This window comes from Pristis pectinata, chromosome 34 (genome assembly GCF_009764475.1).
Source record: "Pristis pectinata isolate sPriPec2 chromosome 34, sPriPec2.1.pri, whole genome shotgun sequence".
NCBI classification, from domain to species: domain Eukaryota; kingdom Metazoa; phylum Chordata; class Chondrichthyes; order Rhinopristiformes; family Pristidae; genus Pristis; species Pristis pectinata.
Window position 1 is genome coordinate 11,639,945 of NC_067438.1, and position 72,089 is coordinate 11,712,033.

General features: G+C 47.5%; 1 protein-coding gene across 1 annotated transcript; it reads left to right on the top strand.

The window, feature by feature from the left end:
- The first annotated feature begins 15,835 nt into the window (after positions 1-15,835).
- Positions 15,836-33,639, top strand: LOC127585952 (E3 ubiquitin-protein ligase TRIM39-like). Its single transcript, XM_052043708.1, has 6 exons — positions 15,836-16,120; positions 19,186-19,281; positions 22,975-23,205; positions 26,562-26,584; positions 32,203-32,318; positions 33,113-33,639. Exons 1-6 carry the CDS (start codon positions 15,836-15,838, stop codon positions 33,637-33,639), a joined length of 1,278 nt encoding a protein of 425 aa, XP_051899668.1.
- Positions 33,640-72,089: the final 38,450 nt, after the last annotated feature.

Below are 72,089 nucleotides of genomic sequence, written 5' to 3' on the forward strand. Positions count from 1 at the left end.
TGTGAACTATGCTCAAAACATCCCAATACAGTCCCTGTGTAAACTATACTCAAAACATCCCAATACACAGTCACAATGCAAACTATAGTCAAAAGATCCCAAAACACAGTTCCTATGTAAGTTATAGTTAAAACATCCCAATACCCCATCCCTGTGTGACCTGTAAGCATGATATCCAATGTACGGTCACATGATGAACTATTCAGCCATGATAGACTCAAAGGGCTGAATGGCCTAATTCTGCTCTTATGTCTTATGGTCTTATGTCTCACTGTCCTGCTATACAGTTCCAGTGATGAACCATATCCACACTATCCCAATACACAGTCCCAGTGTTGACCTGTTTCTACAATAGCCCATTGTACTACCTAAGATAAAATGTCAGTGATGAGCTGTATCTACAGTTCCTCAAGAATTCTGGTGGAGGACTGCATTCATTTTCCCAATAGGCAGTCCCAGTGGGAAATTGTATTCACAATTTCTCAATATACAGTTCCAGCGATGAACTGCTTTCACAGTAGGTCTGTAAGAAGCCCCAATAACAAATTATAGTCACAGCCTCCGAATGTACCAAATGATGGTGACCTATACCACAATATTCCACTATATAATCCCAGTGCTAGACAGTGGTAGGAACATCTCAATGTACAAAGCTGGTGGTGAACTGAATCAATAGTATCTCAATGACAAGTTATAGTCACAGTCTCTCAATGTACTCTCCTAGTGTTGACCTGGATCCATAATATCCCAGTGAGAAACCCAAGCAAAATGATCTCAGATAATACTTGCAGCAGACCTACTTTCTTGCTAGTGATACGGAAATGACTGAAGCCAATGAAAACTTGCCTCATTCACCACGTTTTGGATTCTTCGGATTCTTCGTATCTTGTTTGATAATACTATGTGAAAGTGCCAATGTTAGAGGTACTGTGTTAATGAAAATTGTTAAACTAAGGAAGTGAGTCATAGAGTCACGGAGTCAGGTACAGCACAGAAACAGGCCCTTCGGCCCACCATGTCCATGCTGACCATCAATTACCTAGCAATACATGTCCTGGTCAAATCATGTAGATGCCACAGCCAAGAAAGCTCACCAGCACCTCTACTTCCTCAGGATGCTAAAGAAATTTGGTTTGTCCCCTTTGACTCTCACCAACTTCTACCGATGCACCATAGGAAGCATCTTATCTGGATGCATCACGGCTTGGTACGGCAACTGCTCTGCCCAGGACCGCAAGAAATTGCAGAGAGTTGTGGACACAGCCCAGCACATCACGGACACCAGCCTCCCCTCTTTGGACTCTGTCTTAATCTCTTGTTGTCTTGGTGAAGCAGCCAGCATAAATAAAGACCCCACCCACCCGGGACATTCTCTCTTCTCTCCTCTTCCATCGGGTAGAAGATACAGGAGCCTGAGGGCACGTACCACCAGACTTAAGGACAGCTTCTACCCAACTGTGATAAGACTTTTGAACAGTTCCCTTATACAATGAGATGGACTATGACCTCACGATCTACCTTGTTGTGACCTTGCACCTTATTGCACTGCACTTTCTCAGTAGCTGTGACACTTTACTCTGTACTGTTATTGTTTTTACCTGTACTACATCAATGCACTCTGTACTAACCCAATGTAACTGCACTGTGTAATGAATTGACCTGTACGATCGGTTTGTAAGACAAGTTTTTCACTGTATCTCGGTACAAGTGACAATATTAAACCAATACCAATACTAATACCCATTTACTGGCACTTGATCTATAGCCTACTATGCCTTGGTGATTGAAGTGCTTGTCTAGATACTTCTTACCTGTTGTGAGAGTCTCTGCCTCCGCCACCCCCTCAGACAGTGTGTTCCAGATTCCAGCCACCCTCTGGGTGAGAAAACTCTTCAGATCCTCTCTAAACCTCTTCCCCATTGCCCTGGGCCTGTGCCCGCAAGTCTTAGACACCTGTGCCATGGGGAAAAGCTTCTTACTATCTCCCCTATCTTCTCCCCTCATAATTTTGTACACCTACATCTGAATCAGAATCAGGTTTATTATCACTAACGTATGTTGTCAAATGTGTTGTTTTGCGGCAGCAGTACAGTGCAAGACATAAAGATGTAAAAATTACTATAAGTTACCCAAAAAAATACATAAAGAGTGGAAAAGAGGTAGTGTTCAGAAATCTGATTGTGGAGGGGAAGAAGCTGTTCCTGAAACATTGAGTGTGGGTCTTCAGGCTCCTGTACATCCTCCCCGATGGTAGTAACGAGAAGAGGGCAGGTGTTGGGTGGTGAGGGTCCTTAATGATGGATGCTGCCTTCTTGAGGAACCGCCTCTTGAAGATGTCCTTGATGGTGGGGACGGTTGTGCCCATGATGGAGATGGCTGAGTCTACAACCCTCTGCAGCTTCTTTCAATCCTGTGCATTGGAGTCTTCATACCAGGCGGTGATGCAACCAGTCAGAATGCTCTCCACCGTAAATCTGTACAGATTTACAAGAGTCTTTGGTGACCTACCAAACCTCCTCAGACTCCTAATGAAGTAGAGCCCCTTGCATGCCTTCTTCGTTATTGCATCAATGTGTTGGGCCCAAGATAGATCCTCTGACATGTTGACGCCCAGGAAATTGAAGCTGCTCACCCTTTCCACCGCTGACCCCTCAGTGAGGACTGGTATGTGCTCTGTTTTCACAAGAACAAAAGAAGCAAAGGGTTGAGCAAGGGGATAGGTATACATGACCTCAACTGACAATAAAAGCAATTCAAATTGAGCTGGGCTGTCGCAAGAGTTTATTAGGAGGGTATAAGGTGAGCTAGATAAAGATAAATGTCCACAGGAAAGTATTGTATTGATCTTAGTATTAATATGAAGGTGGTATTAAAATGAATTCTTAGTATTGATATGAAGGTCAAGGTCAAGAACATGATGGTTAATAAAGCTGGTGTGAACTGTTGAGGATTACTGAGGCAGGAATGTGTTTACAACCTGTGGGTTGTGAAGGTCAGAGAATAGCATTAGCTAAATCTGCAGGGAATGTACTAATGAATGGAGGGGAGGCTGGTTTTTGGGACACACCACGAAAACCAGCCTCCCCTCCCTGGACACTTGTCTGCACCTCACTGCCTTGGGAAAACAGCCAACATAATCAAGGACCCCTCCCACCCTGGACATTCTCTCTTCTCCCTCCTCCCATCGTACAGAAGATATAAAAGCCTGAAAACACGTACCACCAGGCTCAAGGACAGCTTCTATCCCGCTGTTATAAGACTCTTGAATGGGCCTTTGTATGATAAAATGGACTCTTGACCTCACAATCTACCTCATTATGGCCTTGCACCTTATTGTCTGCCTGCACTGCACTTTCTCTGGAACTGTAACACTTTATTCTGCATTCTGTTATTATTTTCCCTTGTACTACCTCAATGTACAGATGTGATGAAATGATCTGTATGGATGGCATGCTAAACAGTAATAAATCAACTTACCAACTTAATGAAGAATGGCTCTCAAAGTTAATGAATTAATATCTAGGAGATTAATGAAAGGGCTTTAAAAACACTGCAATAAGGGCACTTCTGGCAAGGTCTGAGACTGGTAACCTAGGGGGCATTGAGGAACAGAGGGAACTTGGTGTGCATGTCCAAAGATCCTTGAAGTCGGCAGTAGATAAGGTGATGAAGAAAGATTATGGGATACTGGTCTCCAGTAGTCAGATCATTGATTACAAGAGCAAGGAGGTTATGCTCTTCATAGACCATTGGTCAGACCACAGTTTGAGTACTGCATGCATTTCTGGTCACCACACTATAGGAAGGATGTGACAGCGCTGGAGAGGGTGCAAAGGAGATTCACCAGGATGTTGCCTGGGATGAAGAGTAACAGTTACGGGGAGAGATTGGAGAGGCTGCGTCTGTTCTCCCTGTAGCGGAGCAGGTTAGGAGGGGAAATGATTGAGGTATATCAAATTATGAGGGGTGTAGGTAGGGTAGACTGCAGGAAACCTTTCTCCTAGATCAGAGGTAGATTTAGGGAAAGGGGGAAGAGATTCAGAGGGACCTTTCTCACCCAGAGAGCGGTGAGTACCTGGAACACACTGCCGGAGGGAATGGTGGAAGCAGAGTCACTGACAGCACTGAAGAAGGATCTGGACGAGCACTTGAATCGCCCAGGGATAGAAGGCTGCGGGCCGAATGATGGGAGATGGGATTACTACAGATGGGTGCCCAGAGGTCAGTGTGGATGTGGTGGGCTGAATGACCTGTTTCCATGCTGTAGGACTGTATCTGAGGAAGAAAGGAAGAAAGAACAGGGTTGTTAACAACTAAACCACAAAGGTTAATGTTAAGGGAAGGGATGAGAAAGCTCGAGACTGTTAGTTAACAAAGAGAAAAACTGTACAAACATGAAGAGTCCGAGAGAGAGAGGGAGAGAGAGAGAGGGGGGGGAGAGAGAGAGAGAGAGAGAGAGAGAGAATGAGAGTACAACCCAAAGGAAGGGAATCAGTAGTCAACAGGACACATCGAGAGGAAGAGAGAATGTGCCAAAGTCAATCAAAGGGCAAACCTCAAACCTCAGAGCTTCTGATGAAGAAACTGTGACAAACTGTGTTGCTTCTTTGTCCTGGATAAACTTACTCAATAAATATGTTCTGCTTATAATCTGTCTCCTGTACCCACAGTGGTTTGTAGTCACAAGTAAGTTCCTTTCGTTAAAATAGAAATTGAATTTTGAAAATAAAATGAATTATAATTGGCAGATCCTTAGCGCTGAAGTTTTAACTGCAAGCAAAACACAGCAGATTTTAAACAAAATTGGGTAACCCTCTCCAACATGATGTACAAGTTGAACCAGCTACAGTACAACAACTACCAGGATGCTAATGCAGCAGATTGGTAACAGTAAACTCCATCTGCTGTAAACCAGTTCCATCTTTGGTCAGAACCTTACCAGAGATATTGATGGCGGGGCAAGGGTGGAGGTTGAGAGAAGATCTCCATCCCATTCCCTATGGATCAGTGCTATTGGTAGGAGTCAGGGCAACGGACAGATGTTACAAAGTCCTCTAATCCAGGCATCATGCTGGTGAATCTCCTCTGCACCCTCTCCTGTACACAATAGTCAACGAGGCTCTGTATAATTGCTGCAAACATAAAAATACAACTTCTACTAAATAAATAACTTCAGATACCTTCCAGTTTCTTTATATAAATATCCAAATGCTATGGGATTTTGAATTTTCTTTTTGTGTTTATTCCAGATGTTCCGTACGGGGGCAATTCTTACAGGCCGTGCCCAATGGTTCCTCACTGGCATTCAGCTGCTTCCATTTAAGGCACAGACCTGCTTCATGTGGAAGTGGCTGCTGGTTCATCTGTCCCACCACTCTGGCACTGGAACCCTAACCCCTCTTGGTGCGTGTCTTACGAACAGATCGTACAGCACAGAGTCCTGTGGTACATAGCTGTTGGGGATGGACGTTGGCAAAGAACCCAACATCCCTTTCCAGGTCTTCTGGCACAGAGGTTTGGCACAGTGACACAGCTGGTGGAGCCACTGCCCTACAGCTCCAGCAACATGCGATTGATCTGTTGCCAGTTAAATGCAGCACATGATAAAACACACCGGACAATGACCTTGCTCAACAGCTATCCTTTTTAATTAATCGCGATTATTTCAAACAACTCAAAGATTCACTTTGCAGTTTCAAACAATCACTTAACTCTTTAGCTTCGCAATTCTTTTAGTTCCACAACTCTTTGGTTTGCTTCCACAACTTCCAAAACTCAGACATTACCCACTCTCGACGAACCTGGCCGGGATTCGATCTCGGCGAGTTCTTCTCTCCGTCACCAACTCAGGGTCTACTGGAGGCCCTGCTGTTGGTCATCTTGTAAGGCACCTTTTTATCCATTTCTTTGCAAACCTTCCAAACATTGCTTCGTTCTTTATTGAAATTTACACAACTGTAATTCCAATCCTTATCCATACCAGAATGTGTTTCTTAATCTTCTTCAAATTCCTGTTGGTGAGCTACTACAATTACTTCAACCATTTGGTTCCTTAATTATCAGAATGTTTGTTTGAGCTTTTGTAATATAACAAATCACCCCTTTCCACAAGGTGTCAGTTCCCAAACATCCACACTTACTTGTTCTGTCTTCCTGGTAGCTGCCAGTGGTATGTTTATAATGTTCACAGGCCTGTAAAGCCGTCTCAGCTACACTGACTAGGTGTCCGTCACCTGACCTTCCTTCACTGGGATCCTTTGTTCTGTGGTTCCCAACATCTCCCCAGCCAGCAGAGTGTCCTCCCAGAGCCTGAGGGATACCTGGCATTGCTCTGGCTGCTACAGATCCTGCCCTAGGGTGCTGTCTGTGTGGAGTTTGAATGTTCTCCCTGTCATAGAGTCATAGAGTCTTACAGCAGGGAAGCAGGCCCTTTGGCCCAACTCGTCCATGCCAACTGTGTTGCCCAGCGAGCTAATCCCATCTGCCTGCGTTTGGCCCATAGCCCTCTGAACCTCTCCTATCCATGGACTTATCTAAATAGCTTTTAAACATTGCTAATGTGCCCGCCTCAACCACTATTTCTGGCAGATCATTCTGAAAACACACCACCCTTTGTGTGAAGAAGCTGCCCCTGATGTCCCTTTTAAATCTTTTGCCTCTGATCTTAAACCTATGCCCTCCTGTTTTTAGCACCCCCTCCCTGGGAAAAAGACTGTGTGCTTTCACCCTGTCTATGCTCCTCATGATCTGATACACCTCTATCAGGTCACCCCTCAATCTCTTATGTTCCAGGGAATAAATTCCTGGTCTATGCAACCTTTCCTTGTAACTCAGGCCCCCAAGTCCAGGCAACATCCTGGTAAATCTTTTCTGTACTCTGTCTAGTTTATTAATATCCTTCCTCTGACAGGGTGACCATAACTGTACACAATACGCCAAGTGTGGCCTCACCAATGTCTTATATAACTGCAACATAACTTCCCAATTCCTATACTCAATGTCCCAACCGATGAAGGCCAGTGTGCCAAACACCTTCCTCACCACCCTATCTACCTCCGCTGCTGCTTTCAGTGAACGATGCACTTGCACTCCTGGGTCCCTCTGTTCCATAACACTCCCCAGGGCCCTACCATTCACTGTATAAGTTCTACACTGGTTTGATCTCCCAAAATGTAACACCTCACATTTATCTGGATTGGTGAGACCACGTGATCCAGGCAGGCACGGTAGTGTAGTGGTTAGTGTAACGCTATTACAGCGCCAGTGACCCGGATTCAATTCCAGCCGCTGTCTGTAAGGAGTTTGTACGTTTTCCCCATGACTGCGTGAGTTTCCTCTGGGTGCTCCGGTTTCCTCCCACATTCCAAAGACATACGGGTTAGGAAGTTGTGGGCATGCTATGTTGGCGCCAGAAGCGTGGTGACACTTGCGGGCTGCCCCCCAGAACACTGATAGTCTTAGGTGTGGTTTGAAGGGCGGCACAACGTTGTGGGCTGAAGGGCCTGCATTGTGCTGTACTGTTCTATGGTTCTATGGTTCTATGTATTCAACAGTCACAGGGACAGATTGCAATTATCATCTTTGTAAAGTGTTGCTTCTTTGTACTGGCTGTAACTTAATAAACCTGTTACTTACAACCTTTATACCTGTAACCATTGTGGATTGCCAGTGTCATGAACAAAAGGATTGAGTTAGACTAAATTCCCAGCTGACTCTGTCTAATTTCCCAGCATACCAATTCAGAACTGTAATTTTTTATAACATTTGGCAATCATATGTTCGGAATAAGAGATTCTTGCAAAATTTACATGTACGGAAATTTCACATGACTGTAGTGTATTTCTTCCTATGCTGATTCAGTGCGTAAACAGAGGGAAAAGATAAACACATTTGTTAAGAGGGAATAAAACAGTTAAACCCCGTTTGTGATCTCCTTCTTTTGTAACCTTGGCAAATAAAGTAAAACTTACAAATAAAATTAATTTCCAAAGTGAAAGACAGGAAACAGAAGGAGAAAGAAGAAGCTTTACACAGCCCTCATACTTGTACAACTTCTTAAAGAGACCCTGTCTAAAATTTTAAGAGAGGGTTAGAGATTTGGGTTGGTCCTCAAACTGTCTCCCTCCCTCTGTTTGCTCTCCTTTTGTCCCCTTCCCTCTCTCCCTCTCCCTCTCTCCATCGGCTGGGCCCCCAGGATGAAATTACAGTCAAACTCTGATAATCTGGCAATTTTGGGACTTTGGTGATCCTGGATTAATGGATTCAAAGATTCACAGAGCGGTTCAACACAGAAACAGCCCCTTTGACTAAACTCGTCCACGCAGAACAAGTTGCCGACCTGAATTAGTCCCATGTGTCTGCATTTGACCCATATCCCTCTGAAGCCTTCTGGTACAGCAGCTGCTCTGCCCAGAACTGCAAGAAACTGCAGAGAGTTGTGGACACAGCCCAGTGTGTCACGGACACCAGCCTCCCCTCCATGGACTCTGTCTTTACGTCTCGCTGCCTCAGTGAAGTAGCCAACATAATCAAAGACCCCACCCACCCGGGACATTCTCTCTTCTCTCCTCTTCCATCAGGTAGAAGATACAGGAGCCTGAGGGCACGTACCACCAGACTTAAGGACAGCTTCTATCCCACTGTGATAAGGCTATTGAACTGTTCCCTTATACAATGAGATGGACTCTGACCTCACAATCTACCTTGTTGTGACCTTGCACCTTATTGCACTGCACTTTCTCTGTAGCTGTGACACTTTACTCTGTACTGTTATTGTTTTCACCTGTACTACATCAATGCACTCCGTACTACCTCAATGTAACTGCACTGTGTAATGAATTGACCTGTATGATCGGTATGCAAGACAATTTTTTCACTGTACCTCGGTACAAGTGAAAATAATAAACCAATACCAATACCAATACCATGTGTCTGTCCAAATGTTTTGTAAATATTGTAATTGTACCCACTGTCACTTCCTCTGGCAGCTTGTTTCATACACCCACCACCCTCTGTGTGAAAAACCTGCCCCTCAGACCCCCTTTAAGTCTTTCCCCTCTCACCTTCAACCTTTTCCCTCTAGTTTTAGACCTGGAAAAAAGACAGTGACCATCCACCTTATCTAGGCCCCTCATGATTTTATGAACCTCTATAAGGTCACCCCTCACCCTCCTTTGCCGCAGGGAAAATGGTCCTAGATTATCCAGTCTCTCCTTATATCACAAGCCCTTCAGTCCTGGGTAATTGGTAATTGATATTGTCACATGTACTGAGGTACAGTGAAAACTTTGTTTTGCAGGCCATCCATACAGATCACTCCAAACATTAGTACCCTGAGGTAGTCCAAAAAGAAATAACAGAATGCAGAATATAGTGTTATAGTTACAGAGAAAGTGCAGTGCAGGTCGACTATAAGGTGTAAGGGCCACAACAAGTAGACTGAGAGATCAAGAGTTCGTCTTTAATATATAAGAGGTCCATTCAAGAGTCTTATAACAGTGGGATAGAAGCTGTCCTTGAGCCTGGTGGTGTGTGTTCTCAGGCTTTTGTATCTTCAGCCCAATGGGAGGGGGGAGAAGAGAGTATCTCCAGGGTGGGAGGGGTCATTGACTATGTCGGCTGCTTTCCCAAAGCAGTGGGAAGTGTCAACAGAGTCAATGGAGGGGAGGCTGGTTTCCGTGATGTGCTGGGCTGTGTCCACAACTCTCTGCAGTCTCTTGCGGTCTTGGGGAGAGCAGTTGCCGTACCAAGTCCTGATACATCCAGGTAGGATGCTTTCAGTGGTGCATCTGTAAAATTGGTGAGGTTCAATGGGCGACACCCTTGTAAATCTCTTCTCCATCACTGTTGGCTTTGTCACATCCAAGTAACTAATTTGAATCCAGAGGAAAACCGCGTTCATAGAGGAGATTGTGACTTTTCTCAGCTTTGAAGCATTTCCTTGGGTAGCTGCTAAATCGAAAGTCCTTCATGGGAACACCAACACCTATGTGATTTCCCTATCGCTGCACAATTCTTTAACCCTTAGAAATCATGAGCCAGGCTCCCCAGCTTGCCCTGAGAATTCACAGGGTCGAGAGAGAAAGAAAAGTCAAGTTGAAGTACTGGAAACAGAGAGACCTGGTTAGTGTGAAGGGTACGGCGGGGGTGGGGGGTGTCGCACTGACATTTGAACATCTGGTTAGTGTCAGTGTGGGAGCAGGAGTGAGACAGTTTTTCAGCCCAGGCAGCTTTACAGACCTGAGAACCTCCCACTGTCCCTGAACACAGAGAGAAACAGATAAGGTTATTCTGATGTACACGGACATTTTTAGGATACTCTGTACCAGCGACAGTCTGGTACATTGCACAAGCTTAGACCCTGATAATTGCGGAGATGGCTAAGGTGATTAGCCAGCAGAAATTTAAGAGAATTAAAAGAAACAAAATTAGATCTTGAGAAATAAAGGACCACAGATGCTGGAATCAAGATGAAAAACACAATGATGCTGGAGGAACTCAACAGGCCAGGCAGCATCTGTGGAGAAAAGCAGGCGGTCAACATTTCGGGTCAGGACCCTTCTTCAGGACTGAGGAAAAGGGGAAGCCCAATATATAGGGGGGGAAAAGCAGAGCAGTGATAGGTGGACAGAAGAGGGGAGGCGGGGTGGGCACAGGGTGGTGATAGGTTGATGCAGGTAAGAGATAAGTGATAGGCAGGTGTGGGGGAGGAGGGGAGAGCAGATCCACTGGGGGAGGGGGCGAAGGGAAGGAGACAGAGTGAAAAGGAGGGGTAGAAAAAAGAGAGAGAGGCTTGGAAAGGGAAGAAGAGGCGTGGTTGAGGGGGCGTGGGGGGGGGAAGTTGTGGGGGTTACTTAAAGTGGGAGAATTCGATGTTCATGCCGTTAGGCTGCAATGTTCCAAGACGGAAAATGAGGTGCTGTTCCTCCAGTTTGTGCTTGGAATTCTCCTGGCAGTGGAGGAGGCCGAGGGCTGACATATCAGTGATAGTGTGGGAGGGGGAGTTGAAGTGACCGGCAACGGGGAGATGCAGGTCGCGGTTACGGGCAGAGCGCAGGTGTCTGTGAAATGGTCACCCAGTCTGCGTTGGGTCTCACTGATGTAGAGGAGGCCACACTTGGAGCACCGAATGCAGTAGGTGATGTTAAGGGAGGTGCAGGTGAATCTCTGTCTCACCTGAAAGGACTGTTTGGGTCCCTGGATGGAGGTGATGGAGGTGGTGTAGGGGCAGGTGTTGCGGGGGTGGATGGGGGCTCTTTTTCTTGTTCAGATCTTATTCAGATCTTGTTCGGATTACTGTCACATACACCAAGGTGCAATGAAATTCCTTGCCCGTGTGAAGCTCACAGAGCAAACAGTGTACATGATAATAAAAAAATCGAACAATAAATACATTCATGAGCGTAAACCGACAGAACGGGGCAAAGATTGTCGTGCAGTCTGAAGTGGTGCAGAAAGAAATGCTGAAGTGACAATAACGGGATAACCGAGAGAGAGAGAGTTAAGAGTCGGAGAACGTGTCAGCACCACCGGGAAGGGGATGGGAGAGAGGTGGATGGTCCCAGAGTCTGACAGCAGTGGGAAAGAAGCTGTTCTTCAGTCTGGGTGGCTGGGCTTTGAGGCTCCTGTATCTTCTCTCAGAAGGTAGAAGAGAGAGAAGGGAACGGCCAGGGTGGCAGGTATCCCTGACGATACTGTTAGCCTTCCTGAGGCAACACACCGTGAAGACGCACTGGATGGAAGGAGGTGACCAGCCTGTGACGGACCGGGCTGTGTTCGCCGCTCTCTGCAGGTTCTGTCAGTCCAGAGCAGAGCAGTTGCTGTACCAGGCTGAGATGTAACCTGTCAGGATATTTTCAATAGTGCAGCTATAGAATTACATATAAAAACAGAGCCATACAATTGGCTGTGAAATCAAAGCAATGTCTGGAAGATAGGCAAAGAAATGTGGCCTCACGAGATAACCAACAGCAGTAACTCTGGAGACGTACAATTGCAGAAGAAGACACCAAGTACAAGTGACAATAATAAACCAAAACTTAAAGTCACTGACTTGGAGAAGAACTCACCACATAAAACCCTGGCCAGGTTTATCTGAGCAGATATTATCTAGAGCAGTAGGATTCGGAAGTTGTGAAGGTAAACTGAAGGTGTAACTGAAAGAGTTGAGAAACAAAAGAGTTAATGAGTCTTGTTTGAACAACGTACAGAGGGATCTTGGAGCCCAAGTGCTTAACTCCCCGAAAGTGGCTGCACAAGTTGATAGGGTGGTAAAGAAGGCATACGGCATGTTAAGGCACTGAGTTTAAGAGTCAGGAAGTTATGCTGCAGCTTTATAAAGCTCTAGTTAGGCCGCATCTGGAGTATTGCATTCAGTTCTGGTCGCCCCATTACAGGAAGGATGTGGAGACTTTGGAGAGGGTGCAGGGGAGGTTTAACAGGCTGCTGCCTGGATTAGAGGGCATGAGATACAAGGAGAGGTTGGACAAACTAGGGTTGTTTACTCTGGAGTGGCAGAGGCTGAGGGGAGGCTCTTAGATGGGTACACGAATATGCAGGGAATGGAGGGATACAGATCATGTGCAGGCGGAAGGGATTAGTGCATTTAGGCATCATTGACATAATGAGTTAGGCACAACTTCATGGGCTGAAGGGCCTGTTCCTGTGATGTACTGTTCTCTGTTCTACAGCCTTCTTGGCTAGAAAATTCCAAAGTTTCACCAGCATCTGTACAAAGAAATTTAGAGTCATAGAATCATACAGCACTCTTACCTCAGTCCTCTTGAGACTATCATCCTGGTCTGGACATCCCGGCAAGAGTAAACAACATCCCCACATCTAGCCTGTCCAGCCTCGTATATTTTAATAATATTACTTCCCTTTTTCCTAAACCCTAGTGTAGGCCGAGTCTGCTTATCCTCATTTGGTATAACTGGTGAAGCTTTGTACACTCCCTCTCTCCTTCCATCGGTAGGGACACCTGTACACAATGCTCCAAATAGTTCCACCAGGGTTCAAAATAACTGGAGGAGCACATCCCCACTCTTGTGCCAAACCCTCTTGCTCTTTGGATCCTGAATTGTTGGCTAAACTTGGACAGTGGTTCATGCTCAAAAGTACCCAGTTCCCTCTGGACCCCAACGCCTTTCAATCCTTGAAATAAGACTCTACTTTTCTATTTTTTTTATTTAATAAAGTGACATTTTTTCCACATTATAATCCATTTGCCCATTAACTTGACATGTTGAAGTCAAAGTTGAGTTTATTGCCATATGCATGTGAGCACAGGTGCAATGAAAAACTTACTTGCAGCAGCATCACAGGCACAGAGCATCAGATAAGCAGCATTCACAAGAAAAACATAAATTAAGCATAAATTATACACCATGTTTACAAGAAAGAACACAATTAGAACAAAAAAAAGTTCCATTTGATCAAAGTGTTGGTAAACTGTGTGATTCAGGCTTTGCTGGTTGTTTATGTACCAGTCCAGATGAAGGGTCTCAACCTGAAACATGGACTGTCCGTTTCCCTCTACGGATGCTGCCTGACCTGCTGAATTCCTCCAGCATCTTGTGTGTGTCGCTCCAGACTCCAGCATCTGTCGAGTCTCTTGTGTCTCTTTCCCTCTCCGAAGGCTCCCTGCATCCTGCTTACAGCCCAGACTGCCACCTGGCTGTGTATCGGCTGGACTGCAGAGACGGGAGAAAGCGTGTCTTATACACGATGGGTTCAGGAGGTGAGTCACTTGCAGCAGTGCCCCCAACCTTCTGAGTGTAGCTGCTCCAGAGAACACAGGAAAGTGCAGAAGTGCTTTCGATGAAATGTATAACTTGTCACGTCGCTCAAAATATATCCGAGCGCTGCAGCGGGTAGTGCCGCTCCTTCGCAGCTCCAGCGACCTGGGTTCGATCCCAACCTCGGGTGCTGTCTGTCTGTGTGAGGTTTCAACAGGGCCGTGTGCTCCAGTTTCCTCCCACGTCCCAAAGACGGGCGGGTTGGTGGATTAATTGTCCACTGCAACGCCGCCCCCCCACCCCCACCCAGTGTGTAGAGGAGGGATAGAATCTGGGGAGAGTTGAGAGGTAAACGTGGGGAACATAAAATAGGTTAGGGTAGGATGTGGCGCGGACTTGGTGGACACCAGGGCCTGTTTCCTTGCTGAATCTCTCCATGACTATGGGAGGCTTTAAGGAGAAAGTGGGAAATTTAGGGAGGGAACTCCTGTGTTTTGGGAGATCACAGCTGGATTCATGGCTTCCATTGGGGGTCAGGGATGGTTTAAGGTTGGGAACTTGATGTCAGCAGATGGTACTGAGGATAACTAGGCTGGAGGGTATCGAGGATATCATAATGCCCAGTACCAAGGGAGGAATGCATAGCTGCTGCATTGCAGGGAGTTGTGGACACAGCCCAGCTCATCATGGAAACCAGCCTCCCCGCCATACACTTCTCACTGCTTTGGAAAGGCGGCCACCATAATCAAAGGCACCCCCCCCCCACCCCAGTCATTCTCTCTTCTCACCCCTTCCTTCAGGCAGAAGATACAAAAGTTTGAAAAAACGAACCACCAGGCTCAAGGACTGCTTCTATCCCACTGTTATAAGACTATTGAATGGTCCCCTAGTACGACAAGATGGACTCTCGACCTCACAATCTACCTCGTTGTGACCTTTCACCTTATTGTCTACCTGCACTGCACTTTCTCTGCAGCTGTTACACTTTACTCTGCATCTGTTATTGTTTTACCTTGTACTACCTCAATGCACTGTGTAATGAACTGATCTGTATGAATGATATGCACAACAAGTTTTTCACTGTACCTCGGTACATGTGACAATAATAAACCAATTCCAATTCCAAGTCCAGGCAAAATCCTGGTAAATCTTTTCTGCACTCTTTCTAGTTTAATAAGATAAGATAAAATATTTACTTATTAGTCACATGTACATCGAAACGTACGGTGAAATGCATCTTTTTGCATTACTGAGAATGTGCTGGGGGCAGCCCGCAAGTGTCGCCACGCTTCCGGCGCCAGCATAACATGCCCACAGCTTCCTAACCCGTACGTCTTTGGAATGTGGGAGGAAACCGGAGCACCCTGAGGAAACCCACACGGACACGGGGAGAACCTACAAACTTCTGACAGACAACGGTGGGAATTGAACCTGGGTCGCTGGCGCTGTAATAGCGTTACGCTAACCGCTACATTACTGTGCCTGCCCACACACCTTCCCTATAACAGGGTAACCAAAACTGTACATTATAGACACTTTAGACACTTTTGGGGGAAAGGCTTCCTAGTATCTGCGCTCATTGCCCCTCATAATTCCGTACACCTCTGTCAGGTACCCCCTCAGCCTCCTCCGCTCCAAGGGAAACGGACCCAGCCACTCCAGTCTCTCCTCACATCTGAAACCCTCCTCTCCAGGCAACGTCCTGGTGAAGCTCCTCTTCACCGCCTCCAAGTGCAGTTACAGCAGGTAGACAAGTACCTCAATGCCAAGAAGGATCAGGAGATGTGGGGCAGAAGGTGGGAATGCCCAGCCACGATCGTATAGAGTGGTGGAGAAGTAGCAAAGGGTTGAATGGATCCTGATGTTACCCCTGATCCTACTTCCCACGTTTCAATGTTTTGTCCTTTCAGAGGACGGACAGATCTTCCTGTTTAGTGACAGCTCTTGTTCCTCAGCTGAACTTTTGAGCAGATTCTGTTCTTTAATGTTGCAGTTTGCGAGCAGGGTGAAGGAAGAGGATTGTCCTGCCTTCCGACTTCATCAGCTTCTGTTCTGAACGCCCGCGGGATCTTCCCCCGGACTTATCCTGGCTGTGCGGAATGAACGCTGGATGGGAACTGGAGAACATGAGGAAGGAAGTGACCTGCTCCATCTGCCTGGACTTCTACCGAGACCCCCAGACCATCGACTGCGGTCACAACTTCTGCCGCGCTTGCATCGTGCTGTTCTGGAGCTCGGCGAGGGAGGAGGTGTCCTGCCCCCAGTGCCGGGAGGTGTTCCCCCAGCCGCACCTCAGGCCTAACTGCTGCGTGTCCAACCTGGCCGAGAGCGTCCGGAGACTGCTGCCCGGTCAGAAGGAGGAGGTGCTCCGGTGGGAACAGGAGGTACTGCTCTGGGTTGGTGAAGCTCTCCGTCCGGGGAGTGCGGGGGGGTGCAGGGGAGGACATGAAGCAGGTGCCAACAACCCCACAGGGGGTACTAGTCTTTATTAGCTGGGGGGCATAGAATGTAAGATCAGGGAGGTTATGGCATAACTTAGGTTGGGTCACAACTGGAGTGTTGTGTACAGCTCTGATCACACTACTGATATAGAAAGATATTTACTTATTAGGCACATGTACATTGAAAAACACACTGGAATGCATCTTTTTGTGTTACTGAGAATGTGTTGGGGGCAGCCTGCAAGTGTCGCCACACTTCCGGCGCCGACATAGCACGCCCACAGCTCCTAACCCGTACATCTTTGGAATGTGGGAGGAAACCGGAGCACCCAGAGGAAACCCACGCAGACACGGGGAGAACGTACAAACTCCTTACAGACAGCGGCTGCAATTGAACCCGGGTCGCTGGCGCTGTAATAGCGTTACGCTAACTGCTACAGGAAGGAGGTGGTTGCATTAAAGAAGGTGCAGAGGAGCTTCACCAGGACATTGCCTGGGAGGGAGCGCCTCAGCTAGGAGGAGAGACTGGGTCTGGAGGAGGCTGAGGGGGTGATAAGGAGGTGTAGAAAGGAAACCTTCCTCCTCTTGGCTAGTGCACCCATACTCAGGGGTTAAAGGGCTAGGAGTCCCAGGGGGACATCTGAGGGCGAATTCTTTTCCCCCAGAGGGTGGGTGGAACCTGCCACGCACTGCCTGAGGGGGGTGGTGAAGGCAGAGCCTCTCCCAACATTGGGGGCTGGATGGCAAGGTGAGAGGGGGAAAGTTCAAAGGAGACGTGTGGGGCAAGTTTTTTTACACAGAGCGGTGGGTGCCTGGAATGCGCTGCCAGGGGTGGTGGTGGAGGCAGATACGATAGATGCGGTTAAGAGGCTCTTAGATAGGCACATGAATGTGCAGAGAGTGGAGGGATATGGACCATGTACAGGCAGAAGGGATTAGTGTGATTAGATGTCAATAGCTTAATTAGGTCGGCACAACATTGTGGGCCGAAGGGCCTGTTCCTGTGACGTACTGTTCCATGTTCTATGATCTAACATTTAGACAAGCACTTGAAACACCAAGGCACAAAAGACTACATGCAGAGTGCTGGGAAATGGGATTAGCATAGAGATAGGTACTTGATGGCTGGCATTGACGCAATGGGCCAAAGGGCCTGTTTCTGTCGTGTGTGACTCCATATCCTCCGACTGACCATTGATTTCAAATAGAAGCAAATATCAGTCGTGAGCTTGAGTGCAAAAGCAAAGAAACTGCACCGACTGGAAATTTAAAATGGAAAAAATTAAATGTTGGAATTAGCAGTGAGAGACAGCCTGACCACTGAGTCAATCTGCAATGTTTGCTTTTTGACTTGACATCCTCTAGAATCAGTTGGGCATCCTCAGACGTCACCCTGTCAGAGATATTCCTCTGTCCGTTCCATCCTTCCCCCCACCTTCCCTTCAATTTAAAACTTCTCCCTTCCCCAGTTCCAACTAAAAGTCTTTGTCTTCAAACATTAACTCTGTTTCTCTCTCCACAGTCGCTGCCTGACCTGCTGAGTGTTTCCAGCATTCCCTGGTTTTATTTTAAACCTGAAACGATGACTCTGTTTCTCTCTCCACAGATGCTGCCTGACCTGCTGAGTGTTTCCGGCATTCCCTGGTTTTATTTCATATTTTGTATTCAGGGGAACAAAATGCCCTCCGATCTCCCTGTATTTCACAGCTCACATACCTCGTCTCATTCATTTAATATATCTGCCTTCTGATAGATGGTTACAATAGGTAAATGAACAAGAGGGGCAACAGTGGGCTGTTTTGGTGGATTCAGTGCAAGGCAGTGAGGGTTAATCTGATCCCAGAGGGATATTAAACAGGTAATCCCATCTTTGATTGTGAGGTGTTACAGGAATGGGGTGGTCTCTACCTCCTTTAGAATGACAGGACCTGCTGCTGTTACGATGGTCTGCTCTACTATGGAAAACCACCTTAGCAGCCAAGCTATCTAAAGAGTTAACAATGGACAGATTGGCTGGTGCAGTGGTTAGCCCTGCCTCACAGCTCCAGAGACCCAGGTTCGATCCTGACCTCTGGCGCTGTGCGTGCGTGCGTGCGTGCGTGTGTGTGTGTGTGGAGTTTGCACGTTCTCCCTGTGACTGCGTGGGTTTCCCCCAGGTGCTCCGGTTTCCTCCCACGTCCCAGAGACATGCTGCTCGGTGAGTTACTTGGCCGCTGTAAATTACCCCTAATGTAGGTGGATGGCAGGGGAGTTGGGGTTGGAGGGACATGGAGCTGTTGGGGAGGTGAGAGGGAACCAAGATGATGAGTGCGAGATTGTTGCCTGATGGTTGGCATGGACATGATGGGCCGAAGAACCTATTTTCTATGAACCATTTATATCAACGTAATGACCCATTCAACCAGCATCGCCCCAGCGTTAGCCGGATGGCTGTTAATGTTTCATGGAATCACATTCTGGCTTTTGAGGCAAAATTCCACTTTGGTTGTCCTGGTCCTAAATACGTATATATGGGAATATTGATCACAGTTACTCTCTCTCTATCTCCCTCTCTCTCTACGCTTTCCCTTCCTCTCTCTCTCTCTCTCCCTCCAGCTCTCTCCCCCTCTCCCTCTCTTCCTTCCTCTCCTCCCCCTCCCTCTTACCCCCTTTTCTCTCTCCCTCCCTCCCCTCCCTCCACTTCCTCCCCACTCCCTCTCCTGCTCGCGCTCTCTCGATCCCTCTCCCTCCCTCTCCTTCTCCCTCCCACCTCTCTCTCTCTGTCACCTCGTCCCACTTCCCCACCCCCTCCCCAACTCTCTCTCTCTCCCTCCCTTCCCTTCGCTCCCTCCCTCTGTTATTTGATTCCCTCGAAGCCAGTGGAGCTGGGTGAGTGGAGGTGAGTGGAACAATGGCTGAAACTGCCCCACACCCAGAGGGGAATGTCTCCCTCCGGCCGGCCGGCCGGCCTGCGGGCTGTGTCAGGGCTGGGTTGGCCGGCCTCTCTGCTGATCCTTCTCCCGTTTCAGGAAAAGCTGGCGAAGGCCCTGGATCGTTTTCAGGAGCTGACGGAAAACCTCCACAGAAGCCAGAGGGAAGAAGAAGCCAATGCGGCAAAGCTGAAGGTGAGGCTCGTGTCAACCAGGGGAGGAATCACTCTGTGTAGCTCTGCCAGTACAGGTGCATGAGAGCCACAGAGTTATACAGCATGGAAACAGGCCCTTCGGCCCACTTCATCCATGCTGACCAAGGTGCCTATCTGAGCTTATCCCATTTGCCTACATTTGCCCTCTGAACCTTTCCTATCCATGTCTAAATGTCTTATAAATGCTGTGATTACATTTGCCTCTACCACTTCCTCTGACATATACCCACCACCCTCTGCGTGAAGAAGTTGCCTCTCAGGTACCCTTTAAATCTTTCCCCTCTCACCATAAACCTATGCCCTCTAGTTTTAGACTCTCCTACGCTGAGACAAAGACTGTGGCCATTAACCATATCTATGCCCCTCATGACTTTATAGCCCTCTGTAAGGTCATCAAGTCGAGTTTATTGTCATGTGCACAAGTACGGTGAGGTACAGGTACAATGAAAAACTTGCTCGCAGCAGCATCGCAGGCTGGTAGGCATGGACAACACACAGAATATAAACTATACATGAAATTATGCCATAACAGTGTAAAAAAAAGACCATGCAAAAACAAGACCTCAGTGCAAAACAAAACAAAACCACAATCAGAGACAAGTCCATGGCAGTGCAAGAGGTGGTCCGTAGTGTCCCGTTGCTGAGGTAGGGTTAGGGGTGTGCAGGTCGGTTCAAGAACCTGATGGTTGTAGGAAGGTAGCTGTTCCTGAACCTGGTGGTGTGGGACTTCAGGCTTCTGTACCTCCTGCCCGATGGTAGCAGTGAGAAGAGGGCATGGTGGGGATCCTCGATGATAAATGCGCCTTCTTGAGGCAGCGTCTCCTGTGGATGCTGTCAGCGGTGGGGAGGGCTGTGCCCATGAGGGACCGGGCTGCGTACGCTACTCTTTGCAGCTTCTTGCGTTCCTGTGCATTGGAATTGTCGTACCAGGCCGTGATGCAACCAGTCAGGATACTTTCAACAGTACATCTGGAGAAGTTTTTTGGAGTACTTGGTGACATGCCAAACCTCCTAAAGCTTCTAAGAAAGTAGAGTCGCTAGTGCACCTTCTTTGTGATTGCATCTACATGCTGGGCCCAGGACAAGTCATTGGAGATATCAACGCCCAGGAGTTTGAAACTGCTTGCTCTCGCCACCTCCAACCCACCAATGAGAACTGGCACGTGGTCTCCCGACTTCCCCTTCTAAAGTCAACGATTAGCTTTTTGCTTTTGTTAACATTAGTTGTGAGGGTTGTTATCATGGCACCACTCGACCAGATGTTCCATCTTGTTCCTGTCCTCTGACTTGTCACCACCCGTGATTCGGCCAACAACAGTGGTGCCTTTGGCAAATTTGTAGATGGCGTTGGAGCTGTGTTTAGCCACACAGTTGTGGGTGTAAAGAGAGTAGGTCTGTCCCCAGAAGCTTTTATAGAGTCATACAGCATGGAAGCAGGCCCTTCGGTCCAACTCAGCCATGCTGACTATGGTGCCCATCTAAGTTAGTCCCATTTACCTATGTTTGGCCCGTATACCTCAAAACCTGTCCTATCCACCTAGCTGTCCAAGTGTTATTATTTTAAATGTTGCAATCTTACCTGCCTCAACCACTTCCTCTGGCAGCTTGTTCCAAATACCCTCCACCCTCTGCATGAAGAAATTGCCCCTCAGCTCCCTTTTAAATCTTTCCCCTCTCACCTTAAACCCATGCCTGCTTGTTTTTGATTCCCTTGGATAAAGACTGTGTGCATTCACCCTATCTATGCCCCTCATGATTTTATACACCTATATAAGGTCACCTCTGGGTTTCCAGCACTCCAAGGAATAAATCCCTAGACGGCCCAACCTCTCCCTATAACTCAGGCCCTCGATTCCTGGCAATGTTCTTGTAAATCTTTGCACTCCAGCTTAATGACGTCTTTCCTGTAACAGAGTAACGAAAACTGTACACAGTACTCCAAGTGCGGTCTCACCAACATCTTATACAACTGTAACACAATGTCCCAACTGCTATACTCAATGCCCTGACTGTTGAAAGCCAGTGTGCCAATACTTTCTTCACCGCCCTGTCTACCTGTGATGCCACTTTCAGGGAACCATGTACTTGTACTTTATATAAAACTGTATTTATACAGCATGGTAACAGGCCCTTCTGGCCCAACGAGCCCGTGCCGCCCAATTACACCCACGTTAACCTCCTAACCCGTATGTCTTTGGAACGTGGGGGGAAACCGGAGCACCCGGAGGAAACCCACGCAGTCACGGGGAGGACGTGCAAACTCCTTACAGACAGCGGTGGGAATTGAACCCCGATAGCTGGTGGTGTAACAGTGTTATGCTAATTGCTACTCCTAAACCCCTCTGTTCCACAACACTCCCCAGGGCTCTACTGTTCACTGTGGAAGTCCTACCCTAATTTGATTTCCTAAAATGCACCACCTTGCACTTACTTGGATTGAATGCCATCCGCCATTCCTTGGCCCACTTACCCAGCTGATCAAGATCCCCTTGTAATGTTTGATAATCTTCTTCACTGTCTACGATACCACTTATTTTAGACCATCCATGTGAATTACTTTGTCCCAGCTAAGGTGTTTGAACATTCAGATGTGCCTTGTCAGTGTGCACCCATTGTAAATACATAACTCAGTGGAACCACTTGTCAGACACAAAATATTGAAGTAAATGATGTGTTGTAGCTATTGCAAATGTATGACTCACCTGCTCTTACCTTTGTTCTTAAAAACTTGATATACTTTGAGTTTGGGAGACTGCTGAGAGAGTCTCCAGGAGAATGTTGCTGTGGTGAACGAAGACCTTTAAATCAACCAGTTCCAGTGTCTCCAGTGACTGGGTTCACAGTCACAACAGGGTCTCCCATGTAAGACAGAGATGAGGCGAATTTATTCCAAGTTTATTGTTGTCACAGGCATACATACACAGAGTGTAAATGCCATGAAAATTAGCTCTATGCAGCAGTAGCACAGTATGTTATAAGATAAGATAAGACATCTTTATTAGGCACATGTACATCGAAACACACAGTGAAATACATCTTTTGTGTAGAGTGTTCTGGGGGCAGCCCGCAGGTGTTGCCACACTTCCGGCGCCAACATAGCATGCCCACAACTTCCTAACCCGTACGTCTTTGGAATGTGGGAGGAAACCAGAGCACCCGGAGGAAACCCACACAGACACGGGGGGAACGTAAAAACTCCTTACAGACAGCGGCCAGAATTGAACCCCGATCGCTGGCGGTGTAAAGCATTACGCTAGACGAGGACAAACATAGTTAACATAAACGATTAACATAAATCTCACATAACTTGCACGTGTACAAACTAAACAGCAAAGTAAACATAATGTCACTAGTGCAAGATTGAGAGAGAGAGAGAAAAAAATATACAGTCCGAGGTAGCGTTTGGGTTTTTCAGGTGGGTTCAAGAACCTGACGGCAGTGGGGATGAAGCTGTTGTTGAACCCTGAGATGTGGGTCTTCAGTCTCATGTACCTCCTGCCTCAAGGACTGTGGTCCAGATTCCCCAACCCCATTACAGACAGAGAGATATTGTCAGCTTCCCTCAATACTTTGAAAACTTACATTAATCTAAATCTTCCTAATTGCAGAGGGTAACCTCTCCTTGTAACTTAGCCCTTCCGCCATTGAGGAACGCTTGGCTTTCCCCCAACAGAAGCTGACTGATGAGCTGCGGAAGAACATCGAGTATGAATTTGCCAAACTGCACCGCTTCCTGAACGACGAGGAGACGATACTGATGACCAAGCTGAAGCAAAAGGAGCAGGGCATATCCGCGCAAATCCAGGAGAACTTGAGGAAAAATTCAGAGGAGCTTGCTTTCATTGAGGAAGTGACAGCCACAATACAGAGGAAAGTGTGTGCCCAAGAGGCAGGGCATTTAGAGGTATGTCATAAGAACATAAGAACATAAGAACTAGGAGCAGGAGGAGGCCATCTGGCCCTTCGAGCCTGGACCGCCATTCAATAAGATCACGGCTGATCTGGCCGTGGAGTCAGATCCACCTCCCTGCCTTTTCCCCATAACCCTTACTTCCCCTACTATGCAAAAATCTATCTAACTATATCTTAAGTATGAGGTAGCCTCTACTGCTTCCCTGGGAAGAGAATTCCACAGATTTACTGCTCTCTGGGAAAAGCAGTTTCTCCTCATCCCTATCTGCCTGTGCTACTACTAGTCTCACAGAGTACTAATCGGGGGTCCATGCAACTCATCTGGGTCATTGTTTAAGTCTTTCCTTACCTTTATTGTTAACTCTTGCTCAACTTCCCACTTAAGCAAATCCTCTGTTTGATAATGTGCACTTGTGGGAATACGAGCCTCGTCGGTGAGCCTTTCTTTGCAGTGTTAGGTTAGAGCTTCAGTGAGTGAAGGAGTCATAGAGACATACAACACGGAAACAGTCCCTTCAGCCCACTGAATCAATCAGGCAAGGCACAAGAGGGATATGGTTCTAATGCAGGCAAATTTCCCAGCCTCTGATGGCCTTTCTGAATTTAAAAATCTTTTTTTTTAAATTTTTTTTTACAAAATAAACTTTATTCATAATAAAAGACAAACAATATACAATTTCAAAACAGTGCAAACCTTTACATTCTTGTACAAATCATTCATTAGTGTTACGTTTTTATATAGAAAACAGCACCGATGCCACACGTGTGGCTCCCTGGAAGCTACCCGGTCCCGTATTTACAATATTTATGGACTTTCTCCCTGACCCCGCCCCTCCATCTCCAGTGGCAGAAGAACCTTAAACCGTAGTCCTTCCCCACCGAGCCTTTGCGTTGGCTGCGCCCAGCTTCAGTGCGTCCCTCACCACGTACTCTTGCAGCCTGGAATGTGCCAGCCGGCAGCATTTCCCTACGGACATCTCACAGTGCTGGAAGACCAACAAGTTTCGGGCAGACCAAAGAGCGTCTTTCACTGAGTTGATGACCTTCCAGCAGCAGTTGATGTCCGTCTGTGTGTGTGTCCTCGGGAACAGCCCGCAGATCAGAGAATCCTCTGTTATGCTGCTGCTGGGGATGAACCGTGACAAGGACCCTTGCATCTTTCGCCACACCCTCCTCGCAAACCTACAGCCTGCAAAGAGGTGGGCGACTGTCTCGTTCCCAGCGCAGTCCTCCCGGGGGCAACGCGCGCTGGGAGTGAGGTTCCAACCATACAGGAAGGATCTGACTGGGAGGGCCCCTCTCACCGCCAGCCAAGCGAGGCCTTGGTGCTTGTTGGTGAGTTCTGGTGATGAGGCATTCTGCCAGATGGTCTGGACAGTCTGCTCAGGGAAAAATCGATCAAACTCAAGTGAATGACTTTACTTGGGCTTTTGACTGGAATGGGCAGGCATGGTAGTGTAGCGGTTAGCGCAACGCTTTACAGTGCCAGTGAGCCAGGTTCAATTCCGGCCGTTGTCTGCAAGGAGTTTGTATGTTCTCCCCGTGTCTACGTGGGTTTCCTCCGGGTGCTCCGGTTTCCCCCCACATTCCAAAGATGTACGGGTTAGGAAGTTGTGGGCATGCTATGTTGGCGCTGGAAGTGTGGCGACACTTGTGGGCTGCCCCCAGAACACTCTACGCAAAAGATACATTTCACCGTGCGTTTCAATGTACATGTGACTAATAAAGATACCATCTCATCATCATCATCTCAAATGGGATTGGTGTGGATGGGAGAAGGAGTAGTCATGGATACGATGGGCCAAAGGGTCTATTTCTGTGCTGTAGGACTATGACATGGTCTGTGTTGATCATCAAACACCCATTTTGATCATCAAGCACTAATCCCTTTTTACTTTCCCCATATTCCAATCAAGTCATTCCATCATTCCGTATCCTCTTGGGTTAATCCATCAGATCCCATCAATCCCATTCTCCCACTTACTTCCCTGAAACCTATTCTCTCCCACATGTCAATCACCTCCCAACCCTTGCCTACACTAGGAGTAACTCGCAGAGGCCAATTAACTCACTGACCCGCATGGTTGTTGGGACGTGGGAGGAAGCCGGAGCCCCATGGGGTTACAGGGAGAAGGTGCCAACTCCACACACACACACACACACACACACACACACACACACACACACACACACACACACACACACACACACACACACACACACACACACACACAGAGCCAGAGGTTGGGATCGGACCTGGGCTGCTAGCGCTGTGAGGTGTGGAGATGATTAAAATTTTTCAGGTAGTTTGTTGGGTCAAAAAGGAAAACATTTTTAGTTGTGAATGATTACTTAATGCAAAGGTAATTTAATGAAAATAATTTAAAGCTGTCAAGACAACGTTGATGAACAAGATCAAAGGTTGCAGAACTTAAATGTATATCTTCAGATAAAGGAATTAATTTTTATTTTACCTCTAGTGAAAGTCACACTGAAGTGCTCACGGTGACAGCGCCGTGGTGCAGCGGTTAGTGCTGCTGCCATACAGCTCCAGAGATCCCGGATTCAATCCCGACCTCTGGCGCTGTGTGTGTATGGAGTTTGCACGTTCTCCCTGTAACCGGGTGGGTTTCCCCAGGGTGCTCCGGTTTCCTCCCACGCCGCAAAGATGCGCAGGTTGGTGGGTTAATTGGTCGCTGTAAGTTGTCCCCTAGTGTGCAGGTGGTTGGCAGAACTAGTGGATTAATGTAGATAGGCAAGAAGGGCCGTTTCCGTGCTGTACATCGCTATGAATCTGGGGGGAATTGATGGGAATGTGAGGGAGAATAAGTTGCGGGGAATGGGATTGATGAGGTTGCTCTGAGAGCTGGCATAGACTCAATGGGCTGAATGGCCTCCCTCCATGTCATGAGAAAATATAAGAACAATGATTATTGTTCTGTTCAAAAGGAGGCAAACTGCTCTACTGAGCATTTGACTGAGTTGGAGTAAATGTTTATGCTTCATAATCTAATAGTGCTTAGCATAAATATTACAACGCCAGCAACCCGGGTTCAAATCCGGCCGCTGTCTGTAAGGAGTTTGTACGTTCTCCCCGTGTCTGCGTGGGTTTCCTCCGGGTGCTCCGGTTTCCTCCCACATTCCAAGGACGTACGGGTTAGGAAGTTGTGGGCGTGCTATGTTGGCGCCGGAAGCGTGGCGACACTTGCGGGCTGCGCCCCCAGAACACCCTACGCAAAAGATGCATTTCACTGTGTGTTTCGATATCTTATCTTATCTTATAAAGTTTGTCAGATGTGTGAGAAAAGATCCTTATTCATTAACATTTCTCAACTGTCTTTACTTCAGGACATCAGCGACATCATTGAGAGGTAAATACTCACAAACTGTGCTTATTCATTGATATTACTTTGCAGTAATAATATATCCACCAGTAATAGTCATAGTCATACAGCAGGGGAAGAGGCCCTTCAGCCCATCAGGTCTGTACTGACCAGTAAGTACCCACCTGCACTAGTCCCATTTTATTCTCCCCACATTCCCGTCAATTGCCCCCAGATTTTACCACTCACTTACACACTAGGGGGAATTTACAGTGGCCAATTGACCTACTTGATACTTGCTCAGTTTTATAAACATGTCCTGTGAATATTTGAATTAATAAACCCCTCTCTAACACATGTGGTGCCCATGAACCATTTTATATTAGGGTGCACATTCAGTGCTGGTTGAACTGAACCTCAGCAGCCCTGGAGGTGTCAGGCACGGTGAAGCCAAACCTCCAGCACCCCCGGCAGAGACCGCCGAAGTCTGGCTCCTAGGAAGAAGGCACAATGACAGACGGAGCTGGAGAGGGTGCAGAGGAGATTCCCCAGGATGTTGCCGGGATTGGAGGACTTTAGTCACGGGGGGGGGGGGGGGGGGGGGGCGCGGAGATTGGACAGGCTGGAGCAAAGGATGCTGGGGGTAGGCGGGGTGTTGGGGTGACCAGATAGGAGTATGAGAGGCATGGAGGAGAGTCAAAATCCTTTTCCCATGGTAGAGGAATCAAAAACAAGAGGAAGTAGGTTTAATGGAGATACAAGAGACCTCAGACGCTGGAATCTGGAGCAACAAACAATCTGCAGGAGAGATTCAGGGGGTCGAGCAGCATCTGTGGGGGGCGGTGGAAGGAACTGTTGACGTTTTGGGTTGAGACACTGCATCAGGACTAAAGAGTGGAGAGGGGAGGTGGCTGGTATAAAGAGGAGAGGGGGGAGGGGGTGAGACAGAGGCCAGTGGGTGATTGGTGGACTGAGGAGGGATGAAGGAAGACGGGCAGATCGAGCCAGGTAGGGGAGGGAGGGGGGGCGGAGTTGGGAGACAGAGGGAGGTGGGTGATTGACGGAGGTGGGAGGGGAGGGTGAAGGTTGGAGACAAGAGGTTGGAGGGTGATAAGCAGGGACGCACAGGCTACCAGTGCTGGAGTCGCATAGGCAAGGAAGATGGTAACGGTTTAAGGTGAGGAGAAGAAGTTTTAAAGGGGATCTGAGGGGTAAGTTTTGTTACGCAGAGAGGGGTCGATATCTGGAACGGTCTGCCAGAGGAGGCAGTGGAATCAGGTGCAGTCACCAGGTTTAAGAGGCTTTTGGACAGAGATTTAAACAGGCAAGGCATAGAAGGATATGGTTCTAATGTGGACAAATGGGATGAACGCAAAGCGTTGTCGTCTGTTGAGACTGTGGATGTTTTGCTTGTGACTTTTATATCCTTAGTTATTTAGCAACCTTTGCTTTTCATAATTATAGTTGAAGGATATTAATGAAAATATTAAAATGTTAAGAATTAAAAATATTATAACAAAAAAAAAGCCGGAGCACAGAAAAGAAGAGAAAGGGAGGTCTCGGCACCACTTTATAAATCATTGGTTAGGCTACAGCTGCAGCACTATGTGTAGTCCTGGTCACCGCACTATTATTGGAAAGGGTGCAGAGGAGATTTACCAGGATGCCGCCTGGTTTAGAGAGGATGCATTATGAGGAGAGACTGAGGGAGCTAGGACTTTACTCTTTGGAGAGAAGGAGGATGAAAGGAGACATGATAGAGGTGTACAAAATATTAAGAGGAATAGATAGAGTGGACAGCCAGCGCCTCTTTCCCAGGGCACCAATGCTCAATACAAGAGGGCACGGTTTTAAAGTAATGGGTGGGAAGTTCAAGGGAGATATCAGAGGAAGGTTTTTACCCAGAGAGTGGTTGGGGCATGGAATGTGCTGCCTGGGGCAGTGCTGGAGGCAGGTACATTGGTCAAATTCAAGAGATTGCTAGATAAGCATATGGAGGAATTTAAAATAGAGGGATATGTGGGAGGAAGGGGTTAGATAGTCTTAGACGAGGTTTAAAGGTCGGCACAACATGGTGGGCTGAAGAGCCTGTATTGTGCTGTACTGTTCTATGATTAAAGAAAAGAATATCAACTACATCAAATATAAAGAAAAGGAAATCGAAAAGAGTATGAAATATGCTTTACTAGTGCTTCACTGGGAGAGATTGTAATCGATCAGCTCTCCATTTGCATGGTGTTGAAAGTTTAAATGCACACCTTGTAACATGGACTTATTCAAATGCTGGGTATGAGGGTCTTTAAAACAATGTTATCAGTTGGTTCTGGTGTTAACGGACAGTTCACGATGTTTCCCTCAGCTTGTCCTTGTACTTTGATTGTATTAACTTGTCCTCGTGTATTTGATCTTGTTACAAAATCTAGTCTCTGTCAGAGTTTTATGGTATTTCAAATTGTTTAACCTTAGTCACATTAAGTCGTTCAACTTTAATCATTTTATTGTTTTAACCGGTTTTTCTCTCGCACTATAGGAGAGGGTGCAGAGGAGGTTCACCGGGATGCTGCCTGGGATGGAGTGATGAGCAGAGACTGGTTGGGCTGGGTTTGCTTTCCCTGGAGCAGGGGAAGCTGAGGGATGCCTGATAGAGGTGTACAAATTTATTAGGGACACATGTAGGGTAGATAGTGAGAACCTTCTCCCCATGGCAGAAGTGTCTAACATCAAGATTTTGATGATCAGCGAGGGCAGAGGTTTAAGTTAACAAATTGGAAATTTACAGGGGAATGTAGAACAAAGAACAGTACAGCACAAGAGCAGGCCCTTCGGCCCACGATATCTGTGCTGACCATGATGCCTGCACGTGATCCATATCTCTGCATTCTCTGCATGTTCGTGCCCCTAAATGCCTCTTAAGTGCCACTATTGTATCTGCCTCCACCACTTCCCCCAGCACCACATTCCAGGCACCTACCACTCCCTGTGTAAAAAAACCTTCCTCTCTCAATTATGTCCTCCAGTATTTGATATTTCCACCCTGGGAAAAAGATTCTGACCTGTCCACTCTATCTATGCCTCTCATAATTTTACAAACTTCTATCAGGTCTCCCCTCAGCCTCTGACACTTTAGAGAAAACAATCCAAGTTTGTCCAACCTCACCATATAGCTAATACTCTCTAATCCATGTAGCATGTTGGGGAACCTCTCCAAAGCCTCCATATCCTTCCTGTAATGGGGATCTGAGGAAGATTTTTCTTCCACCCAGGGGGTGATTGGAACCTGGAACGCACTGCCTGAGGGGGTGGTGGAGGCAGAGACTCCCACAACATTTAAGAAGCACAAACAATTGAATCCCTGAGGCATGGAAGTTTACAGACCAAGTGCTGGTAAATGCAATGAATATAGTTGGGTACGATGGTCAGCAGGGACAGGGTAGGCTGAAGGGCCTGTTTCTGTGCTGTATGGCTCCAATGAAAAATTAAAGGACTTTATCTTTTTCTTCCAGGCTCCCTTGGGAACTGGCATGCATCCTGTGGGCTGAATGGCCTCCTCCTATATCCTAATAATGTTTTAGATGTTATTTAAGTAGTCTAGAAGCTGCAAAGAAATACCTCTCTCCCCGCTGAACTCCAGGCTGAGAACTCCATTCAACTGACATGTTCTCTGATCTGAGTGCAGGTCTGGTTGGGGAAGCGGATTGACCGGTCTAATACTGGGGCCAGTGATCCGCCAATGGTCTGTATAGATCGGGGATTTATTTTAAGGGGAGTTAGATGACCCCTTCCCCTTCCCATCCCATTGCAATTCCACATATTTTGTTTCAGCGGGGAGAGAGGTATTTCTTTGCAGCTTCGAGACTACTTAAATAACATCTAAAACATTATTAGGACATAGGAGGAGGCCATTCAGCCCACAGGATGCATGCCAGCTCCCAAGGGAGCAATCCCTTTTGTCACATCCCAAAGTCAAAGTCGAGTTCATTGTCACATGTACAAGTCCATGTGTGCACAGGTGCAATGAAAAACTTACTTACAACAGCATCACGGGCACAGAGCATCAGATACAGAACATTCACAAGAAAAATATAAATAATGAAAGAATTATACAAGAAAGAACACAATTAGAACAAAATAAAACAAAGCCCATTGTGGTGCAAAGTGGTCATGATGTTGCTGTACTGAGGTAGCGATTAGGGTTGTGCAGGTTGGTTCAAGAACCGAATGGTTGAAGGGAAGTAGCTGTTCCTGAACCTGGTGGTGTGGGGACTTCAGGCTTCTGTACCTCCTGCCCGATGGGAGCTGTGAGAAGATGGCCTGGCCCGGATGGTGGGGATCTTTGATGATAGATGATCCCTCCTAGCTTTAATCCTCTGTACCCTTGCCCTTATTCTCTTTCACACAAGCCCATCAAGTGTTTGTTTTTGCCTTTATCCTACGCTGAGGGGCAATTTACTGTAGCGAGCTAACCTACCTTTGGGATGTGGGAGGAAACTGGAACACTTGGAGGAAGCCCCCGTGGTCACAGGGAGAACGTGCAAACTCCCCACAGACAGCGCCCGAGATCAGGATCGAACCTGGGTCTCTCGAGTGTGAGGCAAATGATTGCGTTGGTCGTTGTGGGAGCTTGCTGTGGGAAAACTGGCTGTTGTTTTCACCAGCACTGACCGCTCTTCGAGAACAGTCAAGAGCAAATACCTTCAACGGCTTGACGTGGAACATGTTTCCACCAGTGGGAGAGCCTCGAATGAGGGGTCATTGTTGTAAGATAAGGGGGTGGTCATTTAAAATCTGTGTAGAAATTTCTTTATGCAGAGGATAAAATTCTCTACCCTGGAGGGCTGTAGAGTGTGTCATTAGAAATATTCAAGGTGGTGATTGATAAATTTTTGAAAGATTGGGGAATTGAGGTCCATGGGGAACTGGCACAGAAGAGGAGGTGAAGCCTAGGGCAGATCAGCCCTGATCATATTGGATGGTGGGGCAGTCTTGAGGGGCCGAGTGGCCTACTCCTGCTCCTCTTCTGCTGTGTTCTTTCTTGCATTATTAAAAGTTTTATAACATAGAACATAGAACAGTACAGCACAATACAGGCCCTTCGGCCCATAATGTTTTGCTGACCTGTAAACCTCGCCTAAGACTATCTAACCCCTTCCTCCCACATATCCCTCTATTTTAAATTCCTCCATATGCTTATCTAGCAATTTCATGAATTTAACCAATGTACCTGCCTCCACCACCGCCCCAGGCAGCGCATTCCATGCCCCAACCACTCTCTGGGTAAAAAACCTTCCTCTGATATCTCCCTTGAACTTCCCACCCATTACTTTAAAGCCATGCCCTCTTGTATTGAGCATTGGTGCCCTGGGAAAGAGGCGCTGGCTGTCTACTCTGGCTATTGCTCTTAATATTTTGTACATGTCTCCTCTCATCCTTCTCTCCAAAGAGTAAAGCCCTAGCTCCGTTAGTCTCTCCTCATAATGCATACTTTCTAAACCAGGCAGCATCCTGGTAAATCTCCTCTGCACCCTTTCCAACGCTTCCACATCCTTCCTATAATGAGGTGACCAGAACTGGACACAGTGCTCTAAGTGCGGTCTAACCAGAATTTTATAGAGCTGCAGGACGAATTCTTCCTTTTCACAATGGTACACATCTCGGTCTTTGTTCAGGTCTAGTGTCGTGTTCAACCAGCCAACTAAGGTCTCCGTCGACCTGGATCTGGGAGATTTCCATGGCCCACTTCAGTACGCTGTCTGGAAACGGATGCTGGGAGCAATCAGTCCAGGTAAAGGGGGTTAAGACGCAGAGCAACCTTCCGTTCACCTTCATTGGGATGGAGTAATACAGCATGGAAGCAGGCCCTTCGGCCCAACTCATCCATGTTGTCCACGGTGCCCACCAAGCTAGTCCCATTTGCCGGCGTTTGGCCCATATCCCTCTAAACCCCTCCTATCCACATACCTGTCCAAATGCCTTTTAAATGTTGTTATTGTACCTGCCTCAATCACTTCCTCTGACAGCTCATCCCATACACGCACCACCCTCTGCATGAAGAAGTTGCCCCTCAGATCTCTTTCACCTCTCACCTTAAACCTATGCCCTCTAGTTTTTGGTTCCCTTTTCCTGGGAAAAAGACCACGAGCATTCACCCTAGAAAATTCACCCTGTAATTTTATACGCCTCTATAAGGTCACCCCTCGATCTCCTACGCTCCAAGGAATGAGGTCCCAGCCTGCCGGACCTCTCCCTGTAACTCAGGCCCTCGAGTCCTGGCAGCATAATCTTCTCTGCACTCTTTCCAGTTTCTTCCCACATCCCCATCGGCTCCCTCTGGATTCTACCGCTCATCTACACTCTAGTAACCCACCAACCCGCATGTTTTTGGGATGAGGGAAGAAATGGGAGCACTCGGGGGAAACCCACACAGTCGTGCAAAGTCCACACGCAGACAGCGCCGGAGGTCAGGATCGAACCCGGGTCTCTGGAGCTGTGAGGAGGCGGCTCTACCCACCGCACCACGGTGCCGCCCAATGTTTATATGTCCCTGAAAGGTACCCCTTTCTTAATTGCTCTTGCCAGTTCCGACTGCATTGACCCTGGATCCAAAGACGGCAAATCCCTTCCTGAAAGTGTCTGAAGACTGGACTGAGGTGAGGCTGGTGAAGGACAAACAGGATGTTGAGGACAACGCAAAGAGATTCACTGCCTGCCTCTGTGTCCTGGGTGCTGAGGTGTTCACAGTGGGTAGGCACTACTGGGAGGTGGAGGTAGCCAACAACACAGCCTGGATCATAGGGGTGGCCAAGGGATCAGTCCAGAGAAAGAAGGACATCACACTGAAGCCTGCAAATGGGTTCTGGGCTATGGAACTCTTTCTCTGGAAGTACCAAGCCCTAACCTCACCTCCCACCCACCTCCCGCTGAAGCGGAGACCCAAGAAGGTGGGGGTTTACCTGGACTATACGGCAGGACAGGTGTCTCTGTGTGACGCTGATGACATGTCCCACCTCTACACCTTCTCCGATGTCTTCACTGGGACACTTCTCCCTTTTTTCTGGACTGCTTGTAAAGAAGGGTCACTGAAACTACCCACCTTACAAGTTTGAAGAGCCCTGAATTATGATCCTGCACTAGAGGAAGTATTTGTGACGGGTTGCAGCTCAGCCCAGTATGACAACTGCTCTGCTCTGGACTGACGGAACCTGCAGAGAGTGGTAAACATCGCCCAGTACATGGAGACACAAGACACCGCAGATGCTGGAACATGAAGGAACATGATGTCCAGATGAAGGGTCTCGACCCAAACGTCGACTGTCCATTTTCTTCCATAGATGCTGCCTGACCCGTTGAGTTCCTCCACCATCTCTTGTGTTGCTACAGCCCAGTCCTTCACAGGCATGTCACTTCCTTCTGTCCCGTCCATCTTCACCGTGTGTTGCCTCGGGAAGGCTAATGATATCGTCAAGGATGCCTGCCTCCTGGGAGAAGACACAGGAACTTGAAAGCCCAGACATCCAGACTCAGGAACAGCTTCTTCCCCACTGCGGCCAGACTCCTGAACCATCCACCTCTTTCACATCCCCTTTCCGGTGGTGTTGCCATGTTCTCGGACTCTTAACTGTCCCTCTCTCGTTAATCTGTTATTGTCATTTTAACATTTCTTTCTGCAGTAGTTCAGACTGCACTACAATCTTTGCCCCAATCTGTTGTTTTGCAACCATCGCTGTATTTATTGTTGCCAATGTACACTGTTTACTCTGTGAGCTTCACACGAACAAGGAATTTCATTGCACCCCGATGCATGTGGCAATAAACTAACGATCTGATAAACGTGAAATTGAAACATAACCTGCAATGCAGGAATTTCAGGTATCCAGACAGCAGACAAGCTCTCTCGATGAGTTAGAGAACAACATGATCGCACCACTGAATGAAAAGCAAAAAAACTGCAGATGCTGGAAATCTGAAATAAAAACTGAAAATGCTGGAAACACTCAGCAGATCAGGTAGCATCTGTGGAGAGAGAAACCCTTCAATGTTGACTGCGAGGTAACGAATTTTGGGATGTCAAGCGCTAGCAGGACATAAGCAAGGACCTCAGGAGTGTTAGTACACAGAGGGACCTTACAGTGCAAGGCAATATCTCCCCGAAAATAGTGACAGAGGTGGATAGGGTAGGTGAAAGAAGGCATTCAGGATGCTTCCCCTCATAGACTGAGGCACTGACTATAAGAGTTGGGGTGTTACAGCTGTATAAAGTATTGGTCAGACTGCACTTGGAGTACCGTGCACAGTCCTGGTCACTGCTCTACAGGAAGGACGCTGTAGCAATAGAGAGAGTGCTGAAGAGATTCATCAGGACGTTGCCTGGAATGGAGGGATTCACATAAGGAGAGATGGGAGAGGCTGAGTTTATTCACACTGGAACGTAGGAGGCTGAGGGGTGAACTTATAGAGGTTTATTAAATTATGAGGGGCATAGACAGAGTAGATAGAATCAGGTGGGGGAGGGAATGTTTAAGGTGAGAGGGGAGAAATTTAAAGGAGATCTGAGGGGCAAGTTTGTCCCACAGGGGGTGGTGTGTAGGTGGAACGAGCTGCCAGAGGAAGTGGTGGAGGCAGGTACAGTAACGGCATTTAAGAGGCGTTTGGACAGAGACTTGGATAGGAAAAGGTTCAGAGGGATACGGGCCTAATGCAAGTAAATGGGATTAGCGTAGATAGGCAACACGGTCAGCATGGACGAGTTGGGCCGAAGGGCCTGTTTCTGTGCTGTAAGCCCTTTGACTATGAGATGCCGCCTGACCTCCTGGGATTTTCCTGCATTTCCATTTCCTGATTTTATTTACAGTCACACCACCCACCCACACCCGGTGAAACAGAGCAGAGGGCAGTTGGAAGTCTTCCAGATGGAAATTTTGGAAAACACTGGGGGAGATTTTAACTCCGAGTCATGGTGCAATATCAATATCAAACACAAGTAGAGGTTGGAATAGACCACTCTGCCCCTCATGATCATTCTACCATACTAGGAGTATTGTGTACAGTTTTGGGAAAGACATCATTGGAGAACATAGAACATAGAACAGTACAGCACAGTACGGGCACTTCAGCCCACGATATTGTGCCGACCTATATAGACACCCACTGCATGATCAATCTAACCCTTCCCTCCTACAGAGCCTGTAACCCTCCATTTTTCTTACATCCACAGCCCATAACCCTCTGTTTTACTCACAAACTGGTAAGATTGCAGGGAAGGTCCATGACGATGTTGCCAGGACTCGAGGGAGAGGTTGGGCAGGCTAGGATCTTATTCCTTGGAGTGTAGGAGATTGAGGAGTGACCTTATAGAGGTGCATAAAACCATGAGGGGCATAGGTAGGGTGGATGCGCACAGTCTTTCTCCCAGGGAAGGGGAAATAAAAACTAGAGGGCATAGGTTTAAGGTGAGCGGTGAAATACTTAAAAGCGACCCGAGGGGCAAATTCTTCACGCAGAGGCCGACAACTTCAAAAAGGCATTTGGATAAGCACATGGGTAGGAGGGGTTCAGAGGGATATGGGCCAAATGTGGGCATGGGGGACTAGCTTGGTGGGCACCATGGTCGGCACAGACAAGCTGGGCCAAAGGGCCTGTTTCCCTGCTGTGTTACTATAACTACCACTTAACCAGATCACTCATTTCTGTGATACTTTCCTAATAACCCCATACCCCTTGGTACACTCAATATCTGAAACACCATTGATGCCTGCCCTGGATATACACAGCTGTCTTCAGGAGTGAGTTCCTAAGACTTACTCTCCTCCAGGTAACGAACTTCTTCTCTCTTCCATCTCCTGAATGGGTGACTTCTGGTCCCAGTCAGAGTAAACACGACTCTGCATCTACCCCAAATAAATCTTGTGCATGAGATTGAAACTCAAGACAGTAAGACCTAATCCACTTTATATCTCTCCTCGTATGACCGACGTGAGCCAGGGAGCTGAATCCCAGAGGGGAGGTGAAGATGACTTCCCTTGAATTTAAGGCAGTGGGACTGAGTAGTGCATCACGATGCTCGGTAGCCCTGACGTCAGTGGCCATTAATGGAAACCCACGCCAATGATCTTGTGGGAAGAAATAAGTTCAATGAGGTCAGAGAGGTTGAAATAACATGTCCTCTGACAGTTCTGCTTGTGGAAACACACAACGCGCTGGAGGAGCTCAGCAATTTAGGCAGTACCCATGGAGGGATATGGACAGTTGATGTTTCAAGTCGAGACCCTTCATCTGGACTGATAGATACAGGAGAGGTTGCGGTCTTCTACGTCGGTGAGAATGGATGCAGATTGGGTGACTGCTACACTGAGCACCTCCGCTCCGTCTGCCGTGGATTTCCCAGTGGCCAGCTGTTTTATTTCTCCTTCCCATTCCCATGTCTGTCTTCAGCCTCCTCTACTGCTGAGTTGAGGCTAAGTGCAAACTAGAGGAACAGCACCTCATATTATTCCTGGTTAGTCTACAACCTGGCGGCATGAACATTGAACCCTCAAAGTTCTGGTAACACCCACTCGGGTCATTCTCTCTTCCATCAGGCAGAAGATACAGGAGCCTGAGGGCACGTACCACCGGGCTTAAGGACAGCTTCTACCCCACTGTGATAAGACTATTGAACCGTTCCCTTATACAATGAGATGGATTTTGACCTCACGATCTACCCTGTTGTGACCTTGAACCTTATTGCACGGCACTTTCTCTGTAGCTGTGACACTTTACTCTGTACTGTTATTGTTTTTACCCGTACTACACCAATGCACTCTGTACTAACTCAATGTAACTGCACTGTGTAATGAATTGACCTGTACGATCGGTGTGCAAGACGAGTTATTCACTGTACCTCGGTACAAGTGACAATAGTAAACCAACACCAACACCAATACTCCCCCTCTGTCCCCTGTCCCCATTTTTTCCTTTTCTCTCTCTTCCTGATCCCACCCGGCCCCCATCACCCCATCTCCTTCCCCTCCCCCATCACCCACACACCCTTACCACTGGTTCCCCACCTCCCTCCCTTTATTCCACACTCCACCGTCCTCTCCTATCAGATTCCAACATCTTCAGCCATTTGTCAATTCCACCTATCACCTCCCAGCTTCTGACATCATTCCCACTTACCCCCCCCCACCCCCCCCACCTGCCTATCAGCCCTCCTCACCTGGATCCACCTATCACCTGCCAGCCCTTCCCTCCACCTCTCTGTACCTGCTCCCCTCCCATCTTTCAGTCCAGATGAAGGGTCTCGATCCAAAACGTTGACTGTCCATTTCTGGCCACAGATGCTGCCTGACCCGCTGAGTTCCTCCAGCGTTTTGTTTGTTGCTCCAGATTCCAGCAACTCCTGTGTCTCCAGTCCTGTCTGTGGACCTTGGGCGGGACATAGTAGTAGGCAGTGTAGGGTTGGGATCTGTGGAGTGATTGTCTGAGGAAATGAAGTCTGTGCCTGTCCGGGAGGCAATACCTTGATGTATGATGTTGGCCACCTGTAGTTGGAGTCATACCTCACCCAAAGGCTGTGGTTGTTGGATCATCCAGGACATGTTCGGCACAGCTTTGTGGCCGAAGGGTCTGTATTGTGCTGTAGGTTTTCTATGTTATGTTTCTATCACAGCAGGAGTTCCTCATGCCATTGTCGGAGGCCCAACCAGCCGCTTCATTAATGACCTTCCTTACATCATAAGGTCAGAGGCGGGGATGTTCACAGATGGCTGTGCTATGGTCAGTTCCATTTTGCAAATGAAGCAGCCCATGCCTTGCCTGCAGGCAGCAAGACCCTGGCAACGTTCAAGTAGGGGACAATAAGTGGCAAGAGGACATTCGTGCCCGAGAAGCGTCAGGAGAGAGTCTAACCACCTGCACTTGACATTCCATGGCATTCCCACTGCTGTCGTCTCACCCATCTTGGGAATCATGAATGACCAGGAACTCAGTTGGACCTCCCACATGAACGCGGTGGTCCCAAGAGCAGGTCAGAGGCTGCAGCAAGTGACTCACCTCCAAGTTACAGGTCAGGAGGATGACGGAACCCTCTCCACTTGCCTGGGCGAGTGCAGCTCCAGCAACTTTCAATGGGCTCAACACCATCCAGGACAAAGCAGCCCAGTTGACTGGCATCCCATCCATCACCCTCAACATCACACCACTGGCCACCAGCTCTAAAATGCCCTGCGGTTACTCACCCAGGCTGTTCCAACCGCACCTCCCAAACCCGCCACCTCTACCACCAAGAAAGGACGAGGGCAGCAGGTGCCTGGGAACAGCACCGCCACCTGCAGGTTCCCCTCCACATCATGTTGCTTTGACTCAGGATTATATCACTGGGTCCAAGTTCCGGACCCCCCTCCACTGCAGCACCGGGGGAACACCTGCACCAGGAGGGCAGCAGCGGTTCAAGAAGGCAGCTCCTCCTCATCCCTTCTCAAGGGCAATTGAAGATGGGCAATAAGCGCTGGCCTTGTCAGCAGTACCCAGATCGCAGCCACTTCCCTTCACCAGCTCACTTCTTGAACCAACCTGCACAACCGTAATCTTCACCTCAGCAGAGCAACGCTATGACCACTTTTATCACTTTGCACTACAACGGACGTTTTTTAGTTCTGTTCTTTCTTGTAAAAATTGTGCATAATTTATGTTTGGTTTATTTTTTTTTCTTGTGAATGCTGCTTATCTGATGCTCTGTGCCCGTGATGCTGCTGCAAGGAAGTTTTTCATTGCACCTGTGCACACACGTACGTATGACAATGAACTCGACTTTGACTTTGAATATAAAAAACGCCACAGGAATCAATCTGGTAAGTTTTTGCTGTACTTTCTCCATTGCAAGCAAACAGGATGGATGAAAGGAAGATATTTGCTGTTGGTACTGGTTTATTATTGTCACTTGTACCGAGGTACAGTGAAAAACTTGTCTTGCATACTGATCGTACAGGTCACTTCATTACACAGTGCAGTTACATTGAGGTAGTACAGAGTGCATTGATGTAGTACAGGTAAAAACAATAACAGTACACAGTAAATTGTCACAGCTACAGAGAAAGTGCAGTGCAATAGGGTGCAAGGTCACAACAAGGTAGATCGTGAGGTCATAGTCTATCTGATCCTATGAGGGAACTGTTCAATAGTCCTATCACAGTGGGGTAGAAGCTGTCCTTAAGTCTGGTGGTACGTGCCCTCAGGCCCCTGTATCTTCTACCAGATGGAAGAGGAGAGAAGAGAGAATGTCTCGGGCGGGTGGGGTCTTTGATTATGCTGGCTGCTTCACCAAGACAGCAAGAGGTAAAGACAAGAGTCCAAGGAGGGGAGGCTGGTGTCCGTGATGTGCTGGGCTGTGTCCACAACTCTCTGCAGTTTCTTGTGGTCCTGAGGAGAGTGATTGCCGTACCAAGCCGTGATACATCCAGATAGGATGCTTTCTATGGTGCATCAGTAAAAGTTAGTGAGTAAGGGGACATACCGAATTTCTTTAGCCTCCTGAGGAAGTAGAGGCACTGGTGAGCTTTCTTGGCTGTGGCATCTACGTGATTTGACCAGGTTTTTCCATCTGAGGAATTTAGGACCAAGGCATAGTTTGAGGAATAGGATTTGCCCTGTTAGGACCGAGATGACGGGAAATTTGTTCACACAGAGGGTGGTGAACCTCTAGAATTCTCTATCCCAGAGGGCTGTGGAGACACATTCATTGATTGCATCCAAAGTAACGATTGATAGATTTCTTGATATTAAAGCCATCAGAAGAATGATGTTGAGCTAGAAAATCAATCACTGATCTTAATGAATGGCAGAGGTAAATTGGTTTATTATTGTCACATGTACCAAGGTACAGTGAAAAACTTGATTTGCATGTAATCTATATAGATCATTTCATCACATCAGTGCATTGAGGTAGTACAAGGGAAAACAATAACAGAATACAGAATAAAGTGTTACAGTTACAGAGAAAGTGCAGTGCAGGCAGACAACAAGGTGCAAGGCCATAACGAGGTAGATTGTGAGGTCAAGAGTCCATTTTATCATGCAAAGGCCATTTAAGAGTCTTATAACAGCAGGATAGAAGCTGTCCTCGAGCTTAGTGGTACGTGCTTTCAGGCTTTTGTATGGGAGGGGGGAGAAGAGAGAATGTCGATGGGAGGAGGGAGAATGTCCGGGGTAGGTGGGGTCTTTGATGATGTTGGCTGCTTTCCCGAGGCAGCGGGAAGAGTAGACAGAGTCCATGGAGGGGAGGCTGGTTTCCGTGATGTGCTGGGCTGTGTCCACAACTCTCTGTAGTTTCTTGCGGTCTCGGACAGAGCAGTTGCCATACCAAGCCGTGATGCATCTGGATAAGATGCTTTCTATGGTGCATCTATAAAAGATGGTGAGGGTCAAGGGGGACATGCCAAATTTCTTTAGCCTCCTGAGGAAGTAGAGGTGCTGGTGAGCTTTCTTGGCCGTGGCATCTACGTGGTTGGACCAGGACATGCTATTGGTGATGTTACATGTTGTTATATGTATCCTTCCTGGTTATGGATACCAGACCTGCACACAATATTCCAGATACAGTCTCACTGGGGCTCTACACAGATGGAGCGAGATGCCTGTCCTCTTGTACTTAAATGCTCCTCCAAAAAAAGGACAACATACCATTAACCTTCTAGTTACTTGCCTCACCTGCATGTTGGATTTCAGACAATGGACACAATGATAGCTTATTTAAAACAATACTCCCTGTTTCTACTTTGTCTTGAAAAGTGGATGACCTCAGAGTTTTCCCACATCACATTCCATCAACTAAGTCCTTGCTCGTTCACTTAACAGAATCAGCATCAGAATCAGATTTATTATCACTGACTTAAAAGTTGTGAAATTTGTTCTTTTGTGGCGGCAGCACAGAGCAAAGACATAAAAATTACTATGTTACAAAATAAATAAATAGTGCAAAAAAAAGGAATAAGATAAGATTTCTTTATTATTCACATGTACATCGAAACACACAGTGAAATGCATCTCTGTGTAGAGTGTTCTGGGGGCAGCCCGCAAGTGTCGCCACGCTTCCAGCGCCAACATAACCTGACCACAGCTCCTAACCCGTACATCTTTGGAATGTGGGAGGAAACCGGAGCACCCAGAGGAAACCCATGTAGACACGGGGAGAACGTACAAACTCCTTACAGACAGCGGCCAGAATTGAACCCGGGTCACTAGCGCTGTAATAGTGTTACGCTAACCACTACACTACTGTGCGTGGTTCATGGATGAGGTGGTTCATGGACGGTTCAGAAATCTGGTGGCGGAGGGGAAGAAACTGTTTCTGAATCATTGAGTGTGGGTCTTCAGGCTCCTGTACCTCCTCCCTGATAGTAGTAACGAGGAGAGGGCCTGTCCTGGATGGTGAGGGTCCTTAGTGATGAATGGCAGCTTCTTTTCCTTTTTACAATATTTTTATTAATTCCACAGAAAAAAATACAGAGTACATGCATCAAAAAGAGAATAAAAATACTACTGAATACATTGTGTTAAATCATACTTGAGATCACAATACTCTAAATGAATAATCACATGTGATAGTTAGTTAATAAAGAAAAAATTGGAATAATTTTATTAAATAAAAAAAAATTCTATACCACTACCAAAAACCGAAGCTGTTTGGTAAAAGAAAGACAAGGAAAAACCCTTGAGACATAACGACATCAGCCAATAACTTTACTTTAGTCACCAAGTCAAGGGTTTTGAAGATAGTTCAAAAAAGGTCCCCACAGGGTTTGAAAGTCTAAGTTCGATTCAAGAATTGAACAACGGATCTTCTCTAGATTCAGCTATGACATAACATCCCGTAACCATTGAGCATGTGTAGGCGAAGTGACTTTCCCCATTTCAGCAGCACAGCTCTCCTGGCTATAAGAGAAATAAAAGCCAGAATGTGTAGATCAGAAGCCTCCAAAGTTATATCTTTTTCACTGACAATCCCAAATAATGCAGTCAAAGGGTTAAGTTTAAGATTTATTTTAAAAAGCACAGAAAAAGTTTGAAACACCTCTGTCCAATATTTTTTAAGACTCTGACACGTCCAAAACATGTGAATTAAAGAAGCCTCTCCGTTATTGCATTTGTCGCAGTAAGGAGATATATCTGAATAAAAACGGGGTAGTTTGTGTTTAGACAAGTGAGCTCTATGGACCACTTTAAATTGAAGAGAGAATGATGGGAGCATGATGACGAAGTATTAACTAATTTAAAAATTTCTCTCCAAGTTTCCTCAGAAATGGCAGCTTCTTGAGACACTGCCTCTTGGAGACGTCCTCGATGGTGGGGAGGGTTGTGCAGCCTCTTGCGGTCCTGTGCATTGGAGCCTCCATACCAGGCTGTGATGCAACCAGTCAGAATGCTTTCCACTGTAATTTGCAAGAGCCTTTGGTGACATACCAAATCTCCTCAAACTCATGGCATACCTTCTTTGTGAACCTTCCTATATCCTCCTGACACCTCTCTATATCCTCTTCCTCGCCCATACACTGCCCAATTCTGAAACATAAGCAAACTGACACGTCCACACGTAAATTGTTATTGTGAACATCTTGGGTACAAGCTTCAATCTCTCCTGTACCCTTTGCACGGCACAGTGGCACAGCGGGTAGAGCTGCTGCCTCACAGCTCCAGTGACCCGGGTTCGATCCTGACATCTGGTGCCGCATATGGAGTTTGCATGTCCTCTGTGGGTTTCCTCAGGGTGTTCCGGTTTCCTCCCATACTGTGTGCGATTGCAGGTGAACAGGCTGTTGTAACTTGCCCCCAGTGTGTAGGTGAGTGGTAGTGACAGGAGAAACGAGCAGCTGAAGAATCACACAGGACCCGCGTCCCTTTCAAACACACAAGGTTTATGTATCACCAGCGAGGAGAGATCCGCCAAGAATTTCAAGCAATCAGCTCCACAGAATAATAAGATAAGATCTTTATCAGTCACATGTACATCGAAACACACAGTGAAATGCATCTTTTGCATAGAGTGTTCTGGGGGCAGCCCGCAAGTGTTGCCACGCTTCCGGCGCCAACATAGCATGCCCACAACTTCCTAACCCGTACGTCTTTGGAATGTGGGAGCAAACCGGAGCACCCAGAGGAAACCCACGCAGACACGAGGAGAACGTACAAACTCCTTACAGACAGCGGCTGGAATTGAACCCAGGTCGCTGGTGCTGTAAAGCGTTACGCTAACCACTACACTACCGTGCCTGCCAAAATACATTACTATATCTTCCTCCAGTTCTTTCTACTTTATTACAGAGCAATAATACTAACAATTGATCACATACATTATATGCACTTTTTACAAATATAAGGGGACGGTTTAACCATCTCATGGGCAAATGACAGCTCTGGGTGGGCTGATGCTCTCTGCACACCCTGTTCATGGTCTCTGAGCCAGAACAATAGCCCTTGTATTCAGTGACCCTGTGCATCCAGCTGGAGCTGCCTCTGTACCAATAAAGGAAGCTCCAACTCGTCAGTGCTGCCTCTGAGACCACAGAAAGTGAAGTGTTTCCACGTCCCATTACACCAAGCCGGTTTTTCATTTTGTAACATAATGTGTGACTGTTCTCCACTGCCACAGTTCCACAGGTCTACATTTGCACTCCTGCTTTTACCCAGGCTGCAATAGAATCCAGGGAGGCTGTTGATGGGAATGTGGGGAGAATAAAATGGGTTAGTGTAAAAAATTGATCACTTGATAGACTCAGTGGGTTGAAGGACCTCTTTCTGTGCTGCATCTCCCTATAATTCTATGGTCACAGCTTCCCAACCTAAAAAATGACCTATTTGTGCCTACTCTCTGATTTCTGTTGAATAACCAATTCCTAATCACAGCAGTTTATCAGCCCACTCCTGTGCACCCTAATCACGTTCACTAATCTACTATCAAAGTCCTTCTGAAAGATTACATGCAGCTCTACAGAAGTTTCACCCTTATCCATTCTGGTTGTTACTATTTCAACAATCTCCCCCATTATTGTCAAGCGTGATTTCCCGTACAGGAATCTGCCTGATCATTACTTTCCAAATCACCTTTTCTTCACTTCCTGAATTGGATGAAAGAAAGCTGCAGGTGTCGGAGATTGAACCAGAAACAGGAATAGAGCTGACATGTCACGTCAGTGACTGGAAAAGTGAGAAAACATGCTGGTAACATGTAGGTAATGGGGGGGGGGGGGGGGGAGACAGGTCTGTGATAGGGTGCGGGAGAGGGGAGGGTGATCTCTGTGACCGAGTGCAGGCCAAAGTCGTCAAGGTAACAATCACTTTAAACACCGTCAGAGAATGGATATTTTTTTCTCCTGTCTCTTGACAACTTTGCACTGCAGACAGTCCCTCTGCTCTCTTCACTCTTCTCCCACATTCTATCAAAGATATCTCTCTCCTTCCCTCCTCTTTCTCTGCAACTTAAACTCGCTTGTTTTGTCACTTCTCCTATTCTGATGACAGGTCCTTGCCCCAACTCGCTGACTCAGTTTCCCTCCCCAGTAATGCTGCTTGACCTGCTGAGTGCTTCTTTCAGCTTCTGTTCTTGTTACCACTCACTTAACGATAAATTCCCCACTGCTGGTATCAGACTAGCTGTTCTGTAGTTCCTTGTTTTTATCTAGCATCAGATACACAACATTCACAAAAAAACCCAGAAATTATACAAAAATTATACAAGAAAGAACAGAATTAGAACAAAAGAACGCAGTCCATTGTAGTGCAAAATGGTCAAAGTGTTGCTATACCGAGCTTCTCCGTGGATTGTCACCTTGTCGTGGTGGAGAAGCTTGTGTGGTCCTGAGATCCTGAGAGCGATGCCGTCTGGAGCTATGCTCCTGGTAGGGTCACCCGTGGCGGTAAGGTCGACGGTGAGGTCCCTGACAAAGAACAACCCAACCAAGACCTCAACTGTGGAACAGGCGGACGAAGTTACTTTGAACTCAACGGCTGTGAAGGCGGATGGAGGCTGCAACAAATCCCTCAGCTCCAATCGTCATGGTTTCCATGCCACTGGAATCAGTTGGTTGGTTTGTGAAGTATCGTGTGCTTTTTGTAGTCAAGGAGACGTTAAACAAATACACTCACAGGCGTCTTCGCTCTGTGGGCCCAAATGGAAAGAGAGGCAGCAAGAACCAAAGCCCGATCTGCCATCTGGAACTACCTGTCCTGAATGCAGAAGAACTTTCAGAGGCAAGATTGGACTCATAAGCCACTTGAGAACCCAGAAATAGATCGACGGAATGACATCCATCATCCTCGACCTCGAGGGATGGCCACAACGACGATGGCTATACTGAGGTAGTGATTAGGGTTGTGCAGGTTGGTTCTAGAACTGAATGGTTGAAGGGAAGTAGCTCATCCTGAACCTGGTGGTGTGGGACTTCAGGCTTCTGTACCTCCTGCCCAATGGTAGCTGCAAGAAGATGGCATGGCCCAGATGGTGGGGATCTTTGATGATAGATGACGCAAGCAAATTTAGTGAGTTTAAACGGATTTGGGAATATACAAGCACTCCGAAACTTGGTCCTGGCCACAATCCTACACAATTCCCCACTTTCCTGATCCCAATCCCGGCACACCCAGTCCACAGTCCAGACTCCCATCTTACATTCCAGACAAATGAGCGATTCAGATGCCGGCCCTCAGGATTTCCGAACAATCGGATGTGGTGAGGTGATACAGTAGAAGGAAGCTGTGTTGTGGCCTGTTTGATGTGGCCCATCCTACACCCTTGTCCTGATTTACAATCGGTCTCAGCAGGTCCGTCGGCGGGGGGAGCAGAAACAAAAGGGTTAACCACTGTGCTGCGCAAGAGAGAGTCTCACTACCTAACCATGTTTCTGCTGACTCAGCCATCATCCACCTCTTGGACATCACCATTGACCAGTAAGTTAGGGCCAGCCCATTAATACCGTGGCTACAGGGACAGGTAGAGGCAGGGTGTACTGTGATGTCCCTCGCCCCACTTTCCAAATCATCTCTGCCAATGTGCAGGATATGAGGAATCTGTAAGACTGGAGTCCCAAAGGTTCTGAAGAGGTTCAACACTACAGAATACACCATAGGCAGTGCACTGGAGCTACCAGTGGAGCTGTTGGTCACAGCTACAGTGATCCAGGTTCGGTGTGGAGTTTGCACGTTCTCCCTGTGACCACATGGGTTTCCCCCGGGGGCTCCGGTTTCCTCCCACGTCCCAAAGACGTGCGGGTCCGTGGGTTAACTGGTCGCTGTAAATTGTCCCCTAGCATGTAGATGAGGTGGAATCTGGGGGGAGTTGATCAGAATGGGGGCAGAATAGAACACAGGACATAGAATTGTACAGCGCAGGATGGTGATGATATCTTTTTATTAGCCACATGTACAAAACACACAGTGAAATGCATCTTTTGCGTGGAGTGTTCTGGGGGCAGCCCGCAAGTGTCACCACGCTTCTGGTGCCAACATAGCATGCCCACAACTTCCTAACCTGCACGTCTTTGGAATGTGGGAGGAAACCGGAGCACCCGGAGGAAACCCACACAGACACGGGGAGAACGTACAAACTCCTTACAGACAGCGGCCGGAATTGAACCTGGGTCACTGGCGCTGTAATAGCGTTACACTAACCGCTACACTACCGTGCCCGTGCTTCGGCCCACCATGTCTGTGCCAGTCATGATGCCAGTCCAAACTAATCTCATCTGCCGGCACATGATCCATATCCCTCCACTCCCTGCCTTTTCCCTAAATGCCTCTTAAAAGTTTCTATTTTATCAGGTACCGACTACACTTTGTGTAAAAAACTTGCCACGTAAATCTCGTTTAAACTTGTCCCCTCTCACCTTAATGCTTTCCCCCCGGTATTTGACATTTCCACCCTGGGAATAAAGATTCTGTCTGTGCCTTTCATAATTTTATAAACTTCTATCAGGTCTCCCTTCAGTCACTGACGCTCCAGAGAAAACAATCTAAATTTGTCCAACCTCTCCTTATAGCTAATGCTCTCCAATCCAGGCAACATCCTGATGAAACTCTTCTACACCCGTCTCTAAAGCCTCCACATTATTCCTGTAATATGGTGACCAGAACTGCATACAATACTCCAAATGTGGCCTAACTAAACTTTTACACAATTGCAACATGATTTCTTGACTTTTATACTCAACACCCTGACCAATGACGGCAAGTATACTCTTTGTGTTCTTTACCACCCTAAGGTTGCTGTAGATTACAACAGGATATTAATAGAATGCTGAGCTGGGCTGAGAAGTGGCAGATGGAGTTCAACCCAGATAAGTGTGAGGTGATACACTTCGGGAGATCGAATTTGAAGGCAGAATACAAGGTTAATGGCAGGACTCTTAACAGTGTGGAGGAACAGAGGGATCTTGGGGTCCACATCCATAAAGATCCCTCAAGGTTGCCATGCAGGTTGATGGGGTTGTTAAGAAGGCGTATGGCGTGTTGGCCTTCATTAGTCAGGGTAGTGAGTTCAAGATTCACGAGGTGATGTTGCAGCTCTAGAGGACTCTGGTCAGACCACACTTGGAGTATTGTGTTCAGTTCTGGTCGCCTCATTATAGAAATGATGTGGAAGCTTTAGAGAGGGAGCAGAGAAGATTTACCATGATGTTGCCTGGATTGGAGAGCATGTCTTATAAGGATAGGTTGAGTGAGCTCGGGCTTTTCTCTTTGGCGAGAAGGAGGATGAGAGGCGACTTGATACAGGTGTACAAGATGATAAGAGGCATAGATCGAGTGGACAGCCAGTGCGACAATGGCTAACATGAGGGGACATAATTTAAAGGTGATTGGAGGAAGGTATAAGGTAAGTTCTTCACACAGAGGGTGGTGGGTGTGTGGAACGCACTGCCGGCAGAGGTTGTGGGGGCAGATACATTAGGGACATTTAAGAGACTCTTGGATAGACGCATGAATGATAGAAAAATATTGGGCGATGTGGGAGGGAAGGGTTAGAGAGATCTTAGAGCAGGATAAAATGTCGGCGCAACATTGTGGGCTGAAGGGCCTGTACTGTGCTGTAGTGTTCTATGTTCTATCTACTTGCATTGCCACTTTCAGGAAGCTATGGACTTGCACCCCAAGATCTTTCTGTACTCAATGCTCCTTAGGGTCTTGCTGTTTACTCTGTGCTTTCCTCTTGTATTTGAAGGTTCAACACCTCGTCCGGATTAAGTTTCATCTTCCATCTCTCTGCCCCCATCTCCAATGTCTATATGCTGCTGAAACCTTTGACAACTGTCCTCACTATCCACAACTCCACCAATTTTTATGTCAACTGCAAACTTACTAAAACATTTTCGTCCAAATCACTTATATATGTAACCGCAAACAGCAGAGGCCCCAGCACTGATCCACGCTGGTCACGGACCTCCAGTCAGAATGCCAGCCCTCCACCAGTAACCTCTGTCTTCTATGGGAAAACCAATTTTGAATCAAGTCTCCGTGGATCCTATGTGCCTTAATCTTCTGGGTCAGCCTACCATGAGGGACCTTGTTGAAAGCTTGACTGTCCACCTATAGAACGTCCACTGCCTTACCTTCACCAATCACCTTCGCCGCTTCCTCAAAAGACTCAGTCATGTTTGTAAGCCACAACCTCCCCTGCACAAAGCCATACTGACTGTCCCTAATAAGTCTATGCTTTTCCAGATGGGACTAGATCCTATCCCCAAGAGCCTTCTCCAATAATTTCCTGTAAGGCTCACCGTTCTGTAATTTCTCAGCTGCCCATCTTGAACAGCAACGTTGGCTGTTCTCCAGTCTTCTGGGACCTCACCTGTGACTAAAGAGGCTACAAAGATGTCTGTCAAAGTCCCTGGGGACATCTACCTTAACGTTCTTCACGAGCCCTTCTGCTTCTTGATATCAGCATGGCCTACAATATCAGATTACTCCTCCCTAATAGCGATGTCCTTCACCAGCTCAGAGAAAATTTTGATTTTATTTCAAAATTAGACTTTATTCATAATAAAAAATCTATACAAAGGAAGAAATAGTGAAAAAACCTTTTACATTCATGGTCGTTGCATTCAGTAGTGTAAACTTCTAAAGAAAAAACACACAAACAGACATACACCGTTGCCCCTCACGTGGTTCCCTGAGGTGATACACCCTTCGTTTGTTCGAGGGGTCTTCCCCACCCAACTCTGCCCCTCCACGTGTGGTAGGGGAAGGAGCCCAGACTGCAGTCCGTCCCCACCGAGCCTTAGCATTGGCTGCACTGAGCTTCAGTGTGTCCCTCAGCACGTACTACCGCAGCCTGGAATGTGCCAGTAGGCAGCATTCCCTTACGGACATCTGACAGCGCTGGGAGACCAATAGGTTTCGGGCGGACCAAAGGGCGTCTTTCACCAAGTTGATGACGTTCCAGCAGCACTTGATATCTATCTCGGTGTGTGTGTCCCCGGGAACTCTGTCGGGGAAAATGAAACTAACCAAGTGGGCGGGGACTGGCTGGGACCTGGGGTGAATCAATCACCCCGAGCAGGGTGATGCTGGCCAGTGACTTTAATGTTAAGGCGGTGGGGCCTGTGTGGAGCTGGATAGATGGGAACAGGGGGACTTGGTTTTTATTTTTATTAAACCAGTCTTTGGTTTATTATCCATGATTACAACTCAAAGTCTTGCCTATAGATCCATAAGTACGGTGAAACAGAATTGATCAATGACTCAGTGGTACTTCATCCAACTTTCGTGCTTCAGATAATTATGGTCCCAGAAGTAAGTTGCTGGTGTTGACCAGGCTAATTCCTGCCAGTAAAAACGCGCAGGCTTTCGGGAGACGGGTAGACACAGACTGAGCCAATACACAGTCCCAGTGGTCAGCCGAATCAATCCCAATCCAATATGCAGGCTCAGCAGTAACCTGCATGCTCGCCATCTCAATAGACCCAGGACACAGAGCGACAGGACAATCCGACACTGGTCACAGGGAGAACATGCAAATGCAAACTCCACACTGACGGCGCCAGAGGTCGGGATCGAACCTGGGTCCCTGGAGCTGTGAGGCAGTGGCTGTACCCGCTGAGCCACCATTGGAGTGCCCACACCAGGCCCTGATGCAACCAGTCAGAATGCTCTCCACTGCACATCTGTAGAATTTTGTCAGAGTCTTCAATGACATGTTGAATATCTTTAAACTCCTTAGACGTAGTGAGCTGTGAAGAGGACAGTAAGAGGCTTCAAGGAGTTACAGGGAAGCTGGTGAAGTGGGCAGATGATGAGAAATGTGAAATGTTACATCTTGGTGGGAACAAAAGCAAGCTAGATGACACAAGCTACTTCACCAGCTTCCCTGTAACTCCTTGAAGCCTCTTACTGTCCTCTTCACAGCTCACTATGTCCAAGGAGTTTAAAGATATTCAACATGTCATCAAAGGCTCTGACATACAGCTGTACAGAGGAAAGCATTCTGACTGGTTGCATCACAGCCCGGTGTGGGAACTGCAATGCACAGGAACGCAAGGGGCTACAGAGGGTGGTGGGACTCAACCACTTCCATCACGGGTACAGCTCTCCCCACCATTGAGGACACCTACAAGAGGCGATGTTTCAGGAAGGCGACGTCCATCATCGGGGACCCCCACCATCCGGGCCGTGCCCTCTTCTCGATGCTGTCATCAGGCAGGAGGTACAGGAGCCTGAAGACCCCACACCTCAAGGTTCAACAACGGCTTCTTCCTCACTGTTGTCGGCTTCTTGAACCCACCTGAAAAACCCCAACGCTCCCTCGGACTGTATATTTTTTCCCTCTCTCAATCTTGCACTAGTGTCGTTGTTTATTCTGCCGTTTATTTTGCACAGGTTAAAGATGTTCGTCCTCGTCTTGTACCGTACTGTGCTGCTGCTGCAAAAAGCTATCTTTCATGGCATTGATACCCTGTGTATCTATGCCTATGACAACAGTAAACCTGAACCTGTCTCTGGGCTACGTTGTAAACTAACAACAGAAAGTATCGGAAACACACAGCAGGTCAGGCAGCATCTGTGGAGAGAGATGGTTTCAACAGAGCTGGAAAATAGCCCTGGTTAGGGGTGCAGAGAGAGGTAGGAAGGAAGGAATGAATGCACAGCAAGAGAAGGATCCGTAACATCGCTGAATCCAGGAAACAGTGAAAGAGGCTTCAGAGTATCAAAGGAGATGAAACTGAAGGTTGAAAGAGTGTGGTATTGAAGCAAGAAACGAAACACTGGTCGCAAATAGTTTCACCTTCTGTCATCTGCCTGTAATCCAATTCAAGGGTGTGGTAAAGTTATAAAAAGTGCAAACCATAGAACAGGGAATATAAAGCTGGAGGAAGACGGTCGCAAGAGCATCAAGGAGCGAAGACGTCTCTGATCTAATACAGGACGTGGTATTAATCCATCCTTCTCGACATGAAGGGCATATTTATCATCGTCCTTCTGATTCCAGCCGGTGAGTTAATTCACTTTCGTCTGACTGCATTTCAATAATTGACCCCACATCCCCCCTGAAACTCTAACTTTGTCACTTCACTTTGCAGTGGTCTCCTGGGATTTCTTCAACTCAGCTAACTATGCACTGCAAGTGAAAGGTAATTTTGATTCATTGTGGTTAACAGTTAAACCTATACAGGTGCTCCCAAGGTTATGAGCGCTCGACTTAAGTGCAGCCCGTACATATGAACGAGTGTCTGGGATGGATGGGGATGGATTCACCGGCTGCTGCGGGGCTGCAGGCATCTTCTGCCGGGTGGGAACAGGGCATTACCACCTGTCTCCTCTCCCCTTCCCTGGGGCGGGAAGAATGGATCAAGCCAAGCAGATCCAGGAGCGCCAAGCAAGCTCACTCACTCACCCTCTGAGTTAGCGAAGCCAGCTGGCGGGGGGTGTGGGTGGGTGGGAGGAGGGGAGGGTAGTCTTTGGGATGCGGGATGAAACCGGAGCACTCGGGAAACCCACGCGGTCACTGGGAGAATGTGCAAACTCCACACACACAGACAGCGCCGGAGGTCGGGATTGAACCAGGGTCTCTGGAGCTGTGAGACAGCGGCTCTACCCACTGCGCCATTGTGCTGTCCTGTAGACTTATTCCGCAGACTGGTGCATGTTGGTGGGTGTTGGGGGTGAGGATTACTGGGGGTCTACAAAGCTCTAATAATAATTTTGTTAGGAACTTCACGGAATAAAAATAACTAAAGATGTGGTCTCCTTGTCTGTGGAACTGCAGCAGTCCCCCTGGGCAAGGGATGACCCGGTATTCCTCAAGTATTTAATGAAGGGTTAAGGAATAAGTGAATTTTCCATTTAAAAAGTTGGGACGCACATAGGTAGGAGGGATTAGCTTTGTCAGCACAACATTGTGGGCCGAAGGGCCTGTTCTGTGCTGTAGTGTTCTATGTTCTATGTATTCGTAAGTCATGAGTACAAATCTTGGGTATTAGAAAGACAGTGTAGAGATCGCATGTAGTAATGATCCATTGATGTTCACAGATTGTATGATAAATGCCAGCTTGGGAGCTCTGGAGTTCTGTGCATTACAGTCTGATCCAAGTAAGTATATTTTTGTGCAAGTGATTGTTGCAGGAATCCCTTAGTAAGTGGCTCTCAGAACTGAAAACAGAAAGCGCTGTGTGACCCAGCAGGGGCAATAGGTGGCTAGAATCCCCCACGTTCTGGGAATGTGGAACGCTGGCTTATAGGATAAAGGATGGGTGATGGCCTGGCACTGGGACCCTCAGCTGGCATCTGCCCCATTAGAAACTGCATAGAGAGGAACCCATGGGTACCCTTCACAAAATGGCCACTCTCGTCTCCACTCAGATAAGCAGACTGCAGGCTGACCAATACCTGCACCTTGTTTATTTATTCTTTCATGGGACGTGGATACCACTGGCAAAGCTGCTGTCTATTGCCCATCGTTAATGGTTTAAAAGTTGTTTTCCATGGTAGGGGAGTCTAGTACAAGAGGGCACGACTTCAGGATTGAAGGGCGCCCATTCAGAAGAGAGATGCGGAGAAATTTCTTTAGCCAGAGAGTGGTGAATCTGTGGAATTTGTTGCCATGGGCGGCTGTGGAGGCAAAGTCATTGGGTGTATTTAAGGCAGAGACTGACAGGTATCTGAGTAGCCAGGGCATCAAAGGTTATGGTGAGAAGGCGGGGGAGTGGGGCTAAATGGGAGAATGGATCAACTCATGATAGAATGGCGGAGCAGACTTGATGGGCCGAATGGCTGACTTCTGCTCCTTTGTCTTATGGTCTTAATCACCCACTTGAACTGGGCGGCTTGTTGGGTCGGTTCAGAGGGTTTTTAAAGATTGGCCACATAGGTGGGGTCATGTTCAAGTCAGTCTGGGTAAGGAGGGCCAATTTTCTCCTCTGAAGTGCATTAGTGAATGGTCTGTACCAAGTTCAGCAGTAGCCTTTCTGCAAGGGCAGCTGGGCATAGGATACGTGTAAGGCTCTCCCCATTGAGAATTTAAAGCAAAGCTGTACGCAAATTGAAAATAAGTTGTAAAATGGCTCAAAAAACGAGAAGGTCTTTGTGAAGACACAACAGTCTGCAAGGTGCTGGAATCTGGAGCAACAATTAAGATGCTGGAGGAACTCAGCGGGTCAGGCAGCATCTGTGCAGGGGAGCGGGCAAGTGCCATTTCGGGTCGAGACCCTTCATTTGGGCTGCTCGACCCGAAACGTCGACTGTCCATTTCCCTCTACGGATGCTGCCCGACCCGCTGAGTTCCTCAGCAGCTTGTTTGATGGTCTTTATGACATCATTGTCACAATTAGCAGGAACCAATTTTATGCTCCATAGGTTTCATCGAGACACATTGGAAGGAAATCAGGTTAATTCAATGATCACATATTACTTGTGTATTTAAATTGTGTATTTTGAACATGTGTAAATTCCCCTGCAATGTGGACACATTGCTGGGGAATTCCTGGGCACATTCATAGAATGTGTCCCGGAATCTAACCAGGAAATTAAACATTAAATAAACTCAGTAAGGCACATGGGAGGAACGCAAGGCTAGAGTGCAGCAAAATGCAACAGGTCTGACAAGTCGGGCAGGTAAATCGAGATCTTGGAAATATATCATTGCTGTCACGGAGACAAGGCTTGATGGAAGGCCAGGACTGGGGATTCTACATTCCAGTGTGTAGCATCTTCAGACATGCCAAGGGGGAAGGTGAAAAAGGGAGGTGGCAAATCAATGTTGATGATAGAGTCCATTACTGCAGGAAGCAGGGAAGATATTCAGGAATGTTCTTCAAATGAAGTCATTGGCGGAGCCATAGGGGGCAATCACTTTGCTGAGAGTTTACTAAAGACCTCCAAACAGTCAGTGGGAGCAGATATGTGGCTAAGTCAATGAGAGCACGAAGGGTGATAGTGATTGGGGATTTCAACTTCCCCCAAATTAATGTGTATCACTTAGAGGGAACAGAATTTTTAAAGAACATCCTGGAGAGCTTTTTAAACCAGTAAGTAGATGGTCCTAGATTATAGAACATAGAACATAGACCAGCACAGGAACGGCCCACGATGTCTGCGCCGAACATGGTGCCGAATTAAACTAAATCTCTTCTGCCTGCACACTAACCCGTACCCTCCATTCCCAGAGTATTCATGTGTCTATCTAACAGCTTCTTAAAAGCCTCTATTGTATCTGCTTCCATCACTCTCCCCAGCAGCTCGTCACGGGCACCCACCGCTCTGTGTAAAAAACTTGCCCAGCACATCTCCTTTGAACTTCCCCCCCCCCCCCCCCCCACCCACCCTTACCTTAAATACATATCCTCCAGTACTTGACCTTTCTACCCTGGGAAAGAGATTCTGACTGTCTACCATATCTATGCCTCTCATAATCTTATAAACCTCTATCAGGTCTCCCCCACTCAGCCTCCAACGCTCCAGAGAAAACAGCCCAAGTTTGTCCAACCTCTCCTTATAGCTCATACTCTCTATTCCAGGCAGCATCCTGGTAAACCTCTTCTGAACCCTCTCCAAAGCCTCCACCTCAATCTTATAATGGGACAACCAGAGTTGAATGCAGTACTCCAGGTGCGGCCTAATCAGAGTTTTATAAAGCTGAAACATAACTTCCTGACTCTTGAACTCAATTCCTTGACAATAAAGGCAAGAGGAATATGGACCATGTGCAGAAAGAAGGGAAAGACGTTGTGACTAGCTTAATTAGTTTGGCACAACATGGTGGGTTGAATGGCCTGTTCCTGTGCTGTCCATTCTAAGTTCTATGTTTCCACCTTGCTTGGATTCATCAGCAGGCATTACAATCCAATTTCAGTATGAACTCAATACTCACCTCTTGGGTACTATTCTCTTGAGTATTTTATTGGTCACAACCCTCAACCTGAGTCCTTCTACTCTGACTTTTGACCAATCTGGTCCCCAGTTACAGTATAGAGGATGGTCCCACTGACCAATACTGGTTGTTTTCCTCTAGATGACAAGATGTCTTTAAACATTAATGTTGTAAATGCCCCAATAAATAATTAGTACTGCCCAATGAAAAAGTGTATATCCTTTTCCTTTGAAGGTGGGTCGGTTTCATAGAGTGATGTTTTCCTTCCTCTAGACTGTTACTTTCACCAAACATTGATGATAGGGAAGACATGTATGAAATCTGCACTGTCCAAACTGATAAATAATTCAGGTAGGTGGATCTCAATATAAAGGTGAATTGCAACTGTGTTCCTACGGGATATGAAACATAGTACTTTAAATATAGCTTATCAGAACTGCAGCTGTTGAGTATGATTGCTATTAGAAGGTAATTGTAGTCTGACTGATGACAATATTCCTGTCTTAAAATAAAGAAAGAGAATAATGGAGATACTCAGCAGGTCAGTCTGCATCTGTAGAGAATGAAGAAGAGATAATGCCTCGGGTCAATGATCTTTCACCCATTCCAAAACTGGTTGGTTGTATGAGGTGAGCACAGGCTGTCTAGTATACACACTGCCCAGAACTAAGTCCTATTGCTGCAGCCCAATACATCACGGGCACATCCCTCCCCACCATCGGGAGTATCTACAGGAGGCCCTGCCTCAAGAAGGCAACGTCCATCATCAAAGATCCCCACCAACCAGGCCGTGCCGTCTTCTCGTAGCTCCAATTGGGCAGGAGGTACAGAAGCCTGAAGTCCCCACACCACCAGGTTCAGGAACAGCTACTTCCCTTCAACCATTCGGTTCTTGAACTGACCTGCACAACCCTAATCACCACCTCAGTACAGCAACACCGTGACCACTTTGACCCCTTTCCACGACCATCGACTTTGATTTTTTTTTGTTCTTTCTTGTAAAAATTGTGTATAATTTATGTTTAATTTATGTTTTTCTTGTGAATGCTGCTTATCTGATGCTCTGTGCCTGTGAAGCTGCTGCAAGGAAGTTTTTCATTGCACCTGTGCACACCTGGACTTGTGCAGATGACAGTAAACTCGACTTTGACTTTATTGCATGAATGTATTTAAAAGTCAGCAACTTCATAGCACGAGTTATGATTGTGCAGATTGTGCAACTTCATGGCAAAATCCAATATTGTTGCTTCAATGCTTCAAAGCTTTATCCCTGCCCACCCCTTTCAGCTCCCCACTTGCCCATTTTAATGGTGTGTGGAGTTTCCCTGTACATGAGAACAGAAGAATGTAAAGAAGTAGGAGCAGGAGGAGGCCACTCGGCCCCTCAAGCCTGCCCTACCCATTCAATATGACCATGGCTGAACTGCCCCAGCGCTCAGTCCCCTGGCGATCCAGCATCCCATAATCCTCTAGAGAATAGAATTCCAGAGATTCACTACTCACTGCGAGAAGAAGTTCCTACCCCCCTCGGTTTGAGATGATTGCCCCCTATTCTTGTAACAATATCCACTTGTTTGGGCATCTCCCACTAATGGAAATATCTCAGCATCCATGTGGGAGAATAATGTTCCCTGGTCTCAGAGTTACATTGGGCTCATTGCTATGAACATTCAAGCTTCCTGATATCTAAATTCCTCATTTCAGTGATATCGATAACCTATTTCAAGTGACTAAACTAGCATTGTGTCTAGTAAGGTAGGGCACAGAATTTCAACCAGCCAGTGATAATCGTCTCACATTCAGTGTCACTTGAAGATGCCTTCTTATCCGTGTTCCCCCATCACTTACGTTAGAATACTTCTAGGTAGGATGCATGTCATAGGAATAGAATCATAGAGCACCCCTCGGCCATTGTGTCCATGCTTGACATTAAGCACTTACCCATGGTTCGTGTTTATGGTACTGACCACCATAATATCTGTGGCATTGTGTCCATTCAAATACTTCTGTTTTGAGAGTCTCTGCCTCCACCACCCTCTCGGTCAGTGTGTTCCAGATTCTAACTGCCCTCTGGGTGAAAAAAAATCCTTCAAATCCCCTGTAAATGTCCAATTTGTTACTTTGAACCTATGCCCTCGAATTTTAGAAACCTCTTCTGGGAAACGTTTCTCCTTATCTACCCTCTCTATGCCCCTCATAATTTTGTACACCTCTATAAGTGCTCTCCCCCCCACCTCAGCTTCCTCCGCTCCAGGGAGAACAGACCCGGCCTCTCCAGTCTCTCCTCGTCACTGAAGCGCTCCACCCCAGGCAACACCCTGGGGAACCTCCTCTGCACCCTCTCCAATGCAGTCTTCAGGTTACAGAGCTTGGGAGATGTTTCATTCGTAAATGCCTGAGTTTCTCATTGTCTGCTGGACGATGGAGATTACTTTATGAGAGGCTTCTGGATTTACAGGAAAGTACAGTGCAGACAGAAAATCGAAAGCAAAGTACCACTTGAAAGACACCTGGATGGGTACATGGATAGATCATGTTTAGAGGGATATGGGCCAAACGCGACTAGCTTAGATGGACCGAAGGGCCTTTGGCTGTGCTCTATGACTCTGTGATTCTCTACCACACTGGAAATCTGAAACAAAAGCAGGAAATTCTGGGAATTTTCAGCACAGGGGGGCATCCATGGTGAGGGAAAGAGTTAACATTCCTGTGGCCTCCCCTTCCCCCACCCTCAAGACCTATTCCCCACCTCCTTCCCTTTATTCCATGGTCCACTGCCCTCTCCCACCGGATTCCTTCTTCAGTCCTTTGCCTCTTCTACTTATCACCTCTCAGCTTCTCACATCTTCTCCCCCTCCCCCACCCTTGCCCCTCTCACCTGGACCCACCTATCCCCCTGCCTGCGTGTGGTCCTCCCCCTCCCCCCACATTCTGGCTTCTGCCCCCTTCCTTTCCAGTCCTGATGACGGGTCTCGGCCCGAAACGTCGACTGTTTATTTCCCTCCATGGATGCTGCCTGACCTGCTGAGTTCCTCCAGCACTTTTTGTGTGTTGCTCCAGATTCCAGCATCCGCAGATCCTCTTGTGTCAACATTTCAGCTTTAAAGGCTTCTCATGAATAGTCACTGACCTGAAATTTAGATCTGCAAACAGTTTCATCACATGAAGCTTCTTCTGTGTCAACCTGTCTCTTATATCTTCTCATGACAATGATATAGAAGAAGACCATTCAGTCCATCGAGTGCATCAGTTTCATTCCTCCACTTATTCCTCTAACACTTATTCCCCCTCACATGCCCATCAATGCCTCCCTCCCAGCAGTCTCCCACCCACACAATGAGGGCCATTTCCAGCGGCCAATTAACCTACTGATCCGCACGTCTTTGGGACGTGGGAGGAAACCGGAACACCCGGGGGAAACCCACGTGGTCACAGGAAGAACATGCAATCTCCACACACACACAGACAGCGCCGGAGGTCAGGATTGAACCTGGGTCAATGGAGCTGTGAGGCACTAGATAGTGTGTTGCTGTGCTGGACGTATTTTCTGTGAGTGACTTAACCCCATTACTGGGAGAGTTTCTCTGTCTCCAATATTTTTGGGGAGATTTCCTCTGATAACATGTTAACCTCTTGGTTGGAAACGTGCAAGTTAACCCAACTGTGGTCGATCTTACACTGGCATCAGTGTGTTGACACTGTCATTCTGAGGATCCCTTTAGTTCTTCTCAAGAACTTGCTCTGAGCACCATTCAAATGTTGCTGCGGTTTTGTAAGCATCAGCAAGCACGTGAAATAAACCAATTTTGCAACAGAATTAAGTACCAATCTACTTCCCAATGTTCCAGGTGTTAACAATGTTTTCTACCTGACCAATGACTGAAGGAATACTGGCAAGCAAGGAAAGGTGGGTTCTTGAGGGGTTGAACTCTGAAAGTTGACCATGACTGAAATAAGATGTGCGGCAAAATCCAATTAGATATATGGCCTCATGCTTGTTAATCTCTCTTGCAGACAATCCTGCCCTCAATAACAAAGCTGTTCACAGTGAGTACTGAAAGGAAGTCTCCTGCTCAGTAATACCATGGGTCAAATTGGACATGCATTTGTCATCCTGCACTATACAGCACATACTCAGGCTTACTGGAATAGAGAGAATTGGATGTAAAAAAAAAATCGCTAAATTAAATTGGTAAATTGGTTTATTATTGTCACAGGTACTGAGATACAGTGAAAAACTTTGTTTTGCATGCCGTCCATACAGATCATTTCATTACAACAGTACATTAATGTAGGTTAAGGGAACGGAATAACAGAATGCAGAATATAGTGTTACAGTTATGGAGAAAGTGCATTGCAGGCAGACAATAAAGTGCAAAGGCTATGGGGAGGTAGATTGTGAGGTGAAGAGTCCACCTTATACTAGAAGAGGTCCATTCACAGTGGGATAGAAGCTGTCCTTGAGCCTGGTGGTATGTGCTATCAGGCTTTTCACATAGAACCATTGAGGGAGATGTGTAAGAATGTGAGATCAGGAGGCAGCAAGTTGACCATTTGAGCCCCTTGTTTGCTCTGGCATTCAATAAGATTATGGATGACCCTACCTTAACACCACTTTCCTGCACTATCCACATATTGCTCGATTCCCCATAATATCTCAAAATCAGTCAATCTCTTCCATGAATACACTCAGCAGATGACCCTCCCCAGGAATGTGGGGAATTCCACTTCTGGGTCAAGAAATTTCTCATCTCTGTCCTGAATGCCTGACCCCTTAATTTGAGACTGTGGCCCCCCCCCCCCCCCCGCCACTAGACATCCCAGCTTGGGGAAACATCACCTGCACGTCTAAGGTGGTGGTGGAGGCAGATTATGTTGACTGCCTTACCGAAGCAGTGAGAAGTGTAGACAGAGTCCATGGAGGGGAGGCTGGTTTGCGTGATGTGCTGGGCTGTGTCCACAACTCTCTGCAGTTTCTTGCAGTCTCGGGCAGAGCAGTTGCCACACCAAGCCGTGATGCATCCGGATAGGATGCTTTCTGTGGTGCATCGATAAAAATTGGTGAGGGTCAACAAGGACATGCCAAATTTCTTTAGCCTTCTGAGGTAGTAGAGGTGCTGGTGAGCTTTCTTGGTCGTGGCGTCTACGTGGTCGGACAAGGACAGGCTATTGGTGATGTTCACTCCCAGGAATTTGAAGCTCTCAACCCTCTCGACCTCAGCACCGTTGATGTAAACAGGAGTGTGCGCACCGCCCTTCCCCCCCCCCACCCCACACCTTCCTGGTCAATGACCAGCTCTTTTGTTGTGCTGACGTTAATTAGCGTAGCATTAGTGTAAACGGGTGCTTGATGGTCTGTGCAGATTCGGAGCGCCGAAGAATTATATCTATTTATGACACCATAACCGTAAAACTTACTTCCTCTCATTTATATGTACAGATATTTTGATGTGCATGGTAGATCGAGGACTAGATAAAATGAATACCTGCACTTATCTTATGTCAGACGAATGGATCAGTGAGAATGGTAAGAAAGCTGTTTTTTAACGGAAGTATTGGTTGACAGTTCTGTGTCACCCAATGAGATGGAGATGGGGTGGAACACGTGACCCCGCAAACAGTCAATTTATTCAGAAAACAGAGCAGGAGAAACAGATCTTGTAGCAAATGCTCCCGATAAAAGCTGGATGATTTCTCCAGTAAATTGCCACACGTGGGTGACACCTAGTTGTTGCTGACAGCACTGTTACTGTTTGCCGTCTCTACTTAAAAAGGTTAGAAGGCCCTGGTGGTGAGATTAAATTTGACCAATTTTGGAGAATGAGTAACAGCGAATGAGGTAAATCTGAATCTTCCTCCATTGTTCCCTCCTCACTGTAATAATGTAGAGATTCCAAACCATCTGGCAGAATGCCTCATGGCCAGAACTCACCAGCAAGCACCAAGACCTCGCTTGGCTGGCCGTGGGGAAGGGCCCTCCCAGTCAGATCCTTTCTGTGAGGTCGCAATCTCCCTCGCAGCGTGCGCTCCCCTCAGGATGGCTGCGGTGAGGATGAGACTGTCACCCACCTCTTAGAGGACTGTGTATTTGCAAAGAGGGTTTGGAAAAGGATGCAAAGTGCCTTGTTGAGGTTCACCGCCAGCAGCTGCATAACAGAGTCGCAGACACACACACACCAAGACAGACATCAAGTGCTGCTGGAAGGTCGTCAACTTGGTGAAAGGCGCCTTATGGTCTGCCGGAAACTTGCTGGTCTTCCAGCGCAGCGAGATGTCCGTAAGGCAATGCTGACGACTGGCACATTCCAGGGTACGGGAGGACATGAAGCTCGGTGCAGTGAATCCAAAAGCTTTGTGGGGAAGAACTGCACTCTAGGGTCCTTCTGCCACCAGAAGTTGAAGGGCAAAATCTGGTGTAGAAGCCTCTCAGTCACATGAAGTTTGTTTCATCCCAGGAGACCCCATGAGTGGCAATGGTGCTCTGCACACAAAATCTGCTGCCAATACCAATGTGTGGAAGCGATAACACTGTGAATGTATAGACTAAGGGACACTACAAATGTAACCAGGATCATGCACCTTGTTTTATGTACTTGTGTACATATACGTATAAAATGAAGTTTATTTTTTAAATAAAAAGTCTTGGGGAATGGTAGCATGGTGGTCAAATAACAGTTCTGATCCAGAAATATGAGCTCAAGTCTCATCATGGAATTTAAATACATCTGGATAAAGTTTTTAAAGGCTAATCTCTGTATGGTAACCATGAGACTACTGCCTCATCATAGATTTTCATTTGATTGGCTCACGTCCTTCAGGGAAGGAAATCTGTTCTATATGTGACTCCAGACCTGACAATGTAGTTGAATCTTAACTACCTCTTCAGGTCCATAAGAACATAAGATATAGGAGCAGAATTAGGCCACTTGGCCCATCGAGTCTGCTCCGCCATTCAATCATGGCTGATTTTTTTTCTCAGCCCCATTTTCCTGCCTTCTACCCACAAACCTTAACCCCCTCACCAATCAAGGACCATTCAATCTCTGCCTTAAATACTCCCGATGACTTTGCCTCTGTGGCAGTGAATTCCACAGATTCACCGTCCTCTGGCTGAAGAAATTCCTCCTCATCTCAGTTCTAAAGGGACGTCCCTTTATTCTGAGGCTGTGCCTTCGGATCTGAGGCTCTCCCACTGACGGAAACATCCTCTCCACGTCCACTCTATCCAGGCCTCTCAGTATTCGGTAGGTTTCAATGAAACTCCCTCTTGTCCTTCTGAACTCCATCAAGTACAGGCCCAGAGCTGTCAAATGCTCCTTAAATGTGAAGCCTTTCACTCCTGGGAATAGAACATAGAACAGAACAGCACAATATAGGCCCTTCGGCCCAAAATGTTGTGCTGACCTTGCCTAATGGTCCAGGGTAGTTAGCGATGGGCAATAAGTGCTGGTATTACCAGCGAAGTCACCCCATGGTTGAGGCAATGTCACGTCATGGGAAGAATAGCTGCACAGTCATTAACCCTTACGTTTCCAGTCATCTTTTACAGGGCCACCCCTGTGAACTGAACGTCGGTCCTGCGCAAAGCGGTCACCTAATCCACATCAACTTCATCCCGGAAGGGCCAGATCCAATTTTTAGACTCTGTCCCTCCGTCCCAGACAACCCCCACTCCGAGTTCAGAAGAAAGATCGTCTCGCCATTAAAACTGGCGTCAGTAATCCCACGGAATTCCTTGCCTGAAGTCACCTGGTGAACTCAGTTTCAATGGATAAAATCATTAAACTGCTTTAACCCCTGAGTTCTCTGATCCCATAGGATCTGAACCAGCTGAAACTACTTCTCAAAGCCCCCTTTTGCCTCCATTAAATCTCCTCTTGAGCTGCTCTTCCCAGGGAAGAACAGATCCAACTTGTCCAGCCTCTCCCTGCAGATGGTTGCTCACCTTTGCTACCGGTATCTTGTGTAACATGCTGGGTTCTGGATGAGTGTGCCCTGAACTGCAAGCAATATTTCAACAGTAATGTTTGGGATGGACTAACCTGTCATTTTTGTTTTGTTCCCTATTTATACACGGCGGTGTGTGATCAAAAGAAATCACTGAAGACCAAGAAGCCACAATTGTCATCGGTAAGCACTGACTCAGGTGTCTGGAGCCTCCACTGTCTCCAGCCACACACACACCCACCATGGCTCCAACACGCGAGTTCCACAGAGCCAGCGCACGAACAGTCTCACACAACGGGATGGGGAGGAGGGTGGGGCTTCCGTCACATCCCGCGGGGGGGGGGGTGATGAAGGAGACTGCAGGATCCCAGCACATGGAGCCCGTCCCAGGGCAATCGCTGCGCTGCCCGGACGGGGTACAGCGCTGATCTCCCCCCTCCACCCCCCCCCCCCAACACCTGAGTGCTGGGCGGCCGCTTCCCTCGCTCCCAGCCCCCCACAGGGAGCCTCTCCAAACCGAGCCAAGGGCGCGGTTCGATGCTGGGGGAGAGGCGGCGCAGGGCAGGGGGTCTCACACCGAGTTCCCACACACAGCGGAGGTCTTTGTTTAAGACGCGAGGAGATGTGGGCCAAACGGAGGTAAATGGGACCAGCTCGGATGGACATCTGGGCCACCATGGAGGAGTTGGGCCGAAGGGCCTGATTCTGTGCTGTGTGACTCTGTGACTCCATGAGCCCTTGAGTGCTTGGACTGGGGCAACCAAGAGTGAGTTGGCACTCTACGGAGTAGCACCAAGCTGGGTACCCAGCGAGAATGGAAGGAGTGACAGACGTTGACAGTGATCGACAGTAACTGTTGTGCCAGGTGTGCTTGTGCTCTCCACCGATGCTCTCTGGTTTCTCTTCTGGGACAGGTGTTGTTCAGTGCATATTCGAACACCTTGCTTCTGCTTTGAAAGAATGTAACGCCCTTCAGCGCAACCATATGATGCATGAACTTTAAGGTAAGGTGTCAACGGCCCTGGGTCACCACACAACAAGCACGTACACTGCACTAACGATCCACACTGAAGCATCGAGGTGGGTCATTTCACTTCTGTACCAGGACGGGAGGATCCAAATGAGGAATATCACCGTGTGCTGTCTGTGTGGAGTTTGCACGTTCTCCCTGTGGGTTTCCTCCCGGGTGCTCCGGTTTCCTCCCACATCCCAAAGATGTGTGGGCTGGTGGGTTAATTAGCCACTGTAAATTAACCTGAAGTGTGTGGGTGAGGGGTAGAATCTGGCGGGTGGGGGGAAGAGTTGGTGGGAACGTGGGGAGAATAAAATGGAACCAGTGTAGGGTTGACAGTTGGCACGGACTGGGTGGGCTGAAGGGCCTGTTTCCATGCTGTACGTCTCCACGACCCACTGCATCCATCCGCCAGAGTCGGAGATCTTTCCGCTAGTCTCCACGTGGACAGCGGGCAGACCCGGAATCGGTGTGGGGTCCGTGACTCACTGCAGGGACGTGCCCTCGGGAACTGTACCACGGACGCTCAGCCCCTGTGCTGGACTCGGATCCATTCCCGGGGGCTCCCGAGGGGTTCACCTCCCCACCCACCCTCCACTCTGGCCACAGGAAAACGGCTGGGTGGCCAACACCCCCCCACTGTCCCCTGACACATCCATGCCCACTGTTGCCAGACAGCCGTGTGGTGTCAAGGAAGCTCCCATGGTGTGTCCTTGGGGACGGTCTGTGGCCCCTTCCGGTCACTGTTCCCGTGGCTGCCCACTGCTCTCCGGAGTTCTGCTGGAGCCTCTCTGGTGAACTTAGAACACGGAACAGCACAGAAACAGGCCCTTTGGCCCACAATGTCTGTGTCAGCCATGATGCCAAATTAGACTGAACCTATCTGCCTGCGCATGGTGGATATCCCTCCATTCCCTGGTGTTCATGGGCCTGCCTAAATGCCTCTCCCGTGTCTGCTTCCACTGCCTCCCCTGGCATCGTGTTCCAGGCACACACCAGTCAAGTCCAGTCGAGTTCATTGTCATGTGCACGTACGGTGGAGGTACAGGTAGAGTCAGGAGTTAGAGCCAGATTTGGAGCGGGACCTTTGAAAAGAGGTGAGTCTCTGTGCCTGAGCTGGAGGGTTTCACCTTGCAAGAGTCTAAACGGGGCACATTTGCAAATTGTTACCTGCTGATTGGCTTATTAACAGCAGCAAATAAAGGTAAGGCAGGTATAAGCAGAACAGCCATTGTGTCAGTGGCCAGTTGAGGCTTTGGTGAGAACAGGGGAAGGTAAGTTCCTTTCTTTCTTTGATTTGGTGTTCCCTTGAGTGCAAAGTAGTGAGAATGGCTCCAGGGTCAGTTGTGTGCTCAGTGTGTGAGATGTGGGCATTCTGGGAGACATCCAGTCTCTCTGATAACTGCATCTGCATGAGGTGCATCCAGCTGCAGCTCCTTACAGACTGTGTCAGGGAACTGGAGCTGCAGCTGGATGACCTTCGGCTCCTATGGGATACTGAGGAGTACATAGACAAGAGCTACAGGGAGGTAGTCACTCTGAAGCTGCAGGAGGCAAGTAGCTGGGTGACTGTCAGAAGGATGGTGAATAGGCAGGTAGTGCAGAGTACTCCTGTGGCCATTCCCCTCAATAACAAGAATACTGATTTGGATACTGTTGGAGGAGACCTACTGGGGAAAGCTGCAGTGACCAGGTCTCTGGCACTGAGCCTGGTTGTGTGGTGCAGAAGGGAAGGGGAGAAGAGGAGGGTGGTAGTGATAGGGGATTCCATAGTAAGAGTGACAGACAGGAGATTCTGTGGATGTGAAAGACTCCTGGATGGTATGTTGCCTCTCTGGTGTCAGGGTCAGGGATGTCTTAGATTGGGCCCACAGCATTCTGAAGGGGGAGAGTGAACAGCCAGAAGTTGTGGTACATATTGGTACCAATGACATAGGTAGGAAAAGAGATGAGGTCCTGAAGAGGGAATATAGGGAGTTGGGTAGGAAGCTGAAAAGCAGGACCTGAAGGGTGGTAATCTCTGGATTGCTGCCTGTGCCATGTACCAGTGAGGGTAAGAATAGGTTGATTTGGCAGATGAATGTGTGGCTGAGAAATTGTTGTGGGGGTAGGGTTTCAGATTTATTGATAATTGGGATCTCTTCTGGGGCAGGTACGAACAGTGCAAAAGGGCCGGGTTACACCTGAACTGGAGAGGAGAACTGAACTCTTGCGGGCAGGTTTGCTCGAACTGTTGGGGAGGGTTTAAACTAGTTTGGTGGGGGATGGGAACCAGAGTGATAGGTCAGAGCTTGGTTCAATTAGTGTACAAGTAGATGCAGAGTGTAGAAAGACTGAGGAAGGATAGGCAGTTGAAAGGGCAAAATTGCAGTCAGTTGGATGGGATGAAGTGTCTACTTTAATGTGAGAAGTATCAGGAACAAGACAAACTTAGTGTGGGTAAGTACATGGAACTATGATGTGATGACCATTAGAGACTTGGCTGTCACAAGGGCTGGAATGACTGCTGGATATTCTGGGGTTTGTTTTAAAAGGGACAGGGTGGGGGAGTGGTTCTGCTGATCAGGGACAGTGTCACAGCTGTAGAAAGGGAGGATGTCCTGGAGGAATCATCCACTGAGTCAGTGTGGGTGGAAGTCAGAAACAGGAAAAGAGCAATCACTCTTTTGGGAATATTCTACAGACCCCCAATAGCTGAGGAGCAGATCAGGAGGCAGATTTTGGAGAGGTGCAAAAGATAACGGGTGATTTCAACTTCCCAAATATTGATTGGCACCTCCTTTGTGTAAAGGGGATAGATGGGACAGGGTTTGTTTGGTGTGTACAGGAAGGATTCCTGTACACACTATGTAGAGAGACCATACTGTACCTGGTACTAGGCAATGAGCCTCTCTTGGTGGGAGAGGATTTTGGAGATTGTGACCATAACTCCTTGACCTTTACACAACCCTGGAGAGGGATAGGAGCAGACAATATGGGAAAATATTGAACTGGGGGAGGGGGAATTGATGCTATTAGGCAGGAACTTAGGAGCATAAATTGGGAACAGATGTTCTTGGGGAAGTGCACTGCAGAAATGTGGAGGTTGTTTAAGGAATACTTGCATGGGGCTCTGGATAAGTTTTTCCCATCAAGGCAAGGTAAGAATGGTAGTGAAGGAACTGTGGTTGACACGAGATGTAGAATATCTTTTCAAGAGGAAGAAAGAAGCTTACCTGAGGTTTAGGAAGCAAGGAGCAGACAGGGCTCTGGAGAGTTACAAGGTAGCCAGGAGGGAGCTTTAGAATGGACTTGGGAGAGCTAGAAGGGGGCATGAGAGGTCCTTAGTGAGTAGGATCAAGGAAAACCCCCAAAGTGTTCAAGTATGTGAAGAATAAGATGACTAGAGTGAGGGTAGGACCCATCAGGGATAAAATAGGAAACATATTCCTGGAGTTGGAAGAGGTCAGGGAGGTCCTTAATGAATACTTTGGTATTCACCAGAGAGACCTTGATGTTTGTGAGGGATGGTGTACAACAGACTGATATGTAGGGCATGTCAATGTGAGGAAAGATGTGCCGGAACTATTGAAAAACATAGGATAGATAAGTCACTGGAACCAGATGGGAATATATCCAAGGTTATTACGGGGAGCTAAGGATGAGTTTGCTGCACCTTTGGCAACTATCTTTGCACCCTCACTGGCCACAGGAGTAGTGCCAGATGATTGGAGGGTGGCAAATCTTGTTTCCTGGTAAAGGGAGTAGGAATAACCCTGGGAATTATAGACCAGTGAGTCTTAATTCAGTGGTGGTCGAATTACTGGAGAAGATTCTTAGAGACAGGATTTATGGGGTATTTAGAGAAGCGTAGGTTGGCTAGGGACAGTCAGCATAGCATGAGCCTGATTTGAATTCTGAGGATGTGACAAAGCACATTGAAGGTAGAGCAGTGGATGTGGTGTTTGATAAAGTTCCTCATGGAAGGCTTATTCAGAAAGTCAGGAGGCATGGGATCCAGGGGAACTTGGCTGCAGATTCAGAATTGGTTTGCCCATAGAAGACAAAGGGTGGTGTATTCTGCCTGGAGGTCAGTGACCAGTGGTGTTCTGCAGGGATCTGTTCTGGGACCCCTGCTCTTTGTGATTTTAATAAATGACTTGGATGAGGATGTGGAATGGTTGTGAGTAAACTTGCTGATGATACAAAGATTGGTGGTGTTGTGGGTAGTGTAGAAGGTTGCTGTAGATTACAACAGGATATTGATAGAATGCAGAGCTGGGCTGAGAAGTGGCAGATGGCGTTCAAACCAGATAAATGTGAAGTGGTACACTCTGGGAGATCGAATTTGAAGGCAGAATACAAAGTTAATGGCAGGACTCTTAGCAGTGTGGAGGAACAGAGGGATCTTGGTCCACATCCATAGATCCCTCAAGGTTGCCATGCAGGTTGATGAGGTTAAGAAGGCATATGGAGTGTTGGCTTTCATTAATCAGGGTATTGAGTTCAAGGGCTGTGAGGTGATGTTGCAGCTCTATAGAACTCCGGTCAGACCACACTTGGTGTATTGTTCAGTTCTGGTTGCCTCATTATAGGAAGGATGTGGAAGCTTTAGAGGGTGCAGAGGAGATTTTCCTGGATTGGAGAGCATGTCTTATGAGGATGGGTTGAGTGAGCAAGGGCTTTTCTCTTTGGAGAGGAGGGTGAGAGGGGACTTGATAGCGGTGTACAAGATAAGAGGCAGAGGTGGCGTGGACAGTCAGACATTTTTTCCCCAGTGTGACAATGGCTAACATGAGGGGACATAATTTTAAGGTGATTGGAAGAAAGTACAAGGGGGATGTCAGGGGTAAGTTTTTTTAGTGGTGGGTGCATGGAATGCACTGCTGGCAGAGGTTGTGGAGGCAGATACATTAGGGACATTTAAGAGTCTTAGCCCCCTATTTTTCTGTCAATCATGTGTCTATGTGGGAGGAAAGGGTTAGATCCTAGAGCAGGATAAAATGTCAGCACAACTTTATGGGCTGAAGGGTCTGTTCTGTGCTGTAGTTTTCTATCTTCTAATGAAGAAATTGCTCACAGCAGCATCATAGGCACGGACAACACACAAAATATAAACTATACTCAAATTATGCAAGACAGTGAAGGGAGAGGGAACAAAGGACCCTGAAAAAACAAGACCTTAGTACAAATAAAAGTGCAGACACAATCACAATCAGTGTCCTGTTGCTGAGGTAGGGTTAGGGTTGTTCAGTTCAAGAACCTGATGGTTGTAGGAAAGTAGTTGTTCCTGAACCTGGTGGTTTGGGACTTCGGGCTTCTGTACCTCCTACCTGACAGTGGCAGTGAGAAGAGGGCATGACCTGGATAGTAGGGATCCTTGATAGATGCTGGAGGCAGCACCTCCTGTACTTGCTGTCAGTGGGGAGGGCTGTGACTGATGGACTGGACTGTGTCCACTACATTCTGGAGCCTCTTGCATTCCTGTGTTGGAATTGCCATACCAGACTGCAACTGGTCAGGATACCTTCTACAGTGCATCTGTAGAAGTTTACACTTCCCCCCCCCTCACGTTAAAACTATATCCTTTAGTATTTACCATTTCTACCCAGTGAAAAGATTCTGGTTGTCTACTTTACCTATACCCCTCATAACTTTATAAATCTCTATCAGTTCACCCCTCAGCCTCCAATGTTCCAGAGAAAGCAATGCAAGATTGTTTAATCTCTCCTAGAGTCATAGAGCATGACAACACAGACTTGTAACTAATGCGCTCTAATCCAGGCAGCTTCCTGGTGATCCCCTTCTACACTTTCTCTAAGCCTGCACATCCTTCCTGTAATGGGGTGACCTGAACTACAAACAGGGAAGGTGGAGCTTAAACCAACTGGTGATGATCCTGGCTGTCACTCTGCATTAGGTCTGTTGTATCTGTTGGTCTATTGTGTGTGGACTGCACTGTCTGAGCATCAGTGGTGGAGGCAGCAATTCCCACAACATTAAGAAGTATTGAGACAGGCACTGAATCGGTTCAGAAGGTGAGGGACCATGTGCTGGTAAATGGGACTAGTACAGATGGTTTCTTGAAGGCTGGCATGGATATGGTGGGCCAAGGGCCTGCTTCTGTGCTGTGACTCTGGACTGGAGAAAGCATTCCTGAACTGGGTGTGTGTACACAGCACTGCAGCAACATTGAAACCCAAAGGTTTGAACTAAGATGAGTTGGGAAGTTTCTGGCCTGCAGTCTCCAGAGTTCAGACAAGTGAGAGTAGACTCCAGTAAAGGACTTCACAGGCTCAGCACAGGAAGGAGGTTTCCCTTGGCCAAGGAGTCTAGGACCAGGAGTCACGTTCAGAATAAGGAGTCCAGGAGAGATGGGAAATTTCTTCCGTCAGATGGCGGGGAACCCTTGGAATTCTCCACACTGGAGAGCCGAGGTGTCTCAGTCATTGCGTTCATTTGAAGCAAGAGTTGGAAAAACTTCAGTCTTTGAGGGAATCAATGGTTATGGGGAGAAATGGAGGGAAGTGGAGATGAGGAAGAAGGTCAGATGTTGTGGAAAATAAAATAGGATGAGTGTAAGTGGGTACTTCAGTCAGTACAGACTTGACAGGCTGAAGGGCCTGTTTCTGTGCTGTGTATCTCCATGGCTCCATAATAAAAGTGCAAAATGGTGGAGCCACTCAGCATGTCAGGCAGCATCTGTGGGGGGGGGGGGGGGGTGAAATTCCTTGCATTGGGCTGTCAGTGTACCATTGTAAACCCACGATCTCTGCCTCTGGGGACAAGGGCAGGTTGTGACTGGGTAGGACACCACCACTGTCTGGTTCCCCTCCATGTCACGCACCATTCTAACTTCAGAATATATCACCATTCCTTCCTCACTGCTGGGTCGAAATCCTGGAACTCCCTGCCATGAGAGTATCTTCACCAGAAGGAAGTCTGACAAAGGGTCTCGGACCTGGGACCTTTGTTCCTCAGAGTTGCACAGCATGGAAACAGGCCCTTTGGCCCACAGTCCGTGCTGACCACCCATTTACACCAATCCCATTTTATTCCCCCATGTCCCCATCAACTTCCCCCAGATACTACCCCTCACCTGCACATTGGGATCAATTTATAGCAGGAAATTAACCCACTGACCTACATGTCTTTGGGATGTGGAAAGAAAATGGAGCACCCAGGGGAAACCCACCCATGTGATTACAGGGAGAACATGCAGACTCCACACAGGCAGTGCTGAAGGTCAGGATTGAACCTGGTTTGGTTGAGCTGTGAGGCAGCAGGTCTACCAG

Bases quoted from the DNA above. Each gene is read 5' to 3' on its own strand.
- LOC127585952 (XM_052043708.1), top strand. From the start codon at position 15,836: ATGAACGCTGGATGGGAACTGGAGAACATGAGGAAGGAAGTGACCTGC. The intron at 16,121-19,185 runs GTACTGCTCTGG...CTCCCGTTTCAG, and splicing joins TGCTCCGGTGGGAACAGGAG to GAAAAGCTGGCGAAGGCCCT. The intron at 23,206-26,561 runs GTATGTCATAAG...TCTTTACTTCAG, and splicing joins AAGAGGCAGGGCATTTAGAG to GACATCAGCGACATCATTGA.